At 36.7% G+C, this 70971-nt stretch overlaps 1 pseudogene; it reads right to left on the bottom strand.

Moving 5' to 3' along the window:
* Positions 1-8555: 8555 nt before the first annotated feature.
* On the bottom strand, positions 8556-48651 carry LOC102475582 (alpha-2-macroglobulin-like protein 1; annotated as a pseudogene).
* Positions 48652-70971: the final 22320 nt, after the last annotated feature.

Raw genomic sequence — 70971 nt, forward strand, 5'->3', positions numbered from 1 at the left:
AGATAGGAGCCCAGTGACATAGTCATTACGCCGACTGCTGGTCCCTATCCTACATGCTTTTCAAGCTGCTAGGTCCTGGACTCAAACTGTGTGGTAGACTGTGGGGAATCCAACCTTCTTAACCACCAGGTCACAAGCTGGCCCTCAAGATCACCTTTTCCTAAAGGCAATTTGTTATTGAAAGTTTGATTTGTCATGTTCAATTACATTTTCATCATTTTTAAAAAAATGTAGTATTTTTTTTCCCTAGGGTTAATCATCCAAAATTTGTTTTCCTTTTATTACTCATCATTTTCTCTTCTGAAAAAGTGATACATACAAGTAAAGGGAGAGAGGCCACAAGTTCCAACCATCAGCTCATAAAGTTTTTGGTAATAGGGAGCATAAACTCCACTCAGGGTTGGATAAGGAAGGGTCTCCGGCAGATCCACAAGTGTAGGTGAGTCTCCAAGGAATGCAGTTTCAGGAAAGCAGTTCTGGTACACAGGGATGATTATCAGCTGATGCGGCACAGCAGTCATCTTGTAGTTACCAGGAATGGTGTTGTGGGGGTCTGCAGTGTGAGTTGTCCTTGGGTATCTGGCTTCCTTAAAAATGGCAGAGTAGTTCTTGTTTTCCCCTGAGGTAATGCAGGGCTGGTAACTATCATCTTCTTAAGTTGCAAGTTCTTCAACCTTGTTTTCGGCCTCTGGGCCATCCCGGGCCAGAGAGGCAGGGAGAGGCAGGGAGAGGCGCTTGGCTGCGCTGGGGGGCGGGAGCCCTGGCTTTTATTTTTGACCAGCCCACAGAGATTAGAAGCTGTAGGGCTTCCAACAATCTAGGGAATCTCCGGTTGACCTGCCTTGCTGATAGACTGCTTCCTGCAACTATGGCTTGCCACTGCAACTCTCCATTCTGCTTGGCTTCTCTGACATCAACTTGTTGTTGTTCTGTGTCCCCAGCTTGTTTATATTTTATAAATAATAAACTGCTGGATTTCTCCTATTCACCAACTTTGGAAAACTACACCTGGCTGACTTTGTCTGAGAACTGCAACCTTGAGACTCTTCTTTCCACATCAGTATGCACTCCTCTTTAACCTTCGTTGTGTTTAGGGTTACAGATATCTCCTGGCTTCAGAAAGATTAAAGCTTATCTTTCCATTATCTTTGACTTCACTTTTTGATATCCAAGCAGAGAAAGGAAATTCAATCTGATTTTTTATCTGAAAATAGGGCATTGGAAATTTAAATTTTCTAAAGTATATATAAAATCACATCCTACAGATAGAATTTATTTAGTAATCCTCTTAACACTGAATATGTAGATTATTTCAAATTGTCTGCTATCCTCAATTGCATTCTGATGAACTACCTAAAATTCCATAAATTGAATTATGATATTAAAGTTTGTAGATACTCCAAAATCAATACAGATCAACAAATTGTGAAAATTATGTATCATTTTTTTACTTTCATCGAAAGCATATAAAAGGTTCATAATCTTCATTCTTTCATGTACACTGAGTATTATTATATATTTAAATATTTAATCATTTTATAGTAAATGTTGCATACAATTTTGATTTGATTTTGTTTCATGTATGAAAAAATGGTTTTCTATTGTAACACACTCGTCACACTCAATACTCAACAAAAAATACTTAAGCTTTAGTCATCAACAAGCACTTCTCCAGTGGGTGCCAACTGGATATCCCACAATGTAACTTCATTCTGACTCTGTCTACCTAGAGTTAGCATCAGACCACCTAGGTTCAGAGATGGGTTCCTTAAGACTCCTCCCAATGTCAGATGTTGACTAGAAGTCCCAGGCTGTCACTTGTATTTCATTTATTTATTTATTTTTTTTGAGAGGTTTTTGTTATAGGGCACGTGCACTCATCAGAAAGACAAAGAGAGACAGAGAGACAGAAAGTGAGAAATCATCCCCCAGGGTAATGGCCATGCCACAATCCCTTCTCCTCCATTCTGCTCTCGGGATCTTAGGCATGCACACACACGTGCCCAGCGTGAATTTAAGTCACTGGGTGGGTCCAAGACTCCAACACCAGTTGGCTACATGGGAGTCCAGTCATGTAGCCATGATGCCAACTGCTGGTCCCCATCACTTGTGTTTCTGACCACCCAATATCAACTGACATTCCCACAATTCTTGCCTCCAGTTCTACTTATTCACTAAAGCACCTCACATATCATAGGGCAACACTTTACTTACCTTTATCATTTTATTATAAAGGCTCCCCCCAAATTACATATAAACAGCCAAAAGAAAGTGATGCACCAGATGAGTTACAGGGGTGGGTGTAGAGGTGTGGAACTTTCTTGCCCTTCCCTGGGTATTACACCTTCCTAGCACCTCCATATGCTCACTGTCAGCAACTTAGAGACTCATCAAATCCTGTAATCCCAGAATTCTGATATACTGCCATTTCTAGTCTCCCGGCCCCTTTTCCAGTGTGTAGAACTAAAAATTGCAAGCTTCTAGGTATTTGGTATTTTGGTGACTATTCGCATTCCGAATCTATGTAGTGTTCACAACTTAAATCACTTTATTAGCATAAACTTAGGTGTTAAAGGACTCAATATTAATAATAAAATACACTCCTACTCAGGGAATTCCAAAGGTTTAGGAGCTCTGTGAAAGGAATGGAGACAATGATTAAAAACATGTTATATTATTCCACAACTTCTTTAGTTACAGACAAAATGTTTTAATGTACTTGGACTGACATAACGCAATACTACTGGGTGGGTTAAAAAATAAAAATTAATTTCTCATAGGTCAGGAGGCTGGGAAGTCTAAAATGACCATGCCTGCATATTTGGTTCTTTGTAGGGGCTTCATTCTTGGCTCATGGATGGACACCTTTCTGTGTACTTACATGGCCTTCCCTCAGCATACGTGTGTAGAGCAAGCAAGCAAGTTCTGTAAGGTCTCTTCTTATAAAAATATTAATCCCATTGAAAGGGTCTCACACTCATAGTCTCACCTAAACTTAGTTCTTTCAAAGGCCCTGTCTCCAAAACCATCACACTGGGAATTAGAATTTTGATGTAAGAATGTTGGTGGGGTTTTAAGGAATGTGGAGACTCAATTCAGTCCATAGTCTGAACCTAAAGACAATTTTCATATCCTGGTATATTATTTATGATTTTTCTTTTGGAAATTGGCTGTTCAGATCTTTTGTCCTTTTTCTCTTTTTTTCCTTTTTATGTACTAATTTGTATTTTACTAAGTTTTTTTAAGTTTATTTCTTCCATGATATGAAAAAATATTCCCAACAGGGTGTTGACACCACTCTCTAGCTCTGGTTTAGTCAGCCCCAGATCATTCCTGTGCCCAATGTAATCAGGGAGGTCTCTGTATGTGAACCTGGAACCTTCCCATGTGGGTCAGCTTTGCGGAGCATTGTGTTTCACTGCTGGGCTGGGGAATGGTTCCCTGTAACATTTTGAGATGTCCTCTTTTATTAGGAATATGCACGCTTTGCTATCTAGATTGGAACATTTTTTCTACTGGTTTTGCCATTTGCATCTTTATTTCTTCATTTGTTTTTTAAAAGCTAGATATCTACCTATTTTTTTTTCTCAAATTGTTATATGAATCTTATGCTTATATGTTTAAACACATATTTGATTTCATTTTATATTTTCTTATTTATGTTTTATTATTATACATCTTTGTGGGGCATGATATAGTTTTTCAAAGCATGTATGCAGTGTAAAATAATCAAATCAGGGATATTACCATATTCGTCATCTTCACACTGAATATTGTACTCTGTTGTGCACCTTTGATTTTCATTTTTGTTTTTTTCAGCAAAATTATGATTTGTTTTAAAAACATTTTTTTAGAGAAAGTTTTGCTATAGGGTTTGCTGGAGAGACAGAGAGAGACAGAAAATTTTTAGAGAGAGTTTTGCTATAGGGCTTGCTGGAGAGACAGAGAGAGGCAGAAAGTAAGAAATAACCAGCCCCCCCCCCCCAAAAAAAAAGAGGGATGGCCATGCTGCAACCCCTTCTCCTCTATTCTTCCCTTGGAATCTTCGGTGCACAAACATGTGCCTAGCATGTTTTAAGCTGCTGGGTCTGGGACTTGAACCAGTCCACTATGTGGGCATCCAGTGACATAACCATTATGCCATCTCCTGATCTGAATTTTTTTTTTTTTTAATTTTCCACAGGGCATGTTCACACACTGGAGAGAGAGATGGAGAGACAGAGACAGAGAGAGTGAGAAAGCATCCCTCAGAGGAGATGGTCACACCACAATCCCTTCTTCTCCATTCTCCTCTCAGGATTTTGAACATGCATTCAAATACACTGGGCTTGGCATGTTTTTCAAGCTGCTGGATCTGCGCACTGGTCTTGGCATGTTTTTCAAGCTGCTGGATCTGCAATTTGAACTACACAGTTGGTCATATGGGATCAAGCTACCTAAACCACCATGTTATTGCCTGGTCCATGATGTTCTTAACTACTTTAACTCTTTAACCCATCTAAATTTATATGTTACTAATCATTTTGTATCTGTGAATCTACTAATAACTATGAGTTGTACTCCATAACTTGGAAACAAGAAGATTCTTTCACCTCAGTGGTTGTTTATCATATTAGTCTATGAATTGTATAGTTATACTTTCTTTTTTCAAACAAAACACACATAAACAAATAAATTATCAAAACAAATAATTACAATTTTTGTCAAGTAATAAAAGATTTTTTTCCTAAAATAACGCTATAATTTCAACATTCAGTTTAATATTGATATTTTAATGAATTTATCCTACAGGTAATTGACAAAAGTTCAAAAAGCAAAGCATTATAATATTTTTTTAACCTTGTTGGCACCATGCTGGTTTTTCATACTGCATTTTTCATTCTTCTTTAGTGTCTATTCTGCTCTAGCAGTTTTAGCCGATATGTGTGGATCATCAGGCTCACTGCCTTTCCATTGACATTAATGGTGCTTAGAAATGTGATGTGATTACTAAATCTTTTCTATAAACTGGTACAAATGTACATTCTGTATAACACAGAGAGAACTTTAAAATATTCACTCAGCAAAAGTGACTTGGAAAGTGAGTTTTGCCTTAGTGCAATCAAGGGCCAGAAATTCACAGTTAAAGATTAGACTTGCAAAATTGAAACACAATAGGATACTGAGCAGATAGCACTAAGGTGGCACCCCATTGAGACTAGGTGCAGGGGGCTTTGAACTCTGGTTGTAAACTTGTGTTGACTTTACTCAGAACCTGCATTTTTATGTTCTGAATCTTCTGATGTGAATTTTCTTTCTCATTTTACCCTATTTAAATTAATAAGAAACCTTGCTGTGATATGCCTGAGGCCTATTCTATGTCTAGTTCAGTAAAGCTAAACCTGTGATTCTTTTAATTTATTTTATTTTTTAATTTATAATTCTAGGGATGTTACTGTAAATTACTCTAGTTTCATGACTTTTTAAGGCTTTTATGAGAATCTTTTCAAGTAATTCTGTTTTTCAGGTGGAGAATGACTAACTTCCCCAATCTCAGGGCTTCCTGGAGACTATGTGTTGCCCCACTAGATGTTTAGCTTAGATATACTTTTTCCACACTTGGATTTGCTGCAATTTAACTTATATCCACTCCTCTGGTGGAATATTGTTTGGTTAGTCTACTTAATTGTTGTCCATTGTTGTCTCAATATCCTTTTGTTTTTTGTGCTGATCTGTCAATGCCTTGACAATTTGGTCTTGTTATTTGCTTTCCTATGAGTCTGAATTTAGCTTCTCTCATTTACCTGATATCTCATTCATCAAGCCTTGTTTATTGCATGGACTCATCTTTCTTTTGCCTAAAAAGTTCTAGTCATAAATGCAGGCCCCTTTGACCTAATCATGGTTTTAGTGGCCAATCTTAACTCATCATTTTAAAGATATTTTAACCGCCTAATACTTTTAGCAATGGTTCTCAATCTCAGAAGATCAGATGACTAGGATCTTCAAGGGAGGTGATAAGAATCCTGACATTTTCAGAAATATTTATCCATCTAATGAAAATGATAAATTTCAATGTGGTACTTTCAGATCCAAACTTCTAATTATTTTCTCTTTGAAAGTAAAAATAAGAAAAACAAATTATTACTTATTGTAATTTAGTGTAGAAAATATTCAGAAAATGAATATCATATAGTTAGTGGAGAAGAACATTATTGAATAGATCCTTTATCATCTTTTAAAAAATGTTTGCATCCACTAACCTTCAGAATCATTAATAGCATTTAAGTTTTATTCTTAATTCAAATTCAGATCTAATGGACTTTCATCTATTGCCCACAGTGTGTTCCTTGTCTTTTTTTCTTCCTTCTTTCTAGATATCTAGAAATTTACTTACGGGCTTTTTTTACTTCTTCAAAAAGGAAGTCACATATCCTCTGGAAACACACGTTTGTCCCTTTGATAACTGCTTGCCTATTAAAAAATCACTCTTTTTTTTTTGGAGGGGTTTTTGCTATAGGGCACATGCGCTCCCCAGCGAGAGAGGTCTGAATTTAGCTTCTCTCATTTACCTGATATCTCATTCATCAAGCCTTGTTTATTGCATGGACTCATCTTTCTTTTGCCTAAAAAGTTCTAGTCATAAATGCAGGCCCCTTTGACCTAATCATGGTTTTAGTGGCCAATCTTAACTCATCATTTTAAAGATATTTTAACCGCCTAATACTTTTAGCAATGGTTCTCAATCTCAGAAGATCAGATGACTAGGATCTTCAAGGGAGGTGATAAGAATCCTGACATTTTCAGAAATATTTATCCATCTAATGAAAATGATAAATTTCAATGTGGTACTTTCAGATCCAAACTTCTAATTATTTTCTCTTTGAAAGTAAAAATAAGAAAAACAAATTATTACTTATTGTAATTTAGTGTAGAAAATATTCAGAAAATGAATATCATATAGTTAGTGGAGAAGAACATTATTGAATAGATCCTTTATCATCTTTTAAAAAATGTTTGCATCCACTAACCTTCAGAATCATTAATAGCATTTAAGTTTTATTCTTAATTCAAATTCAGATCTAATGGACTTTCATCTATTGCCCACAGTGTGTTCCTTGTCTTTTTTTCTTCCTTCTTTCTAGATATCTAGAAATTTACTTACGGGCTTTTTTTACTTCTTCAAAAAGGAAGTCACATATCCTCTGGAAACACACGTTTGTCCCTTTGATAACTGCTTGCCTATTAAAAAATCACTCTTTTTTTTTTTGGAGAGGTTTTTGCTATAGGGCACATGCGCTCACCAGAGAGAGAGAAAGAGAGAGAGAGAGACAGACAGACAGACAGAAAGTGAGAAATCACCCCCCAAGGGGATGGCCACGCCACAATCCCTTCTCCTCCATTCTCCTCTTGGGATCTTGGGCACACATGCACACGCACCCTGCGTGCGTTTAAGCCACCGGATCCAGGACTCGAACGAACCATGGTCAACTACATGCGAGTCCAGTGACATAGCCATTACGCTAACTGCTGGTTCCAAAAAAATCACTCTGAAATTACACATGTATGTATGTAAGACTCAGGGTTAAAGTCATCCTGAAAAGGTGGGACAGTTAGGAAAGAAAATAGTCAGTAGGTTAAAGATATCAGTAGATGGAGATCAGGTAAGAAGAACTAGGATTAACTGGGAATTGATTTAAGAAATAAAGGAGTGATAAGGTCAGGAAAGGCCTGTAAGAAAGAAATAATTCAAGGTTTTGAGGAGCAGAGTATTTCTTCCAGCAACAGTGAAAATGTATGGTCTCTGCTGTTCCCTCCCAGACTTTGATCTGCTGAAAGCAGGTAGTGGGCAACTAACTGATCTAAAGCCAGCCGGTGGTATATTGTAGATATTATTTATACTTTTGGTTCTACTTTTCTCTCCTGAATAATTTGATTCATGTAATGGTCTTTTATTAGTGTAATGTGGTCCTCTTTAGGGACTTGACACTTTTGCTATCTGAAAGCCACAACTGGTCTTTGACGTTTTTCCTTTATAACATCAATAGTTTGCCTTAAACCCTGTAATATTTGGGAGAGTATATTGCAGGTTAAAGAGGAGACGTATAACTAAATATTTAGATAGAGGTCTAGCTGTTAATTCTGAAAGTGAAGACAGGGATGGAGACAAAGTCTTTGGCAACTGCTTTTTTTCCTAAATTAGAGATAAGCAAAGAAATGTGACTGTAATAATCTAAACTGGCTACACATGAACTTTGTCCCTTCTATTGTAGAAAAGGCATTCAGCATAATTGTTGGTGCTTGCTTTAGTTTGCCCAAAGGCTGAGATTTACTGACTGTAATAAGGCTTCTTTCTCCTACCCTGTCATGACTGACTGCCATCTTAAAGTTTACACTAATGATAAAACTTCAGGGGACAGCAGGAAGAAGTGTTCTTACACAAGAAGAAAAGCATTAGCTCAGTCAACTCATTGCTTGAGATATATACATGTGTGTACACATGTGTGCATGTATGGATGTTTGTATGTATGTAAGTGGCCAATGTGAGTAAGAACAAAAAGCAAAGTCTTTTATTATCAACAAGTAGATGTGTTATCTGAGGGCTGAGAGAGCTTTTGGCACAACATAGTGGCTTTGAAGAATTTGTAACCCCAAAGGCCTACTCCCTGTTTTTAAGAATTAGTTACACAAAAGCTCAAAGTCTAAAATCTGGACAAAGTTAAAATTCTCAGAACTAAACATTATGACGGTTGGAAATTATTTATGTGAGGAATAAACTGGGACTGTTATCACCAAATCCTAACAAAGCAGTCACTGTGCTATAGATTATAAGGTAGATCATGCCAAAGTGAATTAACTCACCACAAACCTGTACATAACTGTTTCAGAAGACACATGTATTTTTTTTTTTTAAATCAACCTCACACACCAAGGAACTAACCTATGAGCAAGAGAAAAAAAAAAATTTCAAGACCTCGGGACAATGGGACTACATAAAGAATGGTTTATACAATTAATTTAAAACAAAAAGCTCAAACTTAAAGATGCTTTCCTCTTTCTGTCATTTCCTAATAATTCTTTCCAGTCCCAGACTTGAATTTTTAAGTCCTCATTGGCATTTTACTTGGGTGGGGTTTGCTAATGTTGCTAACATGATATGCGCTAATGTCACTCACCATTTTCATCTTACAATTTGGCTCCTCCTCCTTATTCTTGCTGATGGCTTCCAATATTCTTTTTCAGTCACAGAAGCTCAAGACCTCTGAGTGTTCTTTGATTTATCTCTCTCTTTCCTCCATTACCAATGATTCATCAGGGCCTGTCAATGCTTTCTCCCTACTGTCTTACATCGCCTTTGCCTCTCGTACATTACCCCAGCCCTAGTTAACAGTCTTATTACTGCTTACCTAAACTACTGCTATAACTCTTCTCCCTGCCTCCAGTCTTGCTTCTAATCTACTCATTCTGCATTCGCCTGCCAAATTAATCTTCCTAAAGTACAGCTTTGATTATGTCACCCCTGCTCAATAACCTTCAAATCCCTCTTCTTTGCCTACCAAATAAAGTTCAAACTTTCTAGCCTTTAATATTATGACCTAGGCTCCTTTTAAGAGTTTAGCATTAATATTTTTCTCTTTTTAAAACTCTAGCCAAATTGAGAAAGTCTACATTCTGTGAAGCTTACTTTCACTAGAGGTGATATTTTCTACCTAGAAAAAAATTATTAAAATGCTCTCTATTTTTAGAAATCCTTGAGGCCAGCAGGTGGTATTGTAGTTAAGGTTTTGGATTCCCAAGTGGTCAACTACATGGGAGTCCCCACCCCCGAAATTCTATTATTCATCTACTAAATAAAAATAATTAACCTCCATTACTCTTCAAGCAATGAGTGATGCATAGCATTATCCAAACTTCTTTCACAGATTACAGAAGAGATACCCAGACATTCAAAATGTAAGACACTGTACTGGATGGTGATCAGCATCACAGGAAAGATTAAAAGAAGATTTTCTTAAATTTTCAAATAAATAGAAGTACACTGCTCCTCACAGTCAACAAATAATAAAGATCTACCAGGAAAATGTGCTCAGGCCTGGAGTTTCATGGATAAAAATCAGGTTTCCCATCTGGAAGATCCAGAGCAAGAATATGAGTAGAGACCTGCATAGCATATGTCTAAATATTTAGGAATTAGACTGTTATATAAAGTATGTTCTATCATCATTTCTTTATAAGTATAACTTCACAATGACCTGAGATTCCAGATTAAAATTGAGAATTCTTAGGTGGAAACGTGGTTATTCTGGATTCCCACATAGCCAATCATAGTTTGAGTCCCAGACCTGGCAATTTGCTTTCTCACTTTTTCTCTCTTTCTCTGGTGAGTGCACAGGACCTGTCACAAATTAGAAGTAATAATAATAATAATTTTTAAAAAATTAGAATTCTTACACTTTTCAGATTTTTTCATACTTGCCCCTGGTTTCTCGCCTACACTGCTTATCTTTTTCAGTCTTTTTCTCTTCCTTCTTTATTTCTTTTTCTTTCTTTCCTTCCTTTCTCTTTCTTCTTTCTTTGTCATGATCTTCTTGCTTCAGTTTCCCGAGTAGCTGGGACCACAGGCATATTCCATCGCCCTTGACCTTTTTTTAGGATCACTGTGTTGCCCAGGCTAGCCTTGAACTTGAGATGCTCTTGCTTCAGCCTCCTTGAGTTATTGGGACTGAAAGCATATGCCACCATGCCCAGCCTTTAGGTTGGACTGACAATTGAACCTGAGCCTCCCATGTGGTCCCAACCTGCAGAATACAGAGTCTTAGCAGTATGTGCAATGGTGACTGGACCTCACCCTTTCTTTTTCTACCTTTTGCTCCAAACCTTAATTTATGAACCCTCCAATGCATTTTTGTAACAGTCTAACCTTTATGTACAAGCTCTTTTACTGAAAGCAAAAGTTACCTTGATGAGCTGAGAAGGGCTTTTTTCTTAGTTTTTTGGCATAGGGCTTGTGCACTCACCGAAGAGACAGAGAGAAAGTAAGAGGGAAAGTGAGGAATCATCCCTGCCCTGGAAGGATGGCCATGCCACAATCCCTTTTCCTCCATTATCCTCTTAGGATATGGAGTACTCATGCACATGCACCTGGCATGATTTTCAAGCCATTGGGTCTGTACCAGATGCTGCATTATGAAACTCATACCCGGTGTATGTTCTTGCATGTCAAAAATCCCCATAGGAAAATGTAAGAGAAGTGGTTGTGGCATGGCCATGCTTTCTGGGGGGTGATTTCTTACATTTTTGTGTCTGTCTCTCACTGTCTTTCTGGCAAGCACATCTGCCCTATAGCAAATATCTCTTTATTTAAAAAAGAAAATAGAAACTCAGGGCTTGCTTTTAAAGTGATGCATGGTTTTTTTGTCATTTTGAGGTGTCTTTTGCCATGCAGAAACTTCTTAGTCTGATGCAATCCCATTTGTCTATTTTGGAGATCATCCACTGTGCTTTGAGGATCTTATTTAAGAAGTCTTTTCCTACTCCAATGTCTCCCAGAGTTTCCCTAGTGTTTTTCAGGAGCAGTTTTATTGTTTGAGGTCTTAGATTTAGATCTTTGATCCACTTTGACTTGATTTTTGTCAAAGGTGAGAGGTAGGGGTTCAGATTCATCTTTCTGCAAGTGTAAATCCAGTTTTTCCAGCACCATTTATTGAAGGGGTTTTCATTTTCCCACTGGATTGACTGGTAGCCCTTGTCAAAAGTCAGTTGACTGTATGTTTGGGAATTTATTTCTGGGGACTCTATTCTGTTCCATTGGTCCATGTGTCTGTTTCTGTGCCAGTACCATGCTGTTTTGATTAACACAGCTTTGTAGTATATTTTTGGGTCAGGGAGTGAGATTCCGCCCACTCCACTTTTCCTCTGCAGAATTGCTTTGGCAATACGGGGTCTTTTATGATTCCAGACAAACTTTATGATTGTCTTTTCTAGATCTGTGAAGAATGTGTCTAGTACTTTGATTGGCATTGCATCAAATATGTAGATTAATTTGGGTAGAATTGCTATTTCAATTATATTAATTCTTCCAATCCAGGAACATGGACTATCCTTCCACTTTTTTGTGTCATTTTCAATTTCATTTTTTGCTTCTCATAGTTTTCCTTGTGGAGGTTTTTAACTTCTTTAGTTAGATTTATTCCCAAGTATCTTATACTTTTTGTGGCTATGGTAAATGGAATAACTTTTTTCAGTTGTATCTCAGTTTGCCAGTTGTTTGTATATAAAAATGCTATGTATTTCTGTATATTGATTTTGTATCCTGCAACTTTACTGTATTCATGCATTACTTCCAGAAATTTTTTTCATGGAAACCATTGGGTCTTCTATGTATACAATCTTGTCATTTGCGAATAGAGAGAGTTTCACCTCTTCTTTTCCTATTTGAATGCCTTTTATTTTTTCCTCTTTTCTTTTTCTTTTCTTTTCTTTTTTCTTTTTTTTTTTTTTGGAGAGGTTTTCGCTATAGGGTGTGTGCGCTCGACTGACAGACAGAGAGAGACATAGAGATAGAAAGCGAGAAATCACCCCCCCGGGGGGATGGTCACGCTGCAATCCCTTCTCCTCCATTCTCCTCTTGGGATCTTGGGCACGCACGCACACGCGCCCGGTGTGAGTTTTAAGCCACCAGGTCCAGGATGTGAACCGTGGTCGACTACGTGGGAGTCCAGCGACATAGCCATTACGCTAACTGCTGGTTCCCATATTTTTTCCTCTTTTCTGATTGCATTGGCAAAGACTTCCAGTACTGTATTGAAAAAGAGTGGAGAAAGTGGGCATCCTTGTCGTATACTCATTTTTAGTGGAAAAGCTTTCAGCTTTTTCCCAGTGAGGATGATGTTCACTGTGGGTTTTTCATAGATAGCTTTTATTGTGTTGAGAAATGACCCTTCTATGCTGATTTTGTAAGCTATGCATCAGATAAGGGACTGATAACCAGAATTCACAAGGAACTCAAACAGCTGTTCCAAAAAAAGATCATCAATCCTTTTAAAAGATGGGAGAATGAGTTGAAAAAACCACTCTCTAAAGATGACATATGAATAGCTAAAAAGCATATGAAAAAATGCTCAACATCTGATCCAGCAATCCCACTCCTTGGTATCTACCCAAAGGACAGAAGAATACTTGGAAAAGTGCTTGTACATCAATCTTTATTGAGCCACTATTCACAATTGCCAAGTCATGGAAACAACCCAAATACCCATGAACAGATGAATGGATAGAAAAACTGTGGCACATATACTCTATGGATTACTATTTAGCCATAAAAAACAACAAGCTTTTGACAGGTAGTGGATGAATATGGAAGATTTACTGCTGAGTAAAGCAAGACAGGATATGAAGGAGAGACATTGTATGTCCCCACTTAATATATACCGAGTGTCCGCACTCTTATGACTGAAACTGATTGACTAAAAGATATAGAAACACAGTAAATGGTTGTGAATATCAGATATAGTGTATGTGAAAGCAGGGTTTGAGGAAGGACATTTAGAAGAAAAATAGGGAGGCAAAGCATTAATGGGACAAAGAAATATGGTATTATTTATTGAAGATATTTTATAGTTTTATCAAATGGACTGGGGAGAAGTGTTCACCTGTTGAAATATTCATTTTGTAAGCTAAATAATGTGATTGAATATATAAAAGAAAATGAAATTTAAAAAGTGGAAAAAAAAGTGATGCATGAGGGGGCAGCAGATGGCATAGTGGTAAAAGCTCTGGTTTCCTACATGGCTGACTATGGTTCAAGGCCTGGACCTAGTGGCTTGCTTTTCACTCCTGGAATGTGTGTGTGCATGCTCAAAATCCCAGGAGTAGAATAAAGAAGGGATTACAGTGTGACCACCCCCTGGGGGTGGTTTCTCACTTTTCCTCTCACCATCTCTCTCTCCAGTGAGTACACATGCCCTATAGAAAAAACCTTAAAAAACATAAACTTAAAGAAATACATTGGCCCAAGGGATTTGAAAGTTGTGATATAGTTTGGACACTAAGAAACTGACTCTGAAGAATGAGTGACTTCTTCAGGACTCATGGCAATTAGTTGCAACTGTGGGACTGGAATACAAGCATTTGGATGCCTTTTTCTCCTCATGCATGATGTGCATTATGAAAAATATTAATCAGAAATTGTCATTAAGATTAGTATAGTGGGGTATGGATAGTGGTGTAGTAGTAAAGCACAGTCTGTAGTAGTAAAGCACAACAGAGTGCAATCTGCAAGGCCGACCCAAGGGGCAAGTGTCTAGGTTCACTTCTGGAGTCTTGCCTGAGTACGCCAGGCATGCACATGTCCGTGATCTGGGGCTGACTGTGACTGCGAGTGGGACGCAGCATCAAAACTTTGTTTAGAGTGCAGTCTCTCTATCTCTTTATCTCTCTGCTTTTCCTCACTCATGGAATAAGTAAACTTTACAAAATATTATTTTAAATAATGGTGTAGCATTAATATCTTCAGTATCTGTAGATAGCAGTATTCACTTTCAACAATGCTGCAGTCATCTTGTGAAGTATGGTAGAATAAAGTCACATAAGGATGCTAAATTTATAAAGTGGAAGCTTTTTAGAAGAGTCTAATTTGTTCAAATCCATTATTGGCATACAATGAATATTTAGCCAGGTGTCCACAGTGTTGACATATAGTTTATCCAGAAGACAGAGGGATTATGTTGCAGCCGTTGTCTTCATAAAGATTTAGGGCTAATATTATTTACAATACCTGACCTCAATGTGTGTTTTGTATAGGGCATTACCGTGAACAAACATTGTCATGTTATAATGAATTTCTATAGCAAGACAGTGCTTAAAAGAATTTATAACACAAAAATATATTTAAGCATATTAAACACAGAGTGCTTGCCCTTGAAGATATCTATGTCTATATCTAATGTTTTCAAGTATTTAAATATATCTACTTGGGACCATTAGATGGCAGGGAACTGGTTCTCACATGGCTGACTTGGCAGTTCGAGTCTTAAATCTGGTGGCTTGAAACTCACACTGGGCACATGTGTATGCCCAAAGTCCTGAAAGGAGAATGAAGGAGGAGGCATTGCAGCATGTTCATCGCCCCAGGGGATGATTTCTCACTTCTCTTTCTCTCTGTCCAGTGAGCACAAACACTCTATAGCAAAAATTTAAAACAAACTAAATATACCTATTTAATGGAAGGCAGTGGAGAAACATAATACTTAGAATTGTAATGTCTAGAAGAGAATTTCAATACCTGTCCTATGACACTTGCTAAGTCACTGTTTTACTAAAAGAAAAAGCATAGTTGTATTTCATTGTTTCAAGCTATTACCTAGAGAAAATCAGATTAAAGCATTTGACAATGCATACACTTTGTGTTCAGAAAACATCAGGTGAAGGAAAGTTGGCAGTTGGAGGACATGATGTGGCAATCATTTCCAAGAGGGATATTTCCTTCTAGAATGTTAATACTCATTAGAGCATTTAGTCTAACAGTTGAATGTATAAACTGAACTCGCTATTTTACTTCTAACATCTTTGTTCAGATTTTCCTTGTCCTTGATAAGACTCATACTTCAGAGACTAGAAGATGGCTACAGAAGTACTTCTAAAACATGTAAACAAGACTAGAAAGTGAGGTGTCTGGATATTTCATCCAACTGAGTACTTGCAAGTCATTCTTTTTTTAAAAATTATTTTATTTAACTTTATTTATTTATTCATTCATTTATTTATTTCAATTTGACCAGAGAGGGGGAGGGAGAGACAGAGAGAGAGAGAGAGAGAGAGAGAGAGAGAGAAAGCTGACAGGTCCGGGACTCGCACTGCCGTTGGACATGTGAAAGTCCAGCATCCTTAACCACCTTAATCACCAAGTCACCTGACAGCCCCTCAAGTCGTTCTTATCCAGAATGAGTTTGTGAGATCTGTTAATTTTGAAAAGAATAAGCCTTAGTTTTGTTATTAATTTTGTCTAAATGATGCCAAAGTACATTAACAACAAAAATAGAAAGAAGTGGATTATTTGACAGAGTGTTCACATTTGTGATTTCAATAATTCTAACATATAGGTTCTAGAGTAAAGTGTCCCTAGGTTCTGCTTGAGTTTAAGGATTTTAAACTTTGTGTATCTTGAAACAAGGCCGCTGAAGTGTCATGCTAGAATGGAAATGACAGTAGAACGAATGCATTTCCAGGGCGTGTTTACAGCACACCTTGCAGAGACTGTGGCCCAGGGAAATAGAGCAGCACTCTTCAGGGATTCACAGGAGCATTGCTGCATATCCCTCTCCTCCCTCAAGCTGCAACCCTGTTTCCAGCTAGGTAACTGTTATCCTCAGGTCCCTTAGCTCAGCTTGCTCTCTCAGGTAGAAGACTGTGCACCTGCTGGGAAGTGGTTACATGAGCCTCAGGAGGCTCCTGTGCAAATCCAGGGGACTACTAATTGTGTCTTTACCCCATCTAACTTAAACACCTGCTTCCTTTTCACTTGGCTGATCTCCACCTATGCCTCAAGACTAATGGCTTTGGTATGATCTCATCATTTTCTGTTTCCTCCTGGTATGGCAATTAAATGATATCCTGGTATGCTATCTGCCACAGGCAAGAAGTCAACATCTATTTTGGACTTCATTGCTAACTATTCCAATATCAGAATTTGAAAAGACTTCTCCATAGGCATAATTCAAGGAAGATCAAGTTCAGATGTACCAGAACCAGCACTATTCATCTTTTTCTTTTTTAAAAATTATTTAATTTTATTTACTATTTTTTAAGAATTATTTTATTTGATCGTATTTATTTATATATTTAAATTTGACCAGAGAGAGAGATGGGGAGGAGGGGAAGTGAGAACGCAGAACGCAAGAAGCTAGGTCTGCAACTTGAACTCTGGCTGGCCATGTGGAAGTTCAGTGACCTTAAACACCATGCCACCTGCCAGCCCCACTATTATTATTATTATATTTTTAAGTTTGCTATAAGGCACATAATCGTATTTATTTATCTATTTAAATTTGACCAGAGAGAGAGATGGGGAGGAGGGGAAGTGAGAACGCAGAACGCAAGAAGCTAGGTCTGCAACTTGAACTCTGGCTGGCCATGTGGAAGTTCAGTGACCTTAAACACCATGCCACCTGCCAGCCCCACTATTATTATTATTATATTTTTAAGTTTGCTATAAGGCACATGCACTCAAGAGAGAGAGAGAGAATGAGAAAGAAAGTGAGAAAGCAAGTCACCAGATCTGGGACTTGACCCAAGGTTAGCCATGTGGGTGCCCACCACCTTAACCACCATATCACCATATCACCTCTGGCTCCAGCACTGTTCAAAACCCTGATTTAATTTTATTTTTAAAAATTAGATGTTAAGTGGGACTAGCAGTTAGCATAATGGCTATGTTGCTGGACTCCCATGTAGTCGACTGCGGTTCAAATCCTGGACCCGGCGGCTTAAACTCATGCCGGGCATGTGTGCGTGCGTGCCCAAGATCCCAAGAGGAGAATGGAAGAGAAGAGGGGTGATTTCTCGCTTTCTATCTCTCTGTCTCTCTCTGTCTTTCTGGCAAGCGCACACGCCCTATTGTGTAACCCTCTCTCTCACAACCTATCACTTGCCACTACTTAGAATAACCAATTTTTATCACAAATTAAGTGATCAATGCCCAACCGAACCAGCACTTATAGGTATCTGTCACTTGATGTGCAGCAAAGCCAAACACTGAGACTCCAGGATTGCAGAGGAAAAGAGAAAAGATTTTATTGCAGGGCAACAAACAAGAGGAATGGGAGATGAATCTCAATTCCACTTCCTTGTGTGTAAAGAGATAGGATCTTCTATTGGAGAATAACCTTCCAAGTCATCAGTTAGGTCTTTTGGTAAATGAAGAATTGAAACTGGTACAGTTCTGATCAGTTAATGAAAGTCATGGTCCTACTGGTTCATGAAATTTTCTATATAATTAGAGACTTGAACTTTTTGCACTGCTTATTTTGTTACAACCAGCATTATTGTTTCCTCCCTAATAGCTGTAATCAGATTGAAGTGACTCAGCGTTCTTGAGCACATGGGTCCTTCACTTATACTTGCATAACGGTAGTGCAAAAAAAATGTTAGTACTAGGTTTTTCTTAGGCTGGTTCTGCTGTTAACAATTCCTAAAAAAACATCTTGGGCAAATGGTTTTGTCATATATTAGACTGGGCCATGTGAGGGTTAAAGAGTAGTCATTTCTTACAGGAACAATTAGAAAAAGCTGAATGAACAAAAGTAGGTTATAGTTCAATAGGCAAGCAAGTAATATTTCAGTAAATCTACCCAAATGCATTCAATTTCAGCACTACCATTCTACAAATTACATTTTTGAACAACATGAGAAGTAGCTTAGTGACTAGTTGTCTCATCAAAGATGTATTTTTCAAGATTCTTTCATCTGTTACAATTGCAAAGTAAACCAAAACACGTGTAAAGGCAAAAGGAAAGGAAAGGTACCTCTCTAAATTGTGTCGGTGCTAAGAAAATGAAAAATAGCTTTGACTGTTCCCCACAGAAGTACTGCTCTGCTAAAGTGTAACATTGGGATTTACATAACTTAAGATGTAGGTAGGCAGCATGTGTATGGCCCCTGATATATTCATCTTGACCTCTTACAGGGTGTAATTGTTGAGAGAAGTGGGAATCACAGCTTTAAAGAGTCTTTGCCAGTGACAAGTTCCAGAGTGGCCTAAATCATAGAGGCGGAACTGTACACTGAACACCACGGGAACAAAGTCAGACCTGAATCAAAGCCTGGCATTATGTACCTGGGCAGTGGGTGGGGCCACTTGGCAGGAGAGTTTAATTTTATTTTTAAAAATTAGATGTTAAGTGGGACTAGCAGTTAGCATAATGGCTATGTTGCTGGACTCCCATGTAGTCGACTGCGGTTCAAATCCTGGACCCGGCGGCTTAAACTCATGCCGGGCATGTGTGCGTGCGTGCCCAAGATCCCAAGAGGAGAATGGAAGAGAAGAGGGGTGATTTCTCGCTTTCTATCTCTCTGTCTCTCTCTGTCTTTCTGGCAAGCGCACACGCCCTATTGTGTAACCCTCTAAAAAAAATTAGATGTTAAGTAATTTATGGTATAATTATGCATATAATAATTTCACATACAATAAGATGCAACACAGAGAAAAATTAAGTGATCAATGCCCAACCGAACCAGCACTTATAGGTATCTGTCACTTGATGTGCAGCAAAGCCAAACACTGAGACTCCAGGATTGCAGAGGAAAAGAGAAAAGATTTTATTGCAGGGCAACAAACAAGAGGAATGGGAGATGAATCTCAATTCCACTTCCTTGTGTGTAAAGAGATAGGATCTTCTATTGGAGAATAACCTTCCAAGTCATCAGTTAGGTCTTTTGGTAAATGAAGAATTGAAACTGGTACAGTTCTGATCAGTTAATGAAAGTCATGGTCCTACTGGTTCATGAAATTTTCTATATAATTAGAGACTTGAACTTTTTGCACTGCTTATTTTGTTACAACCAGCATTATTGTTTCCTCCCTAATAGCTGTAATCAGATTGAAGTGACTCAGCGTTCTTGAGCACATGGGTCCTTCACTTATACTTGCATAACGGTAGTGCAAAAAAAATGTTAGTACTAGGTTTTTCTTAGGCTGGTTCTGCTGTTAACAATTCCTAAAAAAACATCTTGGGCAAATGGTTTTGTCATATATTAGACTGGGCCATGTGAGGGTTAAAGAGTAGTCATTTCTTACAGGAACAATTAGAAAAAGCTGAATGAACAAAAGTAGGTTATAGTTCAATAGGCAAGCAAGTAATATTTCAGTAAATCTACCCAAATGCATTCAATTTCAGCACTACCATTCTACAAATTACATTTTTGAACAACATGAGAAGTAGCTTAGTGACTAGTTGTCTCATCAAAGATGTATTTTTCAAGATTCTTTCATCTGTTACAATTGCAAAGTAAACCAAAACACGTGTAAAGGCAAAAGGAAAGGAAAGGTACCTCTCTAAATTGTGTCGGTGCTAAGAAAATGAAAAATAGCTTTGACTGTTCCCCACAGAAGTACTGCTCTGCTAAAGTGTAACATTGGGATTTACATAACTTAAGATGTAGGTAGGCAGCATGTGTATGGCCCCTGATATATTCATCTTGACCTCTTACAGGGTGTAATTGTTGAGAGAAGTGGGAATCACAGCTTTAAAGAGTCTTTGCCAGTGACAAGTTCCAGAGTGGCCTAAATCATAGAGGCGGAACTGTACACTGAACACCACGGGAACAAAGTCAGACCTGAATCAAAGCCTGGCATTATGTACCTGGGCAGTGGGTGGGGCCACTTGGCAGGAGAGTCTTTACTTGTACATGACCTAACTTTAGGGTACAAATGGCCTTTAAGTTTCTGAAGATGTTTAAGCACAAAAAGAAGAAAGCCTGTATTCACCTATCACCCTGAGCAAAGATTTCGCAGATGAAACCACGGGTGTTTTACTCAAAAGAACACGAGGGGAAGACTCAAGTCAGTTCTATGTTTCATTTGTTCCTCATAAAAGTCTCTAGTCAAGGACATTCTTAGACCTTTATAGATTTTATACAACGTTCAGTGTTTAAAAGAAGTTTTTCATTGCTTCTTTCTATTCTTAGACATTTATACGTAATCCAATTAAGCTTAACAAGTATAAGTATGCTATACACTGTACACTATGTATCCCAAATGTAGGTTTATAAATACTTAAACATTTTTACTAACAATATGTTTGAGGTTTTCATTTATTACAGCTTAATAATTGTATGCCTTAACCTCATTTTTTCTGCAAAGAAAATCCTTCAGTAGCAAAAACTCAAAAATTATGAATTAAACTGTCTCCTGGATTCCAAGAGAGAAAATGAAATTAAAAGCTCAAAATAGAGAAACATTATGTGAAAGAATTTGTGTTACATATTATTACCAATTAAACATTTGTTGCACTTAAATAATTATTAAAATATGATAATTCTATATCAATTTTTATTTTAAATTTATTTATTTTACATTCATTTTCCTTATATCATTGCAGCATACGAAATGATTTTTCCCATTCAGAATACAATGTATATTGGCTCAAACATATTACCATACCTGTTATCTTCAACAAATAATTTTCTATTTCTTGTTTCTTATATTTTTTACTTCTTTTTTTTTCCCCATTTGATTCCCACCCTCTCACCCTCTGCCATTTCCCAACTTTCTCCCACATTGTCTCTGGTATCTACAATTGCTTTCCATTATTTTTTCTTTTCACATTTTATTGATTCACAAAAGATCTTAAATAAATAGTATGTTCGATAGTAAGTGCGGTTGATATAAATATATCTATTAACACATGTCTAGTTTCAGGCAAAAAACTCAACGAGTAGATTGAACATACTATAAAATAGCACTTAGCTGAGGTTATATAGCTTACTGCAGTTATTAAGTAGGTATTTTTTAAATTTATTTTTTGTTTGTTTTTTATTTTATTTTTTTATTTCAAGAAAAGCAGTTTTAGCTTTAATAAATCAAAATTTAAAATGTTAAGAAAAATTTGCTTAAGACGTAAAGCCAAGAAAAAGGTTAAGATACTGTTCATACAGTAGGTAGATACTAAAAACTCGAAGCCAAGAAAAAGGTTAAGATGCTGTTCATACAGTAGGTAGATACAAAAAACTCAAAAACCAGATATGGACAAAGCTAAAATCTAGTAACAAGTGCCCTGTAATTTTCTTCTGAAACATTTTTTCTCTCTCCATTTCCCCTTTCACTGACAAGAGGCATAAACTAACTTATTTGCAAAACATAAATAAATAAAAACATTTATTCCCAATTTGATCTGTTGTTTGCACAAAGTCCCATGACGCAATGCAACAGATATTATTGAACATATGTAAATAACCATTCTGTCATAAAATAAGAATGCTTACAAATGTTTTTCAATTCCAGAAGGGTCAGGAAGGGAGAAAAGTCTGGGACCAGTATTAGAAGGCATAATGGTTATGTTGCTGGACTCTCATGTAGTCAGTCCACCGTGGTTTGAGTCCCAGACTTAGTCACCATTCTGGTGAGTGCATGCACACTATAGGGAAAACCTCTCTAAACAACAACAACAACAACAAACAAAACAAAACAAAAAAAAAACAAACAAAAAAACAGACAGAAAGAGAAAAGTTTATGCTTAAATTTCAGAAAAAAAAAATTTGCTGAACCCATCAACAGCTCAAAAGTAGCTGTGACGTAAGCTGTCAAGGAGTCTTCATCATCAACTCCCCCTTCATAGCCATGTGTAGTAGCTTTTCCATGAGGGCATAGCAGCTACTGGGGAGCTGGGTGCCGGCTAGCCAGTTGAGAGTATCTTGGATGTTCTTGTCATCAATGAAGATGAATTTCTGAGCTTGGCCAAAGTAGTTTGTAACAAAGGCTGTCAGCCAAGTGTTTCCATTTCCTCCTGCTCCCTAGAGGCACTACACGTCAGCTTGTACGTCAGCTTCTTCCGGTACCTTATCTCCAGGAACCCCACAGTCCGAGTCCTGATTTCCTCAGTCACCAGCCCTGCTTTCTCCAAGTTCTACAAGACATAGATAATGGGAGCAAACATGACCATGTTCTGCTCTCCACAGCCACCAGGCATCTGCCCCGGACTGTCTAGGTTCTGCAGGGCTGTGCCCATAATGTCTCTTAGAACAGTAACGTAAGCCTTGGTTGAATCAGGAATGACACCCACAGGAAGCTCCAGGGAGATGGATTCTGAAGACACCTTCCCTTTTGGGCACAGCAATGAGCTGTGTGTCTTCTTCACAAGGACTCCTCAGACTTAACAAAAACTGAGCATACGGCTCTGGCCATTTTTAGGAACAAATCCCTTTGAGCCCCACAGAGTTCATTGCTGTCAAGAATCTTAGTATTAACAGTACAGTTAACATCACCCAGTTTGATAGTCATGATATTCCAGTGATAGATTTTTGCTTCATTGGCACAGAGACAATTGGAGGCTTGAGAATTTGCCCCTGATTCAGTATGGTATTCATCTGATTTAGCCAAGTTAGTCTGAACCCTGATATAGTCATTTAGGTAGCTGAAGATGGTTACAGTAAGATTAAAGGATTCGCCACAAACTACTGAGTAAGGGAGAATCAAGGGAACAAAGAGTGACTTGAAAACAGTTAGTCCAACAGTGGGCAAGAGACTGAAGCCTCTAGACTGAGAGGTGCAGAAATCTTTGCTTTCCACTCAGTGATGGTATCAGGAACTGTGACCTGGACCACCTCCTTCCCCGAGTTCCCAATAGAAAACAGATTTCAGAGCCAAGTCTCTGGGAAGTACTGGCAGATCTGAGAATCCTCTGAGTGATGTGATGAAGATGATGATCTAAAAGCCTCTGAAAGAATAGCATCACCTTTCCTCAGTATTCTGGCACCTTCTGGAGATCAGTGACTATAGTCTACTGACTTCTTGAATTTGGCATTGGACAATATCTTAAGACCCATGCCCTGAAAAAAACTGAAAAGTCCTGTGCCCTGAGAGAATCGAGGCCTTCAAATAGTAGAGTGCCTGCTTGAATGCCCTTCTGGCATCAGATTAATGAGAGGTTGAAGAAAGTCCCACAGTCTAGACACTAGACACTCATCATATTCAGTCACCTGTTAGGGGTAGCTATCATACCAGAATGGAAACATCCCAAAGACAGGGCTATTGCTAAGCTCTCTCTCTGATCTAAGTAGCAAGACACTCTTATCCACAGCCTGGACTGCACACAGGGACCCAGGAGCTGCCTGCAGCTGTAGCTCCACATCTGCTCCTGGCAGCTGCTGAGAAGGTGAGAAGCCAATGGAAACCTGATTGTCATAGCACATCTCTACTGAGAACTGAATTTTGTCTGTGGTAACACCCATTGGAAAGAATGGCACAGAGCATCAGAGAAGGCTCAGGGGCTAGAATGAAAGTGAGGTAAGTGAAAGAGAGGAATCTTTTGGTCCTTTCTTCTTAGTGTTCAGGTGTTTCTGCCCTTCTATCTCCAGACTCCCTTTCTCTATTAAATAGTGAGAGAAGACAATTTCTTGGTCAGGGCTTGCATTAACTGGGTTGATGTAATAATCTATCAGTACTTCCTGGCGCTGGCCACATTACAATAGGCCATTTAGCCTGTGAATACCAAAAGACTGAGGGTTATATTGTAAAAGGGTTGCAGGTACAGGTAGGCATTCTGGTAGTAATGAGGCAGTTGTTCTGAATCATATACTAAATCTTACATTTGGAAATTTCCCTCCAGAGAAATGTCTGTTCCATTCCAATGTACTGTTTCCAGCTTGAAAGGAGCAAGCCCATTGTTGTTAGCAGTTAAGGTCTGGTTGATGGTTTCATTTATGCCATGAATTACCAAGTGATTCTTGAGGGAGCTGCCATGGCCCCTAACTCTTATCTTCCCACTGAAGAGGAAGTTGGGGTAATAAAAATTGTCAGTGTCTTCAAAGGTCATTGATCCCATTTGTGAAGAAATGATGACATCCTCAGTAGTGTTAGCCTCTATGTCTGTTCTTTCTTCAACCACAGTAGCCACAATATTGATGCTGTTTCTGCACAAGTGCCCAGTGAAGTTGAAGGTGGACATGCCCATAGGGGCTGAGAAGCACCCTGTCTTGTCAGTCTGTCCAGGAAGACATTTCTGCATTTGTCAGGTAGCTGTTCCTGATCCACCTCTATGTACCAGTAGGTATATGATTTCTGACACATTGACACCTACACAGCCCCTAGCATGGGAATGTACTTCCTGTCTAGGGGTGCAGACAGTTTTATCAGTCTGTTCAAAAGTGCCACTCCCTTATCTCTGAATTGAGATCTTTTTCTTTTCCTCAAAGTTGACATGGTTTTCCAATTCCTGATACTTGGATTTTGGCCACTTCTGTGCCACCTGCAGGAGGTGATGCTATAAAAGAGATGCAACCTAAGTGCCTTTTCTTCATTCCAGAATGTTATAGAAACTTCTGGGTCTTGTCTTTGGCCTTCAGAGTAATAGTAAATTTTACATTGCAGTACCCAGGCTTAGATCCAAACAAGCCTTCTGTGTAGAGGGGAATTTAAGCTGGGCTGGTAATGTCACCAGGTAGTTTGGGAGTTCTGCAATGGCTGGCAAGAGAGCCAACATTCCTAGAAGGAGTTAAGCCCACATCTTTGTGAGTGAGACATATTCCTTGGGACTTGGAACCAGATATCTCTCAATAGTCTAGAAACAATCATTAGTCAGGAAATTAAAGTGATTATGATAAGAATGGGAAGAGGAGATGAAGAAATATAACAGAATAGAATCAAAGCACTTGAATCAATTTAAATAATTTAAAAAATTTATATCTTCTATAGCCAAGAAACTTCTCATTAATAAAACATTACCACATATAAAAAAAAAAGAAAAAAGAAAATAAAGATGATCGAAATCTCTTGGAAAATTTACAAAGCTTATTATGTAGAACAACAACAACAACAAAACTCAGTACTCTTCTAAATACTGAAATATTGTTGAGCTTTACTAATGCTCAGAAATAATACTGAGGGTCTAGCAGATGGCATAGTGCTTATGTTGGTGGATTCTCACATGGTTGACCATGGTTAGAGTCCCGGGCCTGGTGACTTGAAATTCACACTGGGAGTATGTGCAGGTGTGCCTAAAATCCTGGGAAGAATATGGAGGAGAAGGGATTGTTCATGGCCATCCCCTTTGGGGAGTGATTTTTCACTTTATCTCTCACTGTCTCTGTCTCTCTCTCTCTGGTGGGCACATGCACCCTAAGGTAAAAACATCTTAAAAAATAATAGTGAAACTTTAAGCAAAGGAAAGTTAATCATCAGAAATTTTAAATATTTTCTGAAATATTTCATGGCATGGTGGTTAAGGCAGTTGGATCCCACATGGCCCGCAATGAGATTAGAATCCCAGACTCTGCAGCTTGACAAAACATGTCAGGTACATGCACGCTGCACCCAAAATTCTGAAAGAAGAATGGAGGAGAAGGGATTGCAGCATGGCCATCCTCCTGGGGGAAGTGAGTGCTTGCTCATCCTTGCACTCTTGATTGAGTGCATGAGCCCTGTAGCAAAGTAAAAAGTAAAAAAATGAAAGAACTATTTTAATAAAAAAATTAAAAATGAAGATCAAAAGTAGTATTGCAACCCTTGACACATCTTTTCTGGATGTGACACATCATTTCTATTTAAATAGCCATAAAAACTTTATCAAGTTAGTAAATATTCTGATATAAGATACATGTGTAAAAACCAATTGCCTTTCAAACCAGTGGCAACCATTAGAAAACATAATGGGAAGCATTGTTTATACTCAGTAGCAACAAAAAACTCATGTATTATTTAAAAATAACCCTAACAAGAAAATGGGTAAGACCTATAGGGAGAACTTGATAAAACTTTACTGAGAGAGATAAAATATTTAGATAAATGGAGAGCTATACCATGTTTCTGAATGCAAAGCCTGAATAATGTAAAGATAACGTTCATTTCCAAATGAATGTGAGGCTTATAATGGGACAGAATGCTCTTAGAAAACACTTGACCTTCCTATACTCCTCACTGCTTATATAATTCAGATTTTACATATGCTTTTACTAACAAATGGAATTACTAAGATTTTTCTGTGAACATTTCCTGAGCAATATTATTGAATCATTAAGTGACAAGTATTCAATTATACCTTGAACTAACATGTGTGATGAAAAAAAAATGTGTTTTTGTGTGTGTGCGTGCACATGTGTGTATGTAGGTGAAAGCAAGAACACTTGAAGTTCTTTGTTGGATAAAAATGAAGAAAAATATGTGATTTCTGTTAAAGAGTGCTTTTCCCAGAAGATAATCTTTTTTATTGTTTACTAGCATTGCTTAAAATTTTCCAGAGGTTAACACTTCTGATTTTGAAGAGTTTATTACAGAACACTTAGAGTTCCTTTTTGAAAGGAGGTGTATAAAACGGTTGGGATAAGCATTTCTTTATTGTCAATTGTGACCTCACTCTGTACTTCTAGTTTTTCTCTAGAGTAACAGATGTCCAACCCAAACACATATTAAGCAGTTCAGCAGTGATCTGAGGAGTGCTTACTTAAGTACCCTTTGCATTCTGGAAATCCCTTCAAAGAACAAAACCTTCTCCCTTACACAGCAAGTGGCAACAACAACAACAACGACAACAAACAATAAAAGAAAAAGAAAAAAAAAAAAGTCATACAATTTCATTTTTCCTACTTACCCACTAGATCCAAAATTGTCTCATTCTTCAGAGAGTGTGTGTCCATCAGTTGGTTAAAAAGATGAGAGAAACCTATTACATATGCCCTCTCTGAACACTTGGACTTAAAACAAAAAGCAAAAATAGACAATAAAAAAAAATCTTCTGTGATACGTATAACTTCTTGGATACTCATAACCTGAGCCTCTTTGCTTAGAATTCACACATGAAATAAACCTCACCATATTATTCTGCAATACAGTGTCTTGTTAGTTTGCTTCATATCTCCTATTATCTATGATAAAATTATTTTATGCTAACCTTTTTGAGGAAGAAATTGTATATATTTTTTAAGAATGGTTTTTGTTATAGGGCACATGCACTTGCCAGAAAACCAGAGAAAAACAGAAAAATAGAGAGAAATCAACCCCCATGGGAGATGGTTATGGTGCAAACCTTTCTACTCTGTTGTCCTTGTGGGATCTTGGGCATGCATGCACACACACACTGCATGAGATTGAGCCACACAGTCTGGGACTTGAACCTCAGTCAACTACCTGGGAGTCTAGTGAAATAACCATTATGCTATCTGCTGACCCCCAAAAGTCATACTTTTTATACCATTGTATTTATAGCTTTCTGATAATAAGGCAGACAAACCAGAATTGGTAACTCAAGAGCATTTTTTAAATAAATGAATAAATAATAAAGAGATAGACTATTTAACAGGTGGTATGGAGAAATTTCTATTTATATAAAAAATGTAATCACATTGTTTCTCTAAACAACATAGATTTGTCATTAGGTACACAAAAGGAGTGAATAAATTGTCACCAGATTTTGAAAATACATTTAGTGTCCTCTGAATGAAATTGATGACTACATGTTCTACCTGACACTTACTTTGGGGAGACCTGAAGACACAGAACCTGCATTCTTCAGGATTAACTGAAACTAAGAATAAATGAGAAGATCATGGAATGAGGGACCTACTGTATGGATAAACTTATTAGGATTTTCTAAAAAAGAAAAATCTATTAGTGTTTTCTTTTTCTTTCTTTCTTTCTTTTTTTTTTTTTTTGAGAGGTTTTTTGCTATAGGGTGTGTGTGCTTGCCAGAAAGAGAGACAGAAAGCGAGAAATCACCCCCCAGGGGGGTTGACCATGCTGCAATCCCTTCTCCTCCATTCTCCTCTCGGGATCTTGGGCACGCATGCACACGCACCCGGTGTGAGTTTAAGCTGCCGGGTCCGTGACTCAAACTGTCGTCGACTACTTGGGAGTCCAGCAACATAGTCATTATACTAACTGCTGGTTCCAAAAAATCTATTAGGGTTTTCTGAAAAGGGAAATTAAAAGTTCTTTGAGCCTCTAGCTAAGGGTATCCAAGAGAAAGGCTCTTGTAACAATAATTTATTAATGACATGCTTTTCACTTGAGCAACTATAAGATAACAGATCAGCAGGAGGGAAACGAACAAGTTTATTGAAAAGTGAATCATGCATACACGTGGGAGTACTCAGAGACAAATAACTCAAAAGTATGGTTATCATTTGGGGTCAAAATACCTAACTTGGTAGGGAACATAGAGAAGGAAGGAAGACCACTTTAAGGAAAATGAGTTTTTTAAAAGGCTAAATAGGCCCATCTGAGAATAGATGAGCGTTATGACAGTTTGTGACAATGTTTGTCCGGTGCGATGTCTATTAAATTTGGTCTCAGAGAAAGGATTGATGATAATTGAAGTTTTTTGAGTACTTTTAGGAAGCTGTGCTTTTAGATGTTAAGAGATTTCAGGAATTCAAAACTGCTTTCTGATCAAACTAATTCTTATGCCAAAGTATCATATTTCAGGATGTCATTCCTGAACCTCTCTTCTAACCAACAGAATATGGCAAAAGTTACAGATGTCACTCCCATGACTATGCAACATTATATGATGGTTTGCCAGCTCTCGTTTTCATTCTCTTTCTGGATTAAAAAATTCAAGTGCCTTGTGAGCTATGTCTGGAAAAGGCCACTTGATAAGGAACTACAGAGCTCTTTTGTGGTTGAGGGCAGTATCTGGCTCAAAGGTAGCAAAAAAATCAAATTCCCTGTTTTACGGGAGCAAGAAAATGAATTCTGTGAACAACTTGGGAGAGTTTCAAAACTCATTCTCCCCCAATTGAACCTCCAGATGAGAATACAGTCTGCTGATTCCTAAGATGGCAGCCTTAGGAGATCCAAAGCAATGGAACAGCTAAACTTGTCTGGATTAACAATCCATAGAAATGTATACAATACATGTATGTAATTTTTAGCCACTAAATTTCTGGGATTTTTAACATACCATAAAAACAAATATAAACAGATTAATTAATTTAATTACTTAAAGTTGCTTATTAAAGCTCCTACATAAGATAGAGGGAGCCAAATATGCCTATTTGTTTAAAAATCAGCACTTGTAAAATTAACTGTGACACAAGTGAACATTCAAAAGCACACAGTCAATGAAGGTTTTATGAATTTGGGAAATGCTCACTATATTGATAAGTTAAAGTTCTATAAAGCCAAAAGTAACTCTAAGAATATTCATCCAGATATTAGCTTTTACATCTGTATCATGGGCGTATAGAAAATGTATATTTTGCACCTTATCTTTTTCTGAAAGTTTCACATTTAGAAAATATTTTAAGTAGGTAGAAAAATGCCTCCTTCTTCATTACATTTTGGTCACACAGTAGGACAGCATTTGGTTAGAGAAATATTTGTGTTACAGTCCCTTTGATTTGCTAGATAAACTAGGAAACTGATTCCTAGGTTGGAAGGCTTAACTTTTAGACTTAAAACTTTTAGACTTAACTTTTAGACTTTTAGACTTAATATCTTGCCTGATCCTGGCAAGATATTAACTACATAATATCTAAGTTTTTTAATGTGGAAAATCAGGATACTATCATTATAGACATACCTCATAAGGTTGTTAAAAAGATTAAATAATTTAATACAACACGTCTATTGTAATGCCTGGCAAATAATAATCAACAAATAAACTGTCGTTATTTTCTTTAAAAAATACTAAATAACTAAGAAGGAAGACAAAAATTTCAGTCTCTTTCTGATCAAATTCTCTTGCTTCTCAGTCTGTAGCTTAGAACTAATACACTTCATATGTATAAACATGACAGCTTCAAAAATTTGTGGAAATAGAATTAATGTACCAGTTTACTTTGGTGCAATAAAACAATTAAATTCGTTTATAGTTTTTAACTAATGTGCATTTTTCCATGAACTTCTTTTTTTTTTTAAATAATTCTTTTATTGGGGACAGCAAGTGGCATAGTGGTTGTGATGCCAGACTCCCATAGGCTGACAGGTTTGAGTCCTAGACCCAGTAGCTTGAAATTCGTGCCAGACTTGTGTGCTTGAGTGCCCAAAATACTGAGAGGAGAATGAAGGAGATGGGACTGTGCTGTGGCCATCCTTCCTGGGGGAGTGATTTTTCACTTTCTCTCTCTCTCTATCTTTCTATGTCTCCAGCAAGCACACGACCTGTAGGAAAAATGTCTCCTAAAAAAAAAAGAATTATTTTATTTTATTTGTTACTATTATTTTAAAAATTTTATCAGAGAGAGACACATGGAGAGAGAAAGGGAAAGTGAGAAAGCAGGCCACCATGCCTGAGACTAGAACCTCAGTAAGCCACATGGGAGTCCAGCACCTCAACCACCATGCTACCTGCTGGCTGTTCCATTAATTTCTTAAAGACCTCTCATATATGTATTTCCACATATCCATCTAATTACATAGGACAGTGTGAAATTACCAGAGATTGTCATTCTTTTTTTTTTTTTTCATTTTTTTTTTAGTTATTGCCAAATTATTCATGAACTAGTTAGTTAGAAAAAGGGAAAGAAAGTGAGAAAGCATACTGCGGTCACCTCTTCTCCCCCCTTTTGGTATTTTGGGCACAAATGCACATACTTTTGGCTTATTTTTCAAGCTGGCAGGTCCAGGACTTGAAATGCACGGTTGGCCATGTGGCACCCAGTTGCCTTAAACTCAGGCCCCAGGCTGCCCCCTCTTTTTAAATTGCCATATGGCATGTGTGCTAACCATAGAGATAAAGAGGGAGAGAGCGACAAAGCACCACCCCCCCCAGTGGGGTGTGGCCACATGGCAATCATCTTCTCATCCTTCTGGGACCTTGGGCACACATATAGATGTATCCAGCATGTTTACCAAGTCATTAGGTCTACAGTTCAAACCTCAGTTATCCCTATGAGATAAGAGATAGGCCTGTGACATGTAGTCGGGACATAAAGGCCAAGATGGAGTCACAACAGTCAAGCAGTCAGGAAACTGCTCGCTTGCAAGAAATGGCTAACAATAATGCTCAGTGATTAACCTAGGCTCCATGATCTAAAGAAAATATAGTAATTATGGTGTTTTTCCGTATCTCCACTGTGTCCCAAAATAGGATAATGGTCTTTATGGCCCATATCTCTCAGACAAAGACTTGGACAATCACTTACTACAAGTTTTCTAAAGGTAAAGTTCCCCAGAATGTATAGAATGGCATACCCAGCATGTGATCCTCTTCACAAGAAAAAAACAAACAAACAAACACAAAAACTAAAAACAAGTTCCTCCTAGCTAGGACAGAAACCCCAGACCCCAAACCCAAATTAGCAACCCACTTTCAGTACCTCTCTCTGCCCTGAGCTTCTCTCTCTCTCTCTCAATGAACTTTGCTTTATTGCCCCCTCCTTTCATACATGCTTCTAATTCTTTGTGATCACAAGGCACAAACTCAGCAACTCAAAAATCTTGCAATACATTTGGGATATGGCTCACCTTAATCTTTAGGCAATAAAATTGTCACTATCATTTTTTATCTTTTGACATCATCTTGACTTTTTTTTTTTTTTTTAAGTTTTTTTGGTCACAGAGCATGTGTACTTGCTGGAGAGAAATAGAGAAAGACCAAAAAAGGAAAAGTGAGAAATCACTTCATAGGAAAGATGACCACACTGCAATCCCTTCTCTTCCATTCTTCTCTTTGGATTTTGGGCACACACACACACACACACACACACACACACACACATGTGCATGCTCACCTGGCATGATTTTCAAGCTACCAGATCTGGGACTTGAACCACAGTTGGTCATGTGGGAGTCCAGTGTTTTAACCACTAGGCTACGTGCTGGATCCTTGACATTTTTTAAGAAAAAGTTTATTTTATTTTTTCATGAGAGAGAGAGAGAGAGAGAGTATGAGACAGAATTCATGAGCATGTGGAAAAGACAGAGAGGCACCCCAACTCAACTTTATTCTCTTCTGCAGCCCTCCATTTCCTCAGGATTTAAGGTGACCACTTAGTGCCCATGTATACATGCCTATTTTCTGGCTGACCTGGAGATCAAAACCTGTGGTTGCTCACGTGGCTTATAGCATTATAGTCAGTAAACCATTGCCTGTGCCACCAAGGCTGGGTCAAATTATTATTTTTTTCTTTATATAGAATAATGAAAATTTGGAGGAAGGAAGATCATGGACATCATTTAGTCTATTTTCTGCTGCTTCCCATTTCTATTTTGTGAGAATGACTAATGTCATAACTGCGGGAATGTTAACAATGAAACCATCAGAAAGGTCTGCTTTTTATTTCATCTAAAAGATCATAAAATCCAGGAATTACTTACCTTCTTATTCTCTCTCTTCCCTTTCTCTCCACATGTAACACACTGTGAATATTTATGCACATGTTTGTTTTCCACTTCTTTAGTTACAAGCTCACTTATCAACAGTGTCAAAGCATTTCCTTTCTTGGCTTCTTCCTGAAGGAAATGTTTATTATGAATTTTTAAAATCCACAACCAAAATAGGATTTCATAAAAGAAGTGCTGACAGAAACTTATTTATTCTCTTGAGAATGCAACACTGTGCATAATAAACATTTAGTAAATTGTTAAACAGCATATGATGAAATGTTAACATAAATAAAAGAGAGTACTTAAATGAATTTTCATTCCTTTTGTTTTCCCCTTGCTGAGCTACAGAGCTGTTTCAATAAATAAAAAGAAAATCGTGGGAGAAGTGAAACCAAAAATCACAAAAATAAGTCCATCCCCCACTCCAGTTCTTTCTCTTTTTTCTTGTTTTTTTGTTTGTAAGACCTTGCTTTTTCCATGAACAACAACTACTGCTGTAACAACAACAGCAACAATAAGAGGTGCTCCCAAAGAAAAGCAAAGACTAAAACAGTTTTTAATAAGCACTTTGTAAATGCGTGGACAGTTTTAACTACTTAAGGAATTGCTTCATTCACAGCAGTAATACTCTGTCAGACAGTAAGGAGCCTTTATTATGAGCAGGGTCATTAAAAAGAGCTTCCATGAAAGTTTACTGGAAAAAGCAACCAGTGGGCAATGCTTGGCACATTGACACATTCATTGTAAAACAAAATTTAAGTACAATTTTAAATAAAGTACGGGTAGCCTTTACGATTAATTACATGTGCAACATATTTGAAAACAGTCCTTAAGAACTATATTTTAAAAATTTAATTGGTAAAATTCTGCTCCGATATCAAGAGGAATATGTTCCCAAGAGGTATATTTGTAGAATTTTCAGGATAAGTAGAAATTGTCCCACCAGACAAGGCTACCTGATTTATAAATCTACTGTCGAATGCCACTGGGAAGCAGAACCTAACTTTTCTAAATATTCCTTTTCCTTCCTTTCCCAGGACTTTACGGGTGAGAGAAAAGCTCTTAGGCCATATATTTCCTACAATTTCCTTTTATAAGTTTACATATGAATTTAGCTGCATGTGTATGTGTACATATTTATATTCATTTATTTAAACATATTTTAATTGTTAGATTTTATAGTTTAGCTCAGAGACCAGTGTTACATAGTCGGTAGTCCTGGAGCTATTCGCAGAAAGCACTGAAATCTGATATTTAACTCAGAATTTAATGGAGTGCATTTCCTTCATTACTACTGGAAAGGATTTTATACTTATTATATTATGAGTTTTGACATGACTCTTGTTAGAAGAAGCTAAAGTTTCTGAAATTGTCCCGACTAGCTAAGACTTTTTAAAACACACACACACACACACATGTGCATGCTCACCTGGCATGATTTTCAAGCTACCAGATCTGGGACTTGAACCACAGTTGGTCATGTGGGAGTCCAGTGTTTTAACCACTAGGCTACGTGCTGGATCCTTGACATTTTTCAAGAAAAAGTTTATTTTATTTTTTCATGAGAGAGAGAGAGAGAGAGAGTATGAGACAGAATTCATGAGCATGTGGAAAAGACAGAGAGGCACCCCAACTCAACTTTATTCTCTTCTGCAGCCCTCCATTTCCTCAGGATTTAAGGTGACCACTTAGTGCCCATGTATACATGCCTATTTTCTGGCTGACCTGGAGATCAAAACCTGTGGTTGCTCACGTGGCTTATAGCATTATAGTCAGTAAACCATTGCCTGTGCCACCAAGGCTGGGTCAAATTATTATTTTTTTCTTTATATAGAATAATGAAAATTTGGAGGAAGGAAGATCATGGACATCATTTAGTCTATTTTCTGCTGCTTCCCATTTCTATTTTGTGAGAATGACTAATGTCATAACTGCGGGAATGTTAACAATGAAACCATCAGAAAGGTCTGCTTTTTATTTCATCTAAAAGATCATAAAATCCAGGAATTACTTACCTTCTTATTCTCTCTCTTCCCTTTCTCTCCACATGTAACACACTGTGAATATTTATGCACATGTTTGTTTTCCACTTCTTTAGTTACAAGCTCACTTATCAACAGTGTCAAAGCATTTCCTTTCTTGGCTTCTTCCTGAAGGAAATGTTTATTATGAATTTTTAAAATCCACAACCAAAATAGGATTTCATAAAAGAAGTGCTGACAGAAACTTATTTATTCTCTTGAGAATGCAACACTGTGCATAATAAACATTTAGTAAATTGTTAAACAGCATATGATGAAATGTTAACATAAATAAAAGAGAGTACTTAAATGAATTTTCATTCCTTTTGTTTTCCCCTTGCTGAGCTACAGAGCTGTTTCAATAAATAAAAAGAAAATCGTGGGAGAAGTGAAACCAAAAATCACAAAAATAAGTCCATCCCCCACTCCAGTTCTTTCTCTTTTTTCTTGTTTTTTTGTTTGTAAGACCTTGCTTTTTCCATGAACAACAACTACTGCTGTAACAACAACAGCAACAATAAGAGGTGCTCCCAAAGAAAAGCAAAGACTAAAACAGTTTTTAATAAGCACTTTGTAAATGCGTGGACAGTTTTAACTACTTAAGGAATTGCTTCATTCACAGCAGTAATACTCTGTCAGACAGTAAGGAGCCTTTATTATGAGCAGGGTCATTAAAAAGAGCTTCCATGAAAGTTTACTGGAAAAAGCAACCAGTGGGCAATGCTTGGCACATTGACACATTCATTGTAAAACAAAATTTAAGTACAATTTTAAATAAAGTACGGGTAGCCTTTACGATTAATTACATGTGCAACATATTTGAAAACAGTCCTTAAGAACTATATTTTAAAAATTTAATTGGTAAAATTCTGCTCCGATATCAAGAGGAATATGTTCCCAAGAGGTATATTTGTAGAATTTTCAGGATAAGTAGAAATTGTCCCACCAGACAAGGCTACCTGATTTATAAATCTACTGTCGAATGCCACTGGGAAGCAGAACCTAACTTTTCTAAATATTCCTTTTCCTTCCTTTCCCAGGACTTTACGGGTGAGAGAAAAGCTCTTAGGCCATATATTTCCTACAATTTCCTTTTATAAGTTTACATATGAATTTAGCTGCATGTGTATGTGTACATATTTATATTCATTTATTTAAACATATTTTAATTGTTAGATTTTATAGTTTAGCTCAGAGACCAGTGTTACATAGTCGGTAGTCCTGGAGCTATTCGCAGAAAGCACTGAAATCTGATATTTAACTCAGAATTTAATGGAGTGCATTTCCTTCATTACTACTGGAAAGGATTTTATACTTATTATATTATGAGTTTTGACATGACTCTTGTTAGAAGAAGCTAAAGTTTCTGAAATTGTCCCGACTAGCTAAGACTTTTTAAAATTGTGCAGTTTTGAGAAATTCTGGGGTACAGATGTCATTAAACAGAAAAAAATATATATTATTTTTTAAAAACTTGAATTTGGGAAATAACTTTTCTTTACATTGTGTCAACAAAAGACCACACACCTGCTTCAGCTGTCTTGCTGGCTGAACTAGGACACCTTTTGCCTACTACTTCAGGTCCTCTTTGGCGGACTGAGGCCAGCAGCAATTTTTCAAGGGGAAATAGGATTTTTTCTTCCCTCTCCAGCTTTATATGAAGGGTTTGTTTCGTTCCTTCTCACTGCTTATGTGTAAGACTTCTGCCTCTTGGACATCTTTCTTTTCTACTTCTCTGACATGGTATAAATTCTATCACACAGACCAATAGTACTCTTTGTATAGCAGCCATCTGTCACATGTGAATTATAGGAAATGGAATGACATATATTACCTGTTTGGATTTTTACTAAGACAACGTATCTATCTATCTCTATATATACATACACATATAAATACACACATAGACACCATATACACATATATTAATATATAATATGATAAATACTGTTTTTAAAAATGTCCAATATATAGTTCATAAGTACTTTCACATATTACCACACTGTCTTCCCTCCCTTTCTTTTGATTTTTTTCCTTATAGAATGATAAAATTACTTTAATTTTCTTCCCAAAGAAGGTTTTATTTTAATTTTGAGCCGAATCACTTTTTTCAGTGTAAATTAAAAAAAAATATTTAGCAAACACATATGTGTTCATATGTAGCCTTCCATCAATTAATCTTTATTCTTTTTAAAAATATGCCTTCTGTCTCAGTTTGCTTTTTTACACTACACAACTGCCTAGTAAGTTAGAAGAGGGTCCTAACAACTTCAGAAATTTTTCCTGGGACACATGGTTTAATGTCTTTAGATTATGGATGCTATATCATGATTGATAAAATGTCATTTACTTCTCAGCAAATATGACATTTCTTTGATTATCTGTTCTTTCACTTTCATGTAAAAAAATAGAAAAGAATAATAAAAAGGGGAAAATATAGGAAAAGTAACAATTTTGAAAAGCGATCCAAGAGAAAAGAACATGCTTCATCACTAGGGAAGAAAAGATAGAAGAACATCTTTGGCTTAGACAGCTCAGTTGCTTAAGAGTAATTCCTAACCAACTACTCCAAAGACATAAGCTGTCAGTGAACAGAAGATGGATAAGGTAGGGGAAGTGGAAACAAGACTGCAGATCTATCATTTACAATTTAGTAAGCTAATAACATTCTTACATTCTTCTTTGAAAGTTTAAAAATGTGTATAAAATGGATCTGAGTGTCGTTCTACTATAATGCAGTTCTGCAAATTAAAGTTGATATGTATCTAGGGATTTTATTTACTGATGCTTTGACTTAGGAGCTTTCGTTGTGGCTGAATCAAAGCCTAAACCTATTACTCTGGAATTCAAACATACTTTGCATGGCTTCTTTTTGTACTGTTGGTGATTGTTTTATACATCCTTTTTGTTTGTTTTCACGTATTACTTTTTTGCTTAGTTCTTCAAAGCCAAGTCTGAAGTTAGCGTTCCTATTCAAGAGAGGCTGTTAAGAAATACTGGTTGAAGTATGCAGTACTGGGTGCAGAGGTATGTTTGCTTCTTTTGCACAGACTATACTGTTTAGGTAGGAAGAACCTGGGGAAAATGAATTGTTGTGGGGTGTAGAAATGTGATGTACTAACTATAGTAGGACATAAACTTTACAAATTTAGTTTTTTTTTCTTTTTCCATTTAATTGCCCAGTCTAGGACAAGAAAGATTAGGTACATGGTGATGCTCAGAGAATACTTGTCAAAGAAATGTAATAGTCATGCTTGAAATAATCTTCTATATTGTATTGGGGTCAGCAGGTGGCATGATGGTTAAAGTGCTGGACACTCCCACATGGCCACCCATGGTTTGCGTCCCAGACCTGGTGGCTCACTTTTTCACTGTCCCTTCTTTCTCTCAATCTGGTCAAATTAAAATAAATGAATAAATAAAATAAAATAAATAATTCTTTAAAAAAACCTTTTATATAGTATTAAATATATAGTTATTAGAAGCAGAAACATGAAATACGACTTTCATTTCAAAATGAAGTTCAACAACTCAAGGTTAATTTTCTCAAGTTTGCACAACAAAGCTTAGCTTATGTTTATCTCGTACTCAAAGTAGCTGGACTTGGTGGAATAGACTCATCTGAAATCATTTTTCAAGAAGAACTGAATAGCATCATCAAGGAAAGTACACCTAAGTAAAGAGGCCTGGTGGCTTGAGAAACACAACTGGTGTGTGTGTGTGAATATTTCTCTGACAGGAGGGAGGGGGGAGAAGAAGGGATTGTGGTGTAACCATTACCTTGAGGAATGCTTTCTTATCTCTCTATCTCTTTCTGGAGAGTGCATGTGCCCTTAAGCAGAAGAAAAACAAACCCAAACAAAAGAGAAAAAGTATTTTTTTTCCAATTTCCATTAGCTTAACAATTTAAAAAGTGATTAAAAAAAAGAACAATAAATGACCAAGAAAATGGCCAACTTAAGGTAGGGACAATTCTCGAAATATTAATAATAATAATTGTCCTGACCCACGGGACAGTAGAACCGGTTCCCTGGGAGAAGGAGTGAGACATGGGACAAACACACACACACACACACACACACACACACACACACACACAGAGTGGAGACAATATGAGGTGCTGATCAAGTCCTCTTCTTCCATTTATTGAGGAAAAAATCGCGAGTTATATATAGGCTGATGGGCACCTGATTGGTTGCCTGAAATGCAAATGAGATAAGGCAGCATGAACCAATCATTAGTGTGGGTGGATCTCTCCCATTGCCTAGAAACCCAACCGCCCCACAAGGAGATCAGTTGGTCACATGACCATGAGAAACAGTTTGCTCTGTGAGGAAGTGAAGCCTAATTGTTTCCAAGATGGTGGATAGCTCAAGATGGCTTCCATAGCAGTGCCCTCCACAAATAACATTGAATGTTAACATCCAGGATTTAAATGGAAAGATCAGGCCATAATAACGCTGCAAATTCAACAAAAGGGAGATTAATTATGTGAGACTGAATTGGTGAAATATAATTGTATAACTTTTGACTACAACATTACTGATTTTCTTCTATGCTTGGTTTTCCTGATTTAAGAATTTTTGTTTTCTTTAGAGCTGTTGATAGGTTCAGCAATTTGTTAACTTATTTTTTAATTGACACATAAACTTTTCTCCCTTCCTGATTTGTCTGCAATTGGAAAATATTGGTGAGCATTCTTATTTTGTAGCAAATTGTTATCTGCATAAGGTTAATAATACAATAGAATTTCTTGCCTTGCATCAGAAGCTGAATTCTTATGGGACTTTATGCAACTAACAGACCACATTGAGACTAAATTTAGTATTATTATTATTATTTTGCAAATGAGTTAGTTTATATCTCTATTTAGTAGAGGGGGAAATGAAGAGAGAAAAAATGTTTCAGAAGAAAATTACAATGCACTTATTTCACTAGATTTTGGCTTTGTCTATATTTTTAGCTTAATTAAGACCTTTTGTGAATCAATAAAAGGTGAAAAAAGTTTAGTATGGGAGGCAGGGAGGGGAAAGGAAAATATAAAAGTAGGTTTAATTGATAAAAAAATGAGAAACTGTTTGCATATAATAATGTATATAATAATATCTTTGTCTTAACTAATATGCATGGCTTCTGTGATGGGAAAAGAAATGTTGTACCCTGTAAAGAGATATGTTATTAAATGTGAATTAAATAAATAAATAAATAAATGATTTTTTAAAAGACTTAAAAATGATAAAAGTAAGTAAACTTTTAATGATATTGGAAACCAAATATAAAGGCTATTAAATTAAAACAGGAAGAAAATCCCTATCTAGTAAGAAATAAAGTTAATATAGTGTACCTCTAAATTACAACACTTTTGGAGAGTTGTCAGTGGTATGTTCTTTTATTTCTTTTTTTTTTTTTTAGTATAGGGTGTGTGCACTTGCCAGAGAGACAGAGAGAGACAGAAACAGAAAGAGAAAAATCACTCCCCAGAGGAGATGGTCAAGCTACAATCCCTTCTCGTCAATTCTCTTTTTGGGATTTTTGACATCCATGCACATGAATGCACCTGGTGTGAGTTTCAAGCTCCAGGTCCAGGACTCAAACTGTGGTCTAATATGTGGGAGTCCAGTGATGTAGCCACTAATACCATCTTCTGCTCCCCAGTGGTGTATTCTGTCATAGTATGGAAGAATATATGTTTCAAATTGTACATGCATGGAGATTTTGAAAATATCATTTTGCTTTTATCTATGTTCTTAACAAAACAGACTTCAAAAGCTGTGTTGTAGAAGTCTGTGACATGTTCACTGAAAACAAAACAAATACTCTCTCTGCTACAGTTCACTGTAGTCCTCACATTGTTGCAGAGTACCAAGCATTAGTGTAATGGAGGCTATGGACCAAAGATTCTCTTCTTTATCTCTTGATTTCTAAAGTGGGCATGGTTATATTATCATAGAATATGAGCTTTGTGAGCAGAGAGGCCAAGACCTTATAATTATGAAGTCTCATTACTGTATCATCTTTAACAGTTGTGGTAACAGCGTTTACTAAATCCTCCCCTTATAAATTCAAGTCACTCCTTTATCTTTATTAACTTTTCCCCTAAAGCTTAAATCCCCATCATTAACACATTCTACTTCAAATGGCAAGTTACACTCAGCAATAGGTGAGAAGCATATATATATGATTCTAGTTAAGTATATATTAAAATGTTCAAATATTAGAATTCTACTATTATGAAGTTGCTGATCAAATCCCTTGCTATTTGTACATGGATCGGCATTGTATTGATGAATCACACTTTATATTGTCAATCAACAGTCTACCCCTAGAAAGGTTTGACAAAAGATGCATCTGAAGGAAGACTCTTGACTGGCAGCGGAGAAATTGCCCAGAACCAAAAACAGAAACCCCACTGTTACTTGAAACTTAACTGCCAGAAACTGATTTGGTTGTCACTAGGATTTCTCCTCAGGGGCTGAGCCTCATAACTAAATTTATAGTTTAAAGAGCCAATATTAGAAAGCCAGAAAACAATGAGTTCAGTCTCTTAATTACGTCTTAATGCTAGAAGAGCCATGTTATGCTCTGGGGAGGTGGCAACATCAATTTTGGTCTAGAGAAGAAGGTAAAATAGTACCTAATGAAACCAGTTGAAGTACAAAATATAAAAGAAGAGAATGTATTTTTAAATGTGCAAATGGCAGCAATATTCCATTAAGGGGATATTTTACCCCTGCAAAAATACATCATACACTAAAATTCTTAGTGCTTAGTGAAAAGCTACATATTGTCAGTGAAAATAAAAGAAACTATCATTACATAAACTTTCTAAAAGATTACTAGGCAAACTATCCGTAAATAAGAAGTTAAGTTATTGTCAAGATAATGATAATCAAGTTTTAAATGGAAATTATCGATTCGCTTTGTATAGATTCCAAAGAACAATTAAAGGGGATTCCTTTAAGCCATCTTGACTTTTGTATTTCTAGGTGTACTAACATTCTTTTCTTGCCTCAGTGAAGTTTTACAGTCACACACAGGGGTCCATATTTAAGGCAGGGGGTGGAAAGTCACAGTGGGTTGGAAAAACTCACGATCCATTTCCATAGCTTAGCCTGGGGTGAAGTATAGCTAACTTTTGAGATACCGCAGAGGAAAATCGGAAGCTGAATGATTGTCTTCAGAGAGGAGATACTGGCAGGATGTTTCCCACACTGTTTTTAGGCCAGTCATTGAGAATGCGTTTATCAAACAATGTGAGGAACATGCATGAACAATTCAGGAGATAGGCAAAGAAATGGAATGACAATTCTCTGGAACAATTTGCAAGGTACTTTTTATAATGTTTAGGGCACAAAAATACAAACATGAATGTTATAGATGATGGATTTCTATTTAAATCAATAGCCTATTTTTCTCACAGATATTCAACAGGAGTTATAGAATGATTTACCTTTTCTGCGTTGCATTGTGCTTTTGTCTTCTTCACGTTGTCATCTGCTTGCTTTTTTTCATTAATACCAGCTTCTTCAAATAGAAATAGTCTTAAAATTCATTGGATTTTTCCATAGTGGCAACCAAACTCCTGATGCAGAAAGAATCTCATCTCTGCAAAGGCCCTACAGTGGAAGAGAAAAACATGAGTTTGAGCAATAGATATGACCAATGTGCCAGGCTGTAGAGAATTTAAGATGCCTTATGTTGGGAGAGAGCATCTGCCAGGAGCCCTGAGAGCATCACTGCTTGTCCTTGCAGAGTGTGTCAGATTATCTGAGCTTGTGCTTGTCATACCGGCAACTGAATAGGTCAAGGTAATCAAAGTGTGACTACCAGAAAACTCCATCCATGGGGAAAGCAGACTTATCACTGCTTACCCAAAAAGTACTAGATTCTTGGCCCTGGATTTGTCTTTCTTAATACAATTTACTGCTTATGCAGGTGTCATCTGGCCCTTTTTGCAATCCTGGGATTTGAGTCTGGTGAATTAATTCAAATATGCTGGCCCTCTGGCTACTGCTTCTGTTGTAATATACCCTTCTCTGATCCAGGAATCCTGTGTCTTCTGTTTGCATCCATGGAAGTGCAGAAAGCTGTCTGATTGCAAGTAGAATAAAATTCAGACTCTTGAAACCTAAGGGATTAAAAGGTGAAATAGAAAATTTATTAGAAGAGGAAAAGTCTGGTTTAGAGCTATATATTTTGGAATCATGTACACATAGGTGGGAATTGAAGTTATGAGCATAGATGTGATTTACAAAGGAGAAAGAGTTACAAAAGGAGTTGCTTAAGGGTTGAACTTTATTTATTTGTTTATTTATTTTTAACTTACTTTTTTTTTTGAGAGGTTTTTGCTGTAGGGAGCGTGCACTTGCCAGAAAGACAGAGAGAGATAGAGAAACATAAAGCTAGAAGTCGCCCCCCGGGGGGATGGCCACTCCACAATCCCTTCTCCTCCATTCTCCTCTCAGGATCTTGGGCACACACTCACATGCACCCAGCATGAGTTTAAGCCACTGGGTCTGGGACTCAAACACGGTTGACTGCATGGAAGTCCAGCAACACAGACATTATGCCAACTATAGAGGAAATGGATGAAGATAGAAAGAGATACCAGAAAGATAGGCATTAAAGCAGGAACAAAACAGGTCAAAGAGTTTAAAGGTGAATTGCATCAAACACTTTGCTCCATAACAGTCAAGTCATAGCTAAACCTCTGGCTGTTCTGAGTGGAAACCCCCAAAGTCTGAATCCTTCAAGTGCCCTCCATGGTGAGGGATCAATCAACCAGTGAGTCTGCTTGAAATCCAGACCAATAAAACAAAACAAGGAACTCAGTTAAATTCTTTTGTCAGAAACAAAACAAATTATTTCAAAATAAATGTGTAATACCTTCCAAAAATGCTGCACAGTAATCTTTAGTTCTAACTAGTGAGCTGTTCTGAGACCAGAATCAAAAACAAAAACAACTAAATAATATTGAACTTCAGCTTGATGGGTAGTAGTCTCTCTCTCTCTCTCTCTTTTTTTTTTTTTTTGGTAAACTATCATATAAACTGAATAAACAATCATTTTGTGTTTCATCATGCACATTACTTGAAAATAGTGCACTTTGACACTTTTGACTTGACAACATCTATAACGGTGTGAAACACAGTTTCTCGTATACATCTTACTTGAAACCACTGGAATTACCAGATTCTATCTGTACAGGGTTAGACTCTGGTGTTACAGAATTCATACCAGTGATGACTGTGACATGGATTCTGTTATGTCAATCTAAATTTGTTTAAAACATAAGTGAATAATTTTATCATGAAGTGAAGTTTTCATTAAAATATTATCAGTGTGGTCACCATTTTGAAGCAGAGAAGCCCATTAAGCTTTGATAATTTGATTATTTTTAACTGGTCTAATTTCAATTATTTTGTGTTTCAAACTTTGTTATTGCAAACTTTTTAAAAGATTGCTGTTCTAATTTTCTGCTTTAGTGAGTGTGATGTGTTAAACAAATAATGCAATATCATTCCAACAATCTAAGATCCCAATAGCACCTGAACATTATAATTTAAAGCATCAATTTTAATTGAATAACACTATACACCTAGAACTTTGTATTAACCACACACTATGGCTGATTTTTTGTTTTCTTTCATTTTTATTGTGTCTTTTTTTTAGATATTTTTGCCTTAAGATACATGAATGCGCTCATGAGAGAGAGACAGAGACAGTGAGAGGGAAAGTGTGAAATCACCCTCTCTGGGAGAATGGCCATGCTGCAATACCTTCTCAATCCATTTTCCTTCTGGGATAGTGGGTACTCACACACATATGCCCAACGTGAGTTTAAGCCACCAGGTCCAGGACTCAAATCATGTAGGCCATGTGGGATTCCAGTGATGTAACTTCTACACCATCTGCTGGCTCCTCTTTTTTGTTTTTAGTTAAACTATAAGATCATTATATTTGCTTACTTTTTTAATCATTCAAAATTTAGAGTAATTCCACTCCTAGGTGTACACTCAAGAGAAATGAAAACATATCTGATAAACTTGTATAGAAATGTCTGCAACAATATTTTAGTAGCCAAAAAGTGAAATGACTCAAAGTTTCTACAGCCAATAAATGAATAAACCAAATGTGATATGTCTATATAATATACTATTATTTGTTATAAAAAAAGAAATGAAGTCCTTAAACATGTTACAATATGAATGAAGCTCAATCATATTCTAAGTGAAAAAAACAGTCACAAAAGACATATATTTCAATCCCTCTACTTTAAAAAATACTCAGAATATGGGCCAGTGGGTGGCATGGTAGTTAAGGCAACTGTATCTTATTTAGTGGATTACACAGATTCAGTCCTGGACCCAGTGTTTGAAAACATTGTAGATGTGTGTGTGTGTGTGTGTGTATGTGTGTGAGGAGAATGGAGGAGAAGGGAGAAGAGATTGAAGTGTGGGCATCCTCCTGGGGGATGATTTCTCACTTCCCCGTCTCTTTGTCTGTCTCACTCCCTCTCCCCCTCTCTGTTTTTCTGTTAAGTACACACACATTATAGAAAAACTAAAATGAAATACAGAGAATATAAAGGCTGGCCCTGTTATGTAGTGGCTAAGAGAGCCAGGTACCATATGGCCAACCACCCTACTTCAAGTCTCAGCTCCAGTGTCTTGAGAAACACCCCCTACACAAGTACATGCTTGTGAGTATATTCTCAAAATCCCTACAGGATGGAAAAGGGAGGAGAAAGGATTGGGGCATAATCTTGCTCTACTGGAAAATGCTTTCTCCCACTCCCTTTCCTTCTTTCTGTCTCCCTATCTCTCTCTGGCAAGCACACACATAACATCCTCCTAGCTATATATGTATATCCCCAGAATATAGAACTCCACAGAGAGTGAAAGGAGATTAATACATTCCCAGACCTGGGACATTGGGAATTGAGGGAAAATAAGTGTCTACTAGTGAATTGAGATTTCTTTTTGGGCATGAAAAAAATGTTTTCAAATTAAGGCTGGCTCCGTGGCCTGGTGGTTAAGGCAGCTGTATCTCACAAAGTTAAATGCACAGTTTCAGTTCCAGCCTCAGTGTCTTGGAAAACATTCTGCATATGTGTGTGGGGGGGGAGTGTGTGGGGGAGTTGTGCATCTGTGTGTGCATGTGTGCTTGCCCTGAATCCTGACAGGATAGACAAATAGAGAAGGAACTGGAGCATGATCATGCCCCATTGGGGCATTTCTCTACCTTTTTCCCTCTTCTCTCGTGTCACCCTGTCTCTCTCTTTCTCTGGCAAGTGTACATGCCCCCTGGCCAAAAACAAAACAATTCTAAAATTAGATAGGGATGTTGGTTTCATAACTCTGAACATATGTAAAACCACCAAATTTTACTATTCCCTGTATGTAAATTACATATCAACAAAGTCATTATTTAAAAAGAAGAGGTGGCCTTTTTTTAAAATTATCGATGATTTGTTATTTTAAGTTTAATTTTATGTAAATATACTTTCTTCTACTCTTTTTACTTGTTCTAGCTAGAGTGGATTATGGTTCTTCCCAAATGATGAATTTTTAAAACATCCTTTGATGTGCTCCTCCTAGATTTGCTACTGACTCATCTGTTCCTCTGAACTTCAGCTTTTTTTTTTATCAATAGCTTCAGTCTTGTGAATCACTTTTCTAAAATTTCTGTCTCTGTCTTTCTTTTAAAAATAGCCCTCTGGAGCTGCTGTAAATGGCTTCATGATAACATTTCTGAAATTTTTATTGTACAACTTAGTTTGCTATTGTAAGTACTATATTTTCCAGGTTTCTCTATAAATAAGTATTCCTCTCATCCTTTACACTAGAAATGTATTTTGAGAAATCTGTGTCTTTACTACGGGATAAGCATAATACCCTGAAAGAACCAATTCCAATAGAAATAACCAAGTTAAAGATGCTGCATTCCAAATTTATGATTAAATGCAAATGCCTCATTAAAAAGCAAATCCTTCATTTTAAGTTGTTCAGTGGGATGAGACTCAAAATATTCAATCTGGTTAAATTTAACACAGTGAAAAATCTTATTCAGAACTATTCAATGGGCCTAGAGCAATGTTAGATCAATCTGCTCTACCTCTAAATGTCTGTGCTAGTGATTTCATTTACACATGCATTTTTTTTTTTTTGCTCATCTTAATCTATTTACACCATTTCTAGAAAAACCTGATTTAAAATTCACTTCATTCAAGATGCCTTTACAGATAAGAACCTGACCCCTAAGGGCCTGATATCACATCATTTAAAAACTGAAGCACGGTTTGTCTGTTATGTATTCAGACCTCCTAATATCCTTTTTGCAATGGTTCTATACTATTTCACTCACATGTGCTTTGTCTTACAGTGAGAGTTCAAGGGTTTCAATGGCATATCTATGCATTTTATTTGTATGTACTTTTAGAGCATTGAGATATAAACAGTCATTATATACATAGGAACTATTTATAAGGACAGGTATAAAAAATGATATGTGAAACGAATACATTGTAAACATCATAAAATTGCCCTTCTACCTCGCTGGTCACCATCTTAGAACTTTTTATATAACTACTGCCCTTCTCATAATGGTAATAAAAGATGTGCTATGAAGAACCAAAGGAGCTAGGAGACAAAATAGAATGTGGTTGTTAAAAGGAGTTTTCTTGGATAATTATAATCTGCTTTGTAAAAAATGCAGGGAGACTCAGAGAGAATCAGCACAAAACACTAAATTTTAACATCAGCAATATAGAGATCATGGTGATTACATAATTTTACTATTTTGGAAATGAGAAAAACTATAAGGAACTCCTCAAGAAAAAAAAATCATCAATAAGGAATTCCTACTATTGTGCTTCAGAGAAAAGTGCTGTGGCAGGGGTGAGAGAGGGGCGATGTGCTGTTTGTATTGCATTTCAAATGTACTTATTGTATTCTTTTGAAAACTGACGTACAGTTAGTCTCACAGCCTAGTGATTAAGGGTGCCGGTTCGAATCCCAGCATAGGCAGCTTGAAAAAGATGCCAAATGCATGTTCATACATGCCCAAAACCCAAGAGGAGAGATAAATGTAGGAGAGGAAATTGCAGTGTGATCACACATGGTTGGGGGATGTTTTCTCTCTGTGTATGTCTCTGTCTCTCTCTGATGAGTGCACATACTCTCTGAGAATAGAAAGAAAGAAAGAAGAAAGAGAGAGAGAAAAAGAGAGAGGAAAGAAGGAAAGAAAGAGTAAGATCCTTGATGGGCATATTTGATGTATCATACCATCTCTCATCATTGTAGCTACCCTGTTTTCATTCATGTAGAAATTCAGTCATTCATTGAATACCTACCAAGTCCCTAGTAGTTTCCTAGGTGTCAGGGTTAGTGCAATATTTTTCATTCTTTTTGTCTGCTATGGTTTGGATATGGTTTGTCCCTCATAAGCTCATGTTCTGGAAACTTGGTCCTCAGTGTAACGGTGTTGGGAGATGCTGACGCCTTTAAAAAGTCAGGACAAGTGGATAGTGTTTAGATCATGGGACAATTGACCTCATAAATTGATTGATGCTGTCTCTGGAGAGGCACTGAGTCGTTCTTGTGAGGAGGGTTTAGTTCCTGTGAGAGCAAGTTGAGTAAGAGTAAGTGCTGCCCTCAGGTCTCTTTGTCTGTACATGACTGCTGCCCTTCCCAATTTTCTCAGCCAGGCTGTGATGCACCAACAGCTGATTGGACGCCAGCCCCATGCTTTTGGATTTGCTAGCTATCAGAATTCTGAGCCAAACAAACCACCATGCTGTGTAAATCATCCCATTTTTGGATATTTTTGTTTAGCAAGAGAGCAACGGACTGATAGTGTCTCTTCAGCTTTTGATAAAATAGGTTATTCAGTCTTGAAGGTGAGGTACATTGTGAAGTAAACGTGTTTTGAAAAAGTCAGTGATTAAGATGTAGTGAAAGGGAACATACGTTTCTATAGTCATGAGAAAATGTACAACTAAATGAGATGATGTGTTTTAAACGATATCTGACATTTTTATGAGGAAATTGTAGTGTATAATCATCCTTACCACTTTTTCACTGTCGACGTCTTCAAATCTTGTCCACACTTTCTGTTAAAAAGTCTCTTTCATTCAGTGGAGTTATTTATTCTAAAACTTCCATCGTGTCTTACATTAACACATTATTCTGTGTATGGGCTTTGTTCACGCCCTTTCAATACAACCTTTTTATTTCTACCACATCTCCTCTGCTAAGTCACCTGCCATTCTATGGTGAAAGTAGCTTTAAAATTTCCTCTAAAAACAGACCACTGAGGACTCTAAAGAAAGTAATACCCCCTATTTTTTTTTTTAGTTTGATACTTTGTAACTTAAAATACTTAAAAAATAATTTTCAAGGAGAGTCTGAAATGGTATACTTAATAGAATGTCTTCTTTTTCACTCTCCTAGGACTGAGTTTTGCCATGTATTCATGTCCTATTTCTAGCTTACAATGTGTTTACTGTGCTCAATGGACTGCTTCCTGCCTGTTTCCTTTATTCTACCATGGTGTTCATAGCAGCTCTTTCCCATTAAATGACTCCAGAAAATTCCCTTTAAATTCCTTTTCCATGCTTTCTTTTCCTTTTTTTTTTCCTCTTCTATTTATTTATTTTTTTCAGAGAGTGTGTACACTCACCAGAGAAAGACAGAGAGGGAAGGAAAGTGATAAAGCATCCCCCATGGGATGTGATCATGCCATAATCCCTTCTCCTTGAGCTGCTAGGCTTTCAACTGGAACACCCAGTTGGCCTTGTGGGATATACCTGCCTTAACCATCATGCAATGAGCTTGTCACATTCTCTTGAGTGACCAGAGGGGAGCTACAGTTATAAGTGAGAAACTATGGGCAAGAACTAATTTCTATCAACAGACCTCCAGTTAAAAATCATTTTGGTAGTAGCCAAGGGATAGTTTCCATATTATAGCGACTGAAGGACATTGACCCATTGAAGACATTTTTTTTTTCCCTTACAGGTCATATAGTTTCTCCTGTTTGACAACTTGCTATCCTCTCTCATGTGAAAGTGCTGCACTCTAATTAATCAGTAATTTAAAAATATTTAAACTATATTTTGATGTATTCAGCAAACAAACATTTTACACACATACACACACATAAAATTTAAAAGAAAAATAATGGGATGCTTTAAAATGTTTTCCTTGGGAGATTTCTAACACAGCTCCAGACATCAGATATGCTTTCCTTTTAGTTTTATAGATAGAAGTGACAGTGCTCTATGAATAAAAAGCAAAAGTAAATTCCACAATCAGGAGACCTACTTGCTGTAAGCTCTTGTTCCATAGGACTTGAGATTTATATATTGGGCAAACTAATAGCCTGCTGATTTCAACCTCAGTGAGTGACAGGAGACCCATGGTGACAAAAGATCTAAAAATATATCAGAGTTTGGCCATTAAAAGCCTTATCAGCAAGTAACAAAAATCAACAGAGCTTTAGAATTGCCAATGCAGGGATTTAAAAAGGTTTCTAGCAAGGGAATATTACTAACCATCCTGATAATCTGTTGACATACAATGCTGGCCGCCTCTGTCACCACATTCTGTCTGAGAGCTTTAGGTGATGAAAGGCAGAGTGGGGTGGGGTGGCAGCATTAATGCTGACAATCTTGCAACCAGGCTGATGCCTGTGGTGCGAGGACAGGGGCTCTCAGTCTATCTCAAAGTTTAGCACTCAGTCGCTCTGAGGTCAGCAGGCGATTAGATTCACATCTTTCTGAAAGAAGGCTACATATATTGCCATGTTTTCTAGAACATATCAATAGCTAGTTACTTATTTTAATACTGTAAATACTAATTAGACTCAAAACATGTTCCATTAGAACAGTTAAGTTCCTACTTTCTGTCCTACAAATGACTCTTGGCACTGAAAACTACAAAGAAACATGGGAAAGATGTACAATGGTTAAGCATAAAATTAAATAAATAAATAAAAGGAAAAAGGAAATAGAGATACACACACACAGACTAACAGTCATTATTAGTGGGTCAGAATTGTTCTCATTAAGGGGATATAAAATGGTGCACAAAAGACACACTTGGTAGCACTGTAAATATTTGTAAATACAGAGTTTCTAATTTATTTCCCCATCTCCTGATGGATTCTTTCAAGTGACACATCAGAGATCTATTAATAGGTTGACAAATGACTGCAATTGGGAATTGTCTTCTACTACCATCTGTCCATAGGAGCAGGTAAGAAATCCAAAATCTATTCATTTTACCAAGGCATACTTTATTCCCAAATATATAGTGGAAATGAGAATCATCCCTTTTATCTAAAGAAAGAGTAAAACAATAATTTGCCATCTGATGCTCAGAATAAAATACTTAGCTAGAAGGTAAGAAAGAAGGGAGAGAGAAAACTAGGGACAGTGGACAAGACAATTGAGAAGAGAGTCAAATAGAGACAATGAAACTGGGAAATGTAAATCAAATGTGCAAGTTAGGTATTCATCTATACAGTTACATCCAAACCAGCATATTCAGCATATGTCATCAATGGTAGAAAACTAGTGGATAAGACAATTAACAAAAGCTTTAAACACCTTTCTAAGTAAAGTGTTAGCAAAATTTTCTGAAAATAGCTTTATAAATGACAATAAATGAATCCTTGCTACATGTGTAGATATTGTTGTATTTCTTTACCTTTTGGTTCAAGGTATTTATAATGGTTCCTGTAATAATTTGTCTCAAGAATCAGGCAGGGTCCAGCCTCTGTGGCACAGATGGCAGCTTACTGAACTGTAATACTGGATATCACATGGCCAACCATGGGTTTACATTCCAAGGTCAGTCTGAAAATACTCTGAGCATGAACAAGGGCACCAGCTATCTTGAGTAGCTGGAGGACTGGTGAAATGGGTCTATGCTGTGATGAGTCCTGACTGAGTGTATTTCTCACTTTCTTTCTCTCACTTGTATGTGTGAGTGCACTCTCTATACTGAATAAAAATTTTCAAAATACTTAGAAGAGAAAAAGAACCTGGTTAAAAGTTATTAATTTGATGTGCAGTAATAGCTGAATAGGGAAAAAAATCAATGGCATCAAATTAGGAATTAAAATGAGGTGGGTTATATTTTGATCAACTCGACCGGGGAGAAATGTTCACATATTGATATGATCACCTTGTAAGCTAAATAATATGACTGAATGTATTTAAAAATGCAAATAAAAATAAATTAAAAAAAAAAACAAAGTTGAGAACCAGCAGTTAGTGTAATAGCTATGTCGCTGGACTCCCACGTAGTCGACCGCGGTTCGTGTCCCGGACCCGGTGGCTTAAAACTCACGCCGGGCGCGTGTGTGTGCGTGCCCAAGATCCTGAGAGGAGAATGGAGGAGAAGGGATTGCGGCGTGACCATCCCCTCTGGGGGGTGATTTCTTGCTTTCTGTCTCTATGTCTCTCTCTGTCTGTCTGGCGAGCGCACGCGCCCTACAGTGAAAATCTCTCAAAAAGAAAAAACAAAAACAAAAAAACAAAGTTAAGTGGAAAATAAAATAAAATAAAATAAAACATATGAAAGGATGAAAATAACTGAGGTAGGGGAATTACAGCAACATTGGCCAAAGGGCAAAGTATCAGCTAAATAGAAGGAATAAATTCAAGGATCTTATTGTACATTGTGTTGGGTACAGTTAATACAAATAGATTGTGTACTTGAAAATTGCTAGAAGAATAGCTTGTAAGTGTTCTCACTACAAAATATATATAGTAAATATGTGAAGTGATCAGTATGTTAATTACCTCAATATAGTTCTCACCATGTGTGGATGGATAAAATACAGATGACAATTTCTTGATGACCTTAAATAAGTTGGGGCCAAAACTAGTATGCTATGGTTTGTCCATTCCCACATGAGTTCCTCTCTTCCTTCACAGCTCATTTCTCACAAACTTTTTTCCTAAATAAAAAAATCCAAAACAGGTGAGCTTAAAAAGAAAAAGCAGTTCCATAAGAGCAAACTACAGCCTGAACGGGGTGTCTATGTAAGGATGAGAGGAAGCATGCTTGGGTGCTGACATCGGGGGCAAACTTTGGGTTTGCATAGTCAGTGCAGGCTCGCAGAGCTTGCTTTTCCTCAGTGCCAACACACCTTTCCATACCTGCCTCAACATTTGAAATTCACTTATTCGTTACATTCAAAATATTTGAAGATATTTCTCATTAATGTTTTGTGTGGGTGGTGATTGCCTCTTTCTTTGTAACGAGAACTATTTAATATTTAGTGCTTCTAAAATTCCTTTTCTTAAAATTATTCATTGACAAGCTTGGGCTTTCGTCCTATTTTCCATATCTCTTGGCATAGCACTGTCTCCTTCTGTATTCTAGAGCAAGTGCTATAAGAAATCAGTGGGCCCTGAATGCCTCTAAATAAATACAATATTTTTATTAAAGAAAAAAAAAGGAAATTGGTGGGCCAGTAGGTAGTGTGGTGATTAAGGCACTGGGCTCCCACATAATCAACCATGGTTTGAATGCTGGACCCAGTGGCTTGCAAATCACACTGGGAACATGTATGTGCATGCCCAAAACCCCAAAAGAAGAATAGAGAGTAGATTGTGGAGTGGCTGTCCCCCACAGGGGGTGATTCCTCAGCTTTTCACTTTGCTTCTTTTTGTCTTTCTTCTGTAAGCACTCTCACCCCATGGCAAAAACCTAAAAACAAACAAAAATTGACAAACCAATTATCTACATCAGCTCAGTTTGCGTGAATCTCAAAGAGAAATATGCTATTAGAATAATGATGATGCAATGAAGTCTGAAATTGCTAAACACTTAAACTTAATTGTTCTTTATAACTTTTGTTTGTTACTCATACAGCCCAGTTATTACCATGATAGCCAAAATTTCCTCATGGAATGACCCTAGACTATTCTTAGTCATGGTATATCATAAGGTGTGGTGGAATAGACAAACTTCAAGATATTTTCTATCTTTAATATCCAATGATTCTGCAGCTGGTCTTGAAATATGTGTGCATAGCTAATGGAAAATTGGGTGGATATGGCTGAAAAATAACTATTAAAAGAAAGTCCATGTCAATGGGTATATATTATCACCTTAGAAAAATCCTTTTTTTTTTTTTTACTGATTTTAAAATCTAGAGTAAGTATATCCTTCAGAATGTTTTGCTTTACACTAAAAATATAACAACCAAATTTCTGAGATAAAAGTTGTTTTCTTTTTGAAAAAGGGAAATAAAAAGCAGACTTCAGCATTTTCTATATCCAGAAAGAAACATATAAAGTATATTCAACTCTGTTAAATGCCTATGCATGTAAAAATAACTTCCACAGAGTATTGAGTGAAAATGCAAAAAGAGAAAAAGAAGTCTTCAGTATGAGTTTGAATAGTAAATGTATCCAACAATCTTTAAAGACTTTGTATTCATCAAATACAATTCTGAGCACAGACATGAATGGCAAATATCCCTATGATCTTTCAGTGGTGGCACAGGAGTTTTGTGGATCACTCCTTCAAGCTGCGACACACCACCAAGGTCAATGATTCAATAGAAAACATTCATAAGCAGTCAATTATGGAGTGTTTGACTCTAAGCCTGTGTCTACAAAAAAGCAAACACATGTTTGGAAAGTAATAAACCAGTGCATACTAGAGCGGGCATTAGATTCTTAATGAGAGCTTTACATTAGCTCAGCAAAGTTTCTTACCCACTATTTTTTTTTTAAACCTAGTTTAGCCCATTTACTGGAGAAATTAAGTCACACTGATTTTCAAAAGCTAATAATAATGCTACCTCTGTCTGTGAATTCCATTGTGTTGGTGACTAATGAATAACATTACCAAATGAGACAAAGACCAATTTGAGGATGGAAGAGGGTGATTTTTCAGATTATTAATTCCATAAATAACTCTGGCTTTTAGAAATATTGTTGGCACTAATGTAGATACCTAGCTAGAAGAATATGGATCAAGACGGCTTGTAGTACTAATAATTGCAGTGTATGTGAAAACACTGATTTTCAGTGTTTTTAGGGTAAGTGAGGTAAGAGAGTCCCATCACTGATTTATTTTATGCACAAAATATCCACAAATATATGAAGAAAAGAAATAAAATCCATTTATATATAAAGTGCTTAGGATAGTCTTGAAAGATAAAGGGAACTAATAACTTATAATAGTAAATATACTTTGTATGCACTAAAAGACAAAGACATCTAACAACATCTATGTTCTGACTTTTGTTTCCTTTCTGGTTGTCCCAGAGATCTAGAGAGTGATGATTATGTTTTGGATGGATGTTTGTGTTCACATTTACAATATACATTTCACAATATATATTTGGAAATAATTGGTCTCCCAAGAACATGGATTCCAGAGTTGTCAAGTCCAACCTTGACCATGGTGAGTACAGGTTGCTCTACACAAGAATTACCCAGAAATAAAGAGGTATGTGTGACCATGGAAGTGGTGTTAAGGCTTAAATCAAATTTTATTAATTCCCTAGGAATAGCGACACATTTGGCCCAGTCGCATTTGTGTAGACAATAGGAAACTACTGTGTAATACCGGAGCCATATGGAAAGCCTAGGTTTGAATCCAGGATTGACTTGTGCAGGCTGGATGCTTCCTTGAGGATTTCCAACTATTTTAAGGGTTGCTCACTTTTTAGTTGTCATGTAAATCTGAGGCATAATAAGTATGAACCGAAACAATATAATACAAGAAGGGCAGTGCAGATTTATCTGAGATTGGGGTGGTCTGTGTCTGTGTGTTTGTGTGTGTGTGTGTGTGTGTGTGTGTGTGTGTGTGTGTAGAGGTGGTGTAAGGGTTATTTTCCTCTGACTCAGTTCTCTTCTAGACTGGAAATGGTTCTGGATCATCATCAATAAGTCTCAGCTAATCTCCAGTTTTGAGAGGATTATACTATGTCATATAGTCACATGCCTAGTGGAAGTTTTCTTCCTTCATTGTTGGCAATGGTGAAATGCATGTTTGTATGATTTTTAAGTATTTTGATTTTCTATGTTTTTGTTTTTAATTCAATCTGAAATTTTATAAATTCCCTGGGAATACAGACACAATTGGCTCAGGCACATTGGCGTAGAAAGTATGTCACTGCCACGTAATACTGGAATCATATCGGAGGCCTAGGTTCGAATTCAGGATTGACCTGTGCAGGCTGGATGCTTCCATGTGTACCCATGATCCTGGCAGCTGGTGGGTGGACAGTGGCATGACAAATCCCTGTCAAGGGCATCACTCTCTCTCTCTCGCATAAAAAAAAATTAAAAAAATCTTAAAAACATAAATATATTTTGAATATATTTGAACAAGATATGTGAATTAGAAACTCGGAAACAATATGTCATCTTACTTCAGAAATCAGATCTCATAACCTAGATCTATATCTAGTTTCTTCTTTCTTTTTACAAGAAGCAATCATGGGCTTTGGAATCAGAAATGTTCTGTTTAAAGTCCTCCTGACAGTTACCGATAGCCTGAGTAAACTTTGAAGACCCTGTTACCCAGGCTGTTGGTCTTCTACCCTGCCCAAAATGAACATAAGCATTGCATAACAATTTTATGGAATTTAAATTCAAAGGATTATTACCAATTGAAGTACGATCCCTAGGATAATGAAAAAGATACCTTTTCAAAGATTAGTGTTTGTAGTTTTCTAAATGACATGCCTTTAGGTATGTCTATTCATAATAACCAAAAGATTTTTTTAAAAGAGATTTTTGCTATGGATCACATGTGCTATCTGGAGAGAGAGAGAGAGAGAGAGAGAGAGAGTGAGAGAGAGAGAGAGAGAGAGAGAGAGAGAACGTGAGAAATTACCCCCCTGGAGGGATGGCCACCTTCTTCATTTTGTATACCTTCTTCTTCATTTTCCTCTTGGACATGTGCATGTGTATGTACCTGGTGTGATTTTCCAAGCTACCAAGTCCAAGACTCAAACTGCAGTTGGTCATGTGGGAGTCCAGAACCTCAATCACTACATCACCTTCTGGCTCCCAACAGAATTTTTTTAAACAACAGAAACACACACACACACACACACACACACACACAAAGTAAGAATAAAAACCAAATTACTTATTTTGCATTAACTGGCATGATCAGTTTATTCATACTTTATGACTGAGTCTTTAAAACATAAAATTCATCTTTTTTAATGACTTGCTTATTATGGTCAGAAAAAATAGATTGGTTGACATAATGAATATATAATTATAGAAGATATCTAGAGTACATTTTTTTTTAAAAAGTATACTTTGTGTTTTATAATGTCATAGAGATTTAAACACATCCATGGCCTCAAAATAATAGAATCCAGTCATTTCTTAACTTCATTGGTCACTGAGTTTCAGGCAAAGAAGTTTTCTGATTTATATGGTAGTCTGTGATAAGAGAGTATGCACTATTAGAAATTTTCATATATTCTCTTCAGTGTCACCCTTTTTAGAAGAGAAATAAAACGATTCTCCTGGGTGTACATAAACATACCCATGGACTAAATGACACTCTGACATTGCATATTTCATACTTCTTATGTGTGAAATGAATTTGTGTTGTGTGTGTGAACAGATATAATATTGTAAATATGCATGAAAATTTCCATATGTAACTTTTTTTCTTTTGAAAATCTAAATAGCCTGTTGCTTTTCAATTTTCCTGTTTTATAGTAGAATGTGATTACAGGTCTCCTTAAAATCACATGGCCTGGGGACCAGCAGATGGCATAATGGTTCTGTTGCTAGACTCCCACATAGTTGACCATGGTTCAAGTCCAGGACACGGCCACTTAAAATTCTGCTGGGCATGTGTGCTTTCGTGCCCAAGATCCTGAGAGGAGATTGGAGGAGAAGGGATTGCAGTGTGGCCATCTCCCGGGGTGGTGATTTCTCACTTTCTGTTTCTGTCTCTCTCTCTCCGGTGAGCAAACATGCCCTATAGAAAACATCTTTCTTAAAGCAAAAATCACTTGTCCTATTTCTTCTTTCATGAATTTTTTTCTTGCAAAACTAATGCTTCTTATTTTTTGTTGGTCTTCTATACAAATCACTAAGTAATCACTGACAAAACAGACATTAATCCAGAGTTTTCAAACCAAACATCTATTATATCTAACTAATTATCTATTTTTTGACATCTTTTTAGCTTGCTGTCTTTCTTGATTTACCAAAAAAAACAAACAAAGAAACAAACAAACAAACAAAAAACACATTCCAGAGGACACATGTGCTCACTAGAGAAAGACAGAGAGAGAGAAAGAGAAAGAGGGAAAACATCACCCCTACAGGATGTAGCCATGCCACAGTCTATTTCCTTCTGTTTCTACATCCTGTCAGGATTTGGGGCATGCTCCCATGTATTTCTGGTCTGTTTTTCAAGTTGCCAGGGTGTAGTTTTGAACCTCACAATTAGCCATGTGAAATTCTACTCCCTTAACCACTAGGCCACCAAGGGATTGGCCCTTTTCTTGATTTTATGGGGGAAAAATAGAAATATTTTTGAAGCTAAATTCTCTAGAGCTATATATAAATATACGTGTTGTACACACACACACACACACACACACACACACATATATATATGTATATATATATATACACACACACACATATATATTCTTGCTAATAACTTTTTAAAATGTATTTTCGAAAACATTTGATATACAGTTACTTTGCAGTTACTTATTAAATAAAACATAATAACTGCTGTCATTACAGGGTGCTATAATAGAACAAATTGACAGCTTTTGGTAATGAAAGACTGGGGAAATTTTGATGATTGCCCTAGCTTTTGGGAGATCGTTTCAATTTTGCTGTGCTGAATCATTTTCCTCAAGCTCTTTTCCTCCTAACCAGAATGTGTATTTAAACTGCAGTATAAAGGATTTATGGTGTGTATGAGAAAGAAGTCTATCAGATTGCTCAACATCACATTTATAATAATAGCAAACACTTAGTGCTTACTATATGCCAGGCACTAAATTCCTTTTTTTTTGCTATAGGGTATGTGCACTCACCAAAGAGAGCTAGAGAGAAAGACAGAGAGGAAAAGTGAGAAAACACTCCCCCCCCCCACCCAAGGAGAATGGCTATCCCAAGGTGCTTTCTCCTCCAGTCTTCTCCTGAGATTTTGTGCATGATTTTCAAGCTGCTGGGTCCAGGACTCAAACTGTGCAGCTGGCTGTTTTAGATCCAGTGACTTAACTGCCACACTGTGTGGGGCCTGTCGAGCATTAAGTTCTTTACTCAAAAGAACTTCATTTAATCATAAAAGCAGCCCTCTGTGATAAGCGGTATTATTATCCTTATACTACAGATGTAATAACTAATTACTGGCACAGAGAGATACGAATAACTAGCCCATTGCTCTACAGCTCTTAAGCCTTAGAGTCCAGAATAGAATTAAGGTGAGTTAATCGAGAGTCTTGCACTTGACTGGTGTGCTCATAGTTAATAAAGTGCTCTGCCTTTGCTTCTATTATAGTTATCTTAGGCACGTATTCTCTATTTCCTCATGGATGGAGGAAGGTATGAGGGCCTCAGGAATGTGCAATGATATGTCCATGTCCAAGGAAGGACTGAGATCCCAGGTGTGCAATGTCAGTGGCCGATCATTTAGGTTTAGTGTAAAATAAAAGCACATTTTCCAGTGATGGTTTAGTTTATTCTAATGGTTCCCTTAAGAAAGGAGGCAATATAAATAATGTACTCCCTCTCTCTCTCTCTCTCTCTCTCTCTCTCTCCCTCAATAGGCTTTATAAAGCTTGAAAACTCACTTTTAGAGATATTAAGGGTTACCTTTCTGTGACTCAAAATAGTGACTTCACTGAAGGTCAGGGTTGGAAGACTAAGAAGTGTGTGAATGAGTATTAAAACGTCACCCTGTCCTGTAATAATTTCTGAGTTTCTTCCAAAAAGTTACCACATTTTACATTTCCTTCTTTTTGCTGCAATATGAATGAGGAGGTGATCTCATGTTTCTCAGCTCCTTTGGGCTTATTTATATATTTCAGTATTAAATCTGCATTTTAACCTTGGTATAACACTGCTAATTCATTATTCTTGATCATCTTAGGTTTTTGCCTTACTTGTCCTTGACTGCTTCTTGACAACATGCATTGGATGTTTGGAAAAGTCACAACACATTTTGCATATAGCAAAACACAGAAAAAGTACATCATAACTTTTCTGACAACCCAGTAGTTACAGAATTGGAACCTCACACCCTGAACTGGCACTAACTGTATCCATTCTGCAGGTGTGCGTTCATTTCTAAGCTTACCAACTCTTTCATAAATTTGGAATAAGACCTCAGAACTTCCCTTAATAATAAAGTTTTAAAAAAAAGTTCATAGATACAAGTCATAATAAGTAAAGCATTTATTTTCCACCATATGAAAATTATTAAGATCCCCCACTATAAACTTGGCATATACTTCATGTTTTGTCACCTTGTTTAGGTCAACCAAGGGAAAAGCTGACAATTTGGGGCTCAAATATGCAAAAGTTATCAATGAACATTTCACAGTAGCTCGTCTTTCATAGACTAGTTTTCTTTTGTAGATAGTAAAATGCTATTTTATTACACCTTTAAAAGTGTGTGGAGATGGGACCAGTGGTTAGTGTAATGGCTTTGTCACTGGATTCCCATGTAGTCAACCCTGGTTCAAGTCCCGGACCCACTGCTTTAAACTCACGCCAGGCGCATGTGCGTGCATGCCCAAGATCCCGAGAAGAGAATGGAGGAGAAGGGATTGTGGTGTGGCCATCCCCCCGGGGGTGATTTCTCACTTTCTGTCTCTCTATCTCTCTCTGTTTTTCTGGCTAGCGCTTGCACCTTATAGCTAAAACCTCTCAAAAAAAAAAATAGTGTGGGAGAAAAATGGCAATAGACAAAGTGAATATCATTGTTTTCTTTTTCTCCACTTATTATTAGACAAAATGCTGGCAAATCTGGCTTTTAACTACTTTACAAATGGTATGTTTTCTGCAGGTGTGATGATTTCATCTTTATGAATATAGATAAGCCAAAGCAGCTCTGTAAAGACTCTTAAAAATCATTTTGGAAGAACCCATTAGGATGCTAATGTTTACTAACCAGCAATCAAAAATGCTAATGTGCAGAAGGGCCAGGAAAAGAAGATGTAATTCATAAAATCTAGCGCAGTAAAGAAAACAATGCCATTCTGATGGATTTTTAAAATGTAGCCTATTCTCAGTTTTTGATCATTTAAGAGTAAGTATGATTCAAATAAACAAAAAAAATCCACATTTTTTGTTTGCTTTTGTTTTTGCTATAGGTCATGTGGACTTTCCAGAGAGAGACAGAGGCAGGGTAGGAAAGCATGAAATCACCCCTAGGGGATGACCATGCCACAATCTTTTCTCCACCAGTCCCTCTGGGGATTTTAGGCACACATGTACACACATCTGGCATGATTTTCAAGCTACTGGTTCTAGGACTCGAGCCACACAGCCAATCATGTGGGATCCAGCACCTTAATTTCTATGCTACATGCTGACCCTAAAATTTATTTATTTATTTATTTGCTTTTTTTTTTTTTTTTTGCTTTAGGGTGTGTGTGCTTGCTAGAGAGAGACAGAGAGAGGGAGAGAGAGAGAGAGAGAGATAGAAAATGAGAAATCACTCCCTGGATGGATGGCATCACCACAATCCATTCTCCTTCATTTTCCTCTCTGGATTTTGGGCATACATGCTCACATGCCCAGCATGTTTTTCAGACCACTATGTCCGGGACTCGAACTTCATAGATGGCCATGTAAGATCCAATACCTTAGTCACCATGCCACTGCTGCCAAACATTTGTGTTTTAATGAAAAGTTTTCTTGGGTTATTTCTTCATGGAAGAGTGTCTGGAAAGATTTAACAGTGAGTTCAATGAAAGGTGAATTATTATTTTAACATGCCTAGAAGGTTTTCACGAACAAAATATCTCATATACAGGGGTGCAAATTAAAATGAAGTTCCTAGTTTCTTTCTACTTTTTTTTTTTTTTAATTGCCAGGGCGCTCATGTGCAAGCTAGAGTGAGATAGGGAGATAGAGAGGGAGAGGGAGAAAGCTCCTTTCAGTGTGATGTGATCATGTCGTGATCCCTTCTCCATCTCTCCATCCTGTTAGAATTTTGGACATGTACATGTGCCTGACATGTGTTTCAAGCCACCGAGCCAGTGCTAGTAATATCCTCTTCCATATGGGATCTGGCAGTTCTCTTTACTCATGAAGGTCTGGGGGCCAGCCTGGGCTCCCATTTTAATCTTGTGTAATAATTACATCTATATTAATTCAGCCTCTATCACATTATTCAATAGCAGTTTTGAAAACAATGTTTACATGTGTTTGAATATAAACATCACAGATAAATCCTCAAGATACTTGAGGCTTATGTAAATAAGCCCTGTAGATGTAGTTGGTTTTATCATTGGGTAAAGTAACTTTGTGTTCTTCTGTTCTGTTTTGCTTTTGTTTTGGAATAACATGCTTGTGGCTGTTTCCAAATTCCCATGTTGACCACAGGCTATTCCAATCTTCATTTATGCTCCCTGGCTGTTGCAGAAGTCACAGCTATGCAATGAAACGTGATCTTGGCTTGTACTTTTTCTTTGGACTTCCTGGGCACTGGAGTGATTTAAAATTATTCAGCATTATTGAAGTTGTTCAGTAATGGGCAAGAGATATGCTTACTGCTTAAACTGATAAATAGTAGGTGTTGCTGCAATGACTGCAGAGAAGCATGCCAAAAGGAGTATGGTAGTGCAGCTGGATTTGCCTCTCTTGTTGACTGGACAGCTTGAAAAAAAAAAGCAAAAAAATCCCTGGTTTTGCTTCCCATACTATAAAGCATTATCCTTTAAATATACAAGACAATAGAAAAGTTTTGGGGAGGGTAGAGGGTGGAGAGAAGTCCTTGAAAATACTAAAATTTTCAACTTTAAGCATAGAGTAGACCGGGCGTTACGTTTTTGTTTTGCTTCTTCTTAATTTTAGACTCTTGGGCTTTTTTTCCTCCTGCCTCCGTTTTGTCTTTTGTTCGTCTTTCATTTCCTTTACTGATATGGAAAGTCACAGTTCAGGTGCAGCAGAGTCTAAATCATCAAAAGCAAATCAGGCCAGAAATGTACTGATAATGAAGGCCAAAAAAATGTGCTTGCCTTTTACCAATGAATCATCAGTGCAACAATGGAGTCTAAAGATTCTATTAGCATTACAGAAGCTCTCAGGAGGAAATCTACTTTCTCTCTCAAAAATTTTCAGTCTAGTATCATAGAACCTTGATTATTAATTGAGATCGGTGTAGCTAAAGGTAGGTATAGTGGGTTTACTTTTATTTTTTTCTATTTGTTTGTTTTCTTGTAAAGAACTTTTGCACTAGTATTTTTACTTCCAATTTTATACACCTTTATATATTTAAAATTCTCTTTCATTGGACTATTCACAATTATAAAACTCCTACTATGTGTCAGACACGGCCATGGATAGTAGACAACGAGCAAATAAAACAGACAAAATTAATGCCTTTACAGAGCATGTCTTCATTTCCTATTTTTACTCTAAGTACACCACGCACAAGTATTTAAAATACATCTTCAATGATTGCCTAATATGTGCTCTGTCATTATGTGAAAATACCCAAGTCACTCAAATAAATATATGCCTCTTTCTTTATAAATTTACTACCTGAGAGTAAGCTATTTAAAAGTTTGATATTTGGTGAAAAAAAAATTTTACAAATTTTAAATTTTATTTAGTTTTTATTTATTTTTGATTTTTAATTTTTTTGTACACTCAATCACTGCATATCATTACAGCATGCAAAATGAATGTTGCTAGCATCAATATACTGCATATTAATCCAGTTAAAGATAGTATTATACATATTATCATCCACAGATTATTTATCACTTTTGTGTCCCTTAAATGCTTTACTTCTTTCTTCCCCCCCTTGATTCCCATCCCTTTAAAAGGAGCAGGTAAATACTCAGAACACATCTAATTCATAGTTTAATTGATATATATTTGTATGACTACATAGAAAACATTAGTGTTGTCTTTCTAGTTCGGGACAGAATTTCAGCTCCAAATCCCTCCAGCCTATAGCAAAAGAACAAGACAATCGAGCAAGGCCGATAGTTTGAGAGCCACTCACATTGAATTGTGATGATTGGTAACTGTCTTTGTGTTAATTGAAGATGATAAGCAAATGAAGGTGAAAGTAGAAAATATGGTTGTCTCGACTTTGTGAAGGAAAGAAGGCAGCACAGTAAAAAGGTTTTATATTTTGTATTGTCTTGATCATGTCATGATCTCTGATCCCTTTCTCCACACTTTTGATGAGTTGTCATTTGTACATTTCCTTATAATAACATTGGGAGAGTGAAGGTAGAGAAAAGCAAGATTTTTTTTCCCTCTAAATTGGATAAGGTGTCATTTGCTTTGAATGTATAGCTCTTAGAGATGGGTAATGGGACCTTGAGAAAGAACAATATGGAAGTTACCCAGGAATTTCTTTTCAAGAACTAATATTGTTACTAGGAGCCAGATACTCTGTGAAAACCTTCTCTTTTTTATTTTGGTGGAGGGTGAATGAGGTATCTCCGAAGTGAAACAGACACAGGGGAAGTAGCATGCTATGGATTTTTCTCATTGTAGGTGAACATACATCTGCACACAAACAAACACAACCCAAAAGCATACATGCTCTTTCTTCCAACCTGCTTATTTTTGCTGTGAAGCTCTATAGTGGATAGCTGTTCATTCTACCACTCCAGCATTCATTTTTCTTTCTTGAATCAGAATCTGACTTTATGTTGGGGAACTCCTTCTATCTGGTTGTTCTGACTCTGTCTCTCTTCTTTTTCTCCCAGTACTTCATGTGGGCAAATGATTGTGGCCAGGCCAATGAGCACATTCCATTCCTACTGAACAAAGTTGTTCAGAGAAATACACATACCCCAACCCTATCCAATGAGACTTAATTCTGGAATTTTCTTTGGAATTCAAAAGAAATATATTTTTTCTAATTGAATTTTAAGAAGTATTGGTAATCCAAATAGTTGACCAATGTGGCATAAGAATAAGGCCCTCTGGGAAGAATTAGAGAAGAGAAAGGGGGTAATGTTTGAATATTGATATTTTTGAGACTAAAGATCAAGTAATGCCTAAAGCATACTCCCAGATCTTTTGGTCATGTGAGCCAATTAATTCCTATCTTTATATACATTTTTAAAATTAGAGTACACTCGTTCTCATTCTAGCAGTAGAAAGAATTCTGAATCATACAAACCAAAAGCTTATTAAGAGTTTTCTCTTCAGACAGTTTTTTTCTTTGGTTTCCCAGTTGCTAATGAGTTGTTAGCATGGAATTATTTGAGGAGTTTCTTACTTGTATTCAATAAAGACTTCTACAAAATAACTCATCCTTCAGGAAAGTAAAAAATTGCATGGAAAGACTAAACTCACAAGAAAAGGAGACTAGGAATGAAAAGTATTTATTTACTTTTCAATTAGCTTTAAGCTAATTAGCCTTTTGTTTTAATTTATATGATGCATAGAGAAGTAAAGGCTATTTGGGGTATTCAAGATTCATCTATACATGCTTATATTTTACAGGAGTCTTGTTTATTTTCCTCCTTTTTGTCATATATCCACCATTTCATATATACACACACACACACACACACACATTTATTTATTTATTTTTTGCTCATAGAACATCTGAACTGACATCCGGTACTCTCAAAATGAAATCCAGATCTTTCCTCTAAACATGATCCTTTTCCTATTTTCTCCATATTAGTTTTTGTCTTCAGTATAAAAAAACTAGAAATGGGAGAATCAAGCCTGATAGCTGCTGATTTCATCCTCTAGCTTTGTCAGTTCTGACTGCTAAGGCAAAAGTCGACTAGACAACAGGCATTTATTTTTTATAGTGCTTGAGGTGTTGGTTCAAGATCAAAGTATTTGCAGATTCATTTTCTGGTAAGGACCTTCTTTTTGGCCTACAGATATTGCTCGTGTCTTCAAGTGATAAAGAGAAAGTTTTGGCCTTTCCTTTTCTATAAAAACCCATGCCATCAGAAGCGTTCCACCATTGCAAATTCATCTAAACATAATCACATCCCAAAGATCCCACCTCCAAAATCCATCACATTGGGAGTTTTGCATGATCATTTGATTTTTAGAGAGAAACAAACTCTCCGTTCTCATGTACATATTAAATGCAACCCTCTATCTTCCCATTTTACTTATTAAGTTCTGCAAGATTTAATATTCTTATTTCTATTTTTGCTCCCATTGCTCTAACTCAATCCCTCATCATCTTTCTCCTCAATAATCATGATACAATTGCTTATTCTCATTAAAATTTATGTTTTATGAAAATCTCTTCTCCAGATTAAATCTATCATAATTTATCCAAAATGCAAGTCTAACCATGTTAGTCCTCTTATTAAAATTATTCTATACATTTTACAAATATCTTAGCAAACTATAATAAATCCACATGGTTTGATCTTTGTATAGCCATTCAATCTCTTGTGCCAATACACCGTTTATATTTCATGATCTAATGATCATGAGATACTTACTATTTCCTATGTTTTGAATATGTTCCTCCAGAGTTTGTATGCTTAAATATAGTTATATTGTGAAGGTATTAATAAGAAACCTAAATCTAATTATGGTGTTGACAGGTAGGGCCTTTGGGAGGTGATTAGACATTGAGTGTGGGACCCCATGGTTGAAGGGTTTATAAGGAGAGGGGTTGAACAAGAGATACAGACATGAAGATGCTCAGTTTCCTGAATATGCTCCTGTCCTTCACTATGTTATTCCACCAGCAAGAAGTTCCTCACAAGATGCAGGCACCGTGCTCCAAGACCATGAGTTAAATAAACTTCTATTCTTCAAAATTACCCAGACTCAGGTGTCCTTTTATTAAGAACAGAACAAACTAGAACATTATTCAAATACACAAACAGACTCACATACAATCACGACCTATGGTTTTTTACATCTATGATTAGTGAATGATGTTTTTTTCTCCTGGAAATAAATTCTTTCATTACCCTCTCCACTTGGCTAATTTACTTATCTTCCAATGATCGTGTTCATGCACTGCATGACACACAGTTTCAGATACTGCCTTATATTATAGCTTCTTAGCTCAGTCACATAGGGACCAGAGAGTTTGGGTATATAGGAACCAAACATCTAATCATGGTAAGGCTCTATAGTAATTTTCCCCCAACACTCACTCCAGCAAAAAAAAGGAGAACAATACCCCTCTGTAAATCTGAAACCCAAATACCCACTGTGCATATCACACTGTTACCCTCAGCAAAATAGAGAAACTGGCACAGAGATAGTTCACATCAAAGAGAAACCCACTTACACAGCTACAGAAACCTACTTTAAAGTAGTAGTAAGAAGTGAATCCATCACCCTATGCCTAAAAGTTACAGCAGAGCCTCAAGAAATATGAGAAATCCAGAAAGTATTTCTCTTCAAAAAGAACATAATAACTCCTCACAGAAAATGGTTAAAACACACAACATTATAGAAATGTCAAAAAAAATTTAGAATAGTTATAACTAAATTCAATAACATACAAGAGAAAACAGATAACTAATCCTGGGAGATGAGAAAATCTTTCCATAACTTGAAGAACACACTCCATAAAGAAGTAGAAACCTTGAAAAAGAATCAAACAAACAACTTGCAGAGGTAAGAATATGATACAGGATATCAAACCTCCTTTGAAAGTATTAATAAATTAGGCCATGCAGAAACAAGAATTTCTGACATTGAAGACAAAACTTCTTTGTCCAAGTGAATGAGAAGTGTAAAAATAACCACTAAAAATGAGGACAACAAATGGGAAATCCTGGACACCCTTAAACAGCTAAATATTTGCGTAATGGGTATTCTAGAAGGTGAAGAGCTGGGTAAAAACTCAGAAAATATATTTTCATAATACATTAGCTAAAAACCTTCCCAATTTATAGATGCATATAAAAATCCAAACTGAGGATATACAAAGAATAACAACCAATTTAACATAAAAAGATCCTTGGAGAGGATCTTCTTATAACAGACAGACTAGTAAAAATCAAACACAATATTCTAAAAATAACTAGAAATAAATTCCAACTTACTTACAAAGTTTAGACTAATGTTGGACCTCTTAATTAAAACAATTCAGGCAAGGAAAAAAATGAGAAGACATATTTAAAACTCTCAAAGAAAAGAACAATTTCAGCTGGAATATTATACCTGGCAAATTTATCCTTTAAATGGAAAAGAAAAATAAAATCATTTCTAGATAAATAAAAGCTGAAAAAATGCACCAAAAGGAGGTCAACCATTTAGGAAATATTTAAGGGAATGCCACAGCTGGAAAACTGAAGACAGATAAATAGAAGCAAGAGAACACAAGAGTAACTGAATTACAGAGCTCAGTCCACACTTGTCAAAAATAATTTAGTAGATTAAATTCTCCAAGAAATGACACAAATTGGCTCAATGGGTGAAAAAACAAGAGCCCTCTGTATGTTGCTTACAAGAAACACAACTTATTGGCAAAGATATAGATAGACTGAAAATGAAGGGCTGGAAAAAGTCACTGTATCCAAACGGAAATGAAAAAAATAAAGACAGAAGTCATGATATTGACACCTGACAAAATAGACTTCAGGATAAAAAGGGAAAAAAGAGATAAAAAAGGACACTACGTATATCTTCACCAAGAAGATATAATGATCATAAATATTTATGCGCCCAATTCAAGGGCACCCAGACAGGTAAAAGAAAGACTGCTATATTTAAAGAGAGCTACAGACACAACACATTAATTGTTGGGGATTTCAACATCCCACTGTCCCACCACTGGACAGGTCAACTAAACAAAAAATAAACAAAGACACACAAGAACCAGTTGCTACGTAAACCGAATGGACCTGACAGAGCGAGAAAGAAGGGAAGTGAAAAAGTAAGCCACCAGGTCCTGGACTCAAACTGTCGTAGGCCATGTGAGAGTCCAGCACCTTAACCGCTATGCCACCTACTGGCCCCATAAATATAAAAGTATAGAAACTGTCCAATATCTTTTCTGACTACAATGGAATTAAACTTGAAATCTACCACAGGAAAAGGGGCTCAAAAACACAAGAACATGGAAACTAAACTACATATTCTTAACAACTTACAAATACTGAAGAATTAAGACTGAAATCAAAAGATTCACTAAATCCAATGATAATGAACACACTCTATGACCTTTGAAACATAATGAAAGGAATCATAAGAGGGAAGTTCACAGCCATTGGTGCTCACAGAAAAAAAAAAAAAAAGAAAAAAGAAAAAATATGGTGGCAAATTAACAACTTAACATCATAGCTCAAGGAACTGGAAAAGCAATAACAACAACACCAAAACAAAGTAACAAAAATAACAGAACAAAAAAATAGTAAAACTTAGAACTGAAATAAATGAAATAGAGAATAAGAGAACTATACAATAAAAAATGAAACAGCTTTTTTTTTGAGAGGATAAACAAAATTGATAAACCATTAGCTAAACTAATCAAGAAAAACAGAGAAAGGCACTAGATAGATAAAAATCAATAATGAAGCTGGTAGTATTACAACTGATATATCGAAAATACAAAACGTTACGAGAGACGACTATCAGCAACTACATGCCAACAAACTGGAAAGCCTAGATGAGATGGACATGTACAAGGTACATAGGCTAAATTAGGATGAAAAAGAAAGCCTGAACAGATCAATAACAAGTGATGGCATTGAATCAGTAGTACTCTCCCAACAAAGAAAAGCCCAGATCCAGAGGGCTGCACTTCTGAATTCGATAACACTTTCAAATTAGAACTGATTCTTAAACCATTTCTAGAGACTCAAAAGGAAGGAACCCTCCCAAACTCATTCTATGAAGTCCACATCATCTTGCCACTAAAACAAGACAAGGACATAATAAAAACAAAACAAAACAAAACACAACAAAACAAAACAAAACAAAAACTCTAGGACCAGCAGATGGCATAATGTTTACGTTGTTGGACTTCCATGTAATCGACCACGACTTGAGTCCTGGACCTGGTGGTTTAAAGCTTATGCGGGGCGTCCGTGCGTGTGTGTCCATGATCCTGAGAGAAGAACGGAAGAAAAGGGATTGCAGCATGTCCATTCCCCCCCACCCACCCCTGCCCCGAGGGTGGTTTCTCGCTTTCCATCTCTCTGTCTCTGTCTGTCTGGAGAGTGTACATGCCCTGTAGCAAAAATTTCTTTCAAAAAACAGAAACAAAACAAAAAATAACCGACTGACCAATATTCCTGATGAATATGATGCAAAAATTCTCAACAAGATACTAGTAAACTGAATCCAATAGCACATTAAGAAGGTAGGTTTTTATCCCAAGAATGGAAGGATGACTCAAGATACACAAAACAATATAAGTCATTACATTAACATAAAGAAAGATAAACATACACAAAACAATAAATGTAAGTCATTACATTAACATAAAGAAAGATAAAAATCACATGATCATATCTAGAGATACAGAAAAGGCATTTAATAAAATACAACATTCTTTTAAGATTTAGCAAAATACAGGAAGAAGGGATATTCCTTAACACAATAAAAGAATACAGAAAAGGCATTTAATAAAATACATTCTTTTAAGACTCAGCAAAATACGGGAAGAAGGGATATTCCTTAACACAATAAAAGCAGTACATGGCAGACTCATTGCTAACATCATATGGGATGGGGAAACACTGAAAGCTTTTCTGCTAAAAACTGAGACAAAAGAAAGCTGTTCACTTTCTCCACTCCTTTCTATCGTAGCACAGGAAATTCTAGCCAATGCAATCAGACAAGAGAGCAAAACAAAACTCATTCAGATA

The sequence above is a fragment of the Tupaia chinensis genome, unplaced genomic scaffold, assembly GCF_000334495.1.
Source record: "Tupaia chinensis unplaced genomic scaffold, TupChi_1.0 Scaffold000654_1, whole genome shotgun sequence".
NCBI lineage: Eukaryota > Metazoa > Chordata > Mammalia > Scandentia > Tupaiidae > Tupaia > Tupaia belangeri.